Source organism: Chenopodium quinoa, unplaced genomic scaffold (genome assembly GCF_001683475.1).
Source record: "Chenopodium quinoa cultivar QQ74 unplaced genomic scaffold, ASM168347v1, whole genome shotgun sequence".
NCBI classification, from domain to species: domain Eukaryota; kingdom Viridiplantae; phylum Streptophyta; class Magnoliopsida; order Caryophyllales; family Amaranthaceae; genus Chenopodium; species Chenopodium quinoa.
Window position 1 is genome coordinate 263 of NW_018744560.1, and position 72,089 is coordinate 72,351.

Here is a 72,089-nt window from a genome sequence, read left to right on the forward strand (position 1 = left end):
TTCCTAAAAACTCCGCGTATAGAGAAATCGAACAAGTATTTAAAAATAGAGGGATTACAAATTTAATAGAAGTGTATGTACGATAATGATATCTTGTTAATTTAAATATCACATGCCATTCAGTAATCACTAATCTAGATATCTAACGAGCAAGCTAGTTCGAGCATTTAATAGATGAATCCAACTCATGAAAAGTGCACTTTTCACGGGATATAAGGAAAAAAATTACAGTCATTTAAAAATCGTATTTTACAAATTGTAGCCATTTTAAAAAAAATTGCAAATTGCAGCCCAAAAGTTCATATAAATTGTAAATTGCAGCCCGATTCAACTATTTTATTGATTTACAAGTCGGAAATTTTTTGATCACGGATTTAGGGCTCATTTTAGTCTTTAGAGATCCGAATTGAGCTCGAAATTAGCAAAAAATTAACGCAAGTGCCTCGTTTTGCGTAACAAAAATGTATCGATTTGTGGTAAACTGTAAAAATGAGACACTTACATTATTTTTTTGTTAATTCCGAGCTCAATTCGGGTCCTTAAGTTATTAAATGAACTCTAAAACCTTAACCGACGATTTTTTGACATGTGAACCGATGAAAAAGTTAAATCGGACTGTAATTTACAATTTATACGAACTTTTGGGCTGCAATTTACAATTTTTTTTAAATGACTGCAATTTGCAAAATACAAACTTTAAATTGCTGCAATTTGCAAATTTTTCGGGATATAATTTGCCAAATATAAGTATATAAGCAGCAAAATACTTACTCGTATTGCGAGTTACAATCTATTAAGTCTATTTTTGCAAAATACAATTTTTTTTTGAAAAAAAATCAATTCATTAATAAAAATCCATCCGACATCTACAAATAAAATCTAAATTAACAAATACATAAAATTGAATCAAATTAATTAGGTTTCCTTCATCAGAGCTACGATCGTTGAAAAGATCTTGCACTGTGGTACATCTCTCGCACACATCGCTGTTATACACAACCTTTTTAAAGAGACGGTCTAACGATTTGTTGTAGCCGCAAGGATGATTCTCATCTGATTCGCCTGAACGCATTTGAAAATTTGACAACTGTTGCGATCCCGAACAAATCTTTACCAAAGAACTGACAGTAGGGAAAAAGATGATTACTTTTTTTATGAACCCTAACACACAAACAAACCCTAAACAAAAACAAACAATTAAGGGCTTGTTTGGCATCATTTTTGGTTTTCAGTTTTCCGTTTTTTTGAAAACCAGAAACCAAAAACAGGAAACAAGAAAAAGGTGTTTTCACTTTTCTGTTGTCAGTTTTCAAAATTATTATAATTTTAATATGTTTAAATAATTTTTGATTCATTATGAGACATATATCATATACTTTTAAAAACCAAAAAACAGAAAACCACAACAATGCCAAACGAACCCTAAACTAACGAAAACTAACGACTCCACCATAGGGAGACACTCCACTATAGGGAGACGGACGAATATTTACACTACTTGTGTAGATTTATTGAAATTCAAATTGCAAAACTAAATAAAATTAAAGGAAAAGGGTCAGAAATAGTCTAATTTCCGAAGAAATTAGACTATTTCCGGCCTAAACGACCAAAATTTTGGAGAAACCCTAGAACAGAGGAGGAGATGAGAGATTATTATTCTAATTTAAAACTCCTTTTTTTTCCTTACTCCTTGCAAAATACAACTTAAAGCTACACTAAAAATTTAAAGTTACAAACAAGAATCGGACTCCTAATGTGAGTGTGATGTCATTTATAGGCAAGTTAGTGAAAACTCGAGTCATTATGGGGAAAATTGCTAACACGAGTCATTTTTGGGCCAGTTTATTATTCTTAATACATCATTATAGTGTCTATTTTAAGGAGAAGATTTGAGATGGTAATCAAAGGATCAACTATTATGCCTAATGTATCCCTAAATCCCCTTCTTAAAACATCGTGTGTCAAAGAGACATGTTGTGATAATAAAACGGATGGATTATAGTGTACAAATAATACTTCCTCCGTTTTTATTTAGTTGACATCATTTGACTTTTAGACTATTCACACATTACATTTTAACTCGCTTTTGTGATTTATAAATACAATAAAATATAGTCATATGAGATCTTGTTTATGTCGTCTCGATATGTATTTTATTAATATCCACTTTTTATAATTTTATGATAATCAAAGATATTAACCATTAAAAACATGGATTGACAAGCGTGATAATAGAAATGTGTCAACTAATTAAAAATAGAGGAAGTATGATGTTATGATTGTGAGTGTTCCAGAATAAGAAAAATTAGCACTTGACGCAAATCAGATATGGGAGTACTAATAATACACATGGATTACGGAGATAAATCACCAACAACTTCATCTCATCTTCAAGAATGAGCTAGTGATTGTTTGTTGACGTTGGTGTGACTTACATAGTTACATGCGTGCACTTTTTTGTTGCCATATATAGTGAGTTGGGTTGTTGTTGTGCCAAGGTGGGTTGGTAAATTGGTTTTTCTAATGTTTTCTTATCACTACATTCTATTAGTGCTTCCAAAATCACGGCTATATCTTTTTATTTTTTTCCCCTTAAATATTTGAGATAAGTTATATTATAATGCCTATTATAATCCTTTCAAGTATTTCCTCAAAATAAAATTTTAAAAAAAATAAAATAAACGCATATTTGTATATTGGTACCAAGCCTTATATAAATGTGTTGCATCTTGCATGTATTAATTTCGAAAATGAGAATCAATGATTTGAGCAAAACCCTATGCCCGTGATAGACTCGCTCGATTAGCATCCCTAAATGCAATACTCTAAATAGTAGCTAGCTAGATAGTGTGTGTGATGTAGAGCGAGCTTAAGTACAATAAGCAACATTGTGTAAAAATGGATATACACACCTAAATAGAATGTTGTAGAAATGCATTATGATATGTAGCAAAGATAGGGTAAAATACATTGATGATACAATAAATAATGTTGGTAAGATCCTCATACTATAAGGCATAACGACCAAGATGGACATGAGTATTAGACAGAATCAATGTTGAATATTGAATAATGTAGTATACTTCATAAATGTTGTTGATGAACATATTAAATTATAATTACAATTACAGTTACAATTGAAATTGAATACAAAGTATGTCCGACGCACAGTGATTGTGAGTGTGAGTGGGGCTATGATTATATAACATTAATATGGTGGTTGGGGCGATAAAATACAGCACCACATACAAACTTGCTATTCGTGTTTATTACTTCGTATATTTTTATACTTCATTTGACATTTGTTCAACCTCTAACCATTACTGTAGTATGTTATTATTAAGTTAAATATACTCTTTGTACTTTAGTTTCCATTTTCCAATATGAATATTTGTAAGAGTATTTCTCCCACCAAGCTAAGCATGAAAGATTGCACTTCAAATGTTGACGTTAATGTTGGGGGTTTAATCTTTATCGGAGACATTTTGAGGATAAGGATTCCTTATTCTTTCATAGTTTCACTCTTTCGCTCACTTTCAAAGTGTTTGGCTAGCAAATACTGAATCAAAATAAAATATATAAAAAAAAAAGTGATATGCTAAAGGGGAGTTTGGCGAATGAGATTTTTTAAAGTTTAAATAAATTAAATATAAACTATTATGACTTTTATCTAAACATATAATGAATAAGAGGAAATTCTCAATTTATTTAAAATAAAAATATTAAATGATATACTACAAATTAAAAATGAATAAAATAACAAAATTTATCACATAAATACAAAAAAAAAAATTATTTTAGAAAATACAATCAGGGAGTTTTTTCTCGAGTTTTTAGAAATTCAAGTAGGATTAAATTTTCTTAAAGTGTCATGTAGGATTATAAATTTTAGTTATATCCAATTAAATAGAGTTAAGCACAAATTCAGGTACTTAATTTTTTTTACTTTGCTCTTGGATACTGAGTTAAGAATTCCGGCTAAAAAAAATAAATCAGCCTAAGAATTCAGTACCTTGGTTAAGAGAAAGTGGGCCCCACCCGATTAAAAAAATTTGTGGGTCACCCTTAATTTTTTTCCCTTTCTTATTCTTTATTACCCCTTTTTGCTCCCTTTATTCTTTCCTTTTCTGAAAATTCTGTTGCGTCATTGTCGAAGAGCACTAGCAAGCTTGGGCTCGATTCTGGGGAAAACGACACCAAAAGCCGCCATTTTTTTGAGCTAAGCACAATTACTCATGGATTATGTTGATATTTTGATATAAATTTTGAATTTTTTTGCCCATTTCTTGATGTTATTTGCGATCTAAGGTTTTCGATTTTTTTGGGGTTTTTTTGGAACAAATTGATGATGTCGATTTCTTGTGTTTTTTTTGTTAAATTTGTTTCTTTGTTGTTGTTTGTTGTTGGATTAAGCTAGCAGCAGCAGGGGAAGAACCTAGCAGCAGCTTCTGTTTCTGTTTTTTTTTTATTATTTTTTTATTTCTAAAAAATCTGGGAAAACCTTGTTGAAGAATTTGTGCCTAAATAGACATGGTGAATGAATCTGTTTTGATGATATTTGTTGCTGGTGTACTACTACAGCTTCTGCGTTGCTGTTTTTGTTTTTATTGAAATTGAATTAGGGAAAATTGTTTGGATGAATTTTGTTAAGAAAACATGGTGTGCTGCTAGTGTTTTGCAGGTGTTTTCATGGCATTTTTTGGCCAAGTTCATGCCCCTTTAAATAGAATAATAATGGCTAATTTATGAGTCAAAGTTAAGAATTTTTTTAAAAAAAATATTAATTTTTTAATTAGGTATGGTTAGTGATGAGTTAGTGGTGAGTTAGTTCACCTGAAAATCACTTTGAGTACCTAAAAGCAAAGCAAAAAAAATTGAGTACCTAAAAGGTGAAAAAAGGAAGAATTGAGTACTTAATTGTACTCTTAACTCAATTAAATAAGAAATTTGTCATTTTTTTTAGAATTAAGTAATTCGATCTAATGCCATGTAAATGAAATTGGTGAATGAGATTTTAAAGTTTAAATTAATTAAATATAAAATATTATCTTTTGAGATTATGACTTATTTTAAAATAAAAATATCAAATGATACATTACGAAATGAATAAAATACCAAATTTTATCATATTAATACAAAACAAAATATTTATTTTAGAAAATACAAACAACCCATGCATCGCACGAGCTTTATCTAGTTAAAATATAGTTGTGGAGGTATTTGTATTTGTAGTGGTTGTTGTTAGATGTGAAGATAAATAATTAGAGCATGAGTTTTCGATAAAGTAGCTATTGTCTAAGCTACCTATTAAATTTAAAATAAAAAAAAAAAATAAATAAAAAATTTATAAGGTACAGAAAACAAATTTTAAAAGCTTCCTCTACTACTAAAAGATACCCCATGACACTATAATTGTTAAACATTAATTTTTGTAAAATTAAAGTATATGTAGTTAACTTAAACAAATTATTAAAATCTACTTCAAAAGCAAAAGCTAAATACATACACCTAATAAAACTAATAAATGTGAGGTCTTTAATAGACTCATCAAATAGTTTCCAAGCAAAAAAGGGTAAGTTTAGCAAATATAAGATGAGTGAACAAGACTTGGGCTATGTGCAATTCACATAATCTAATTTGCTCTTTTTTTTTTCTCAATTAATCATATTTTGGCCTTATTTCTTATTAAATCGTGAGATAAAAAATTGTCAAATAAAATGAAATTATATTCATATTAATATGCATGCACGTTACAATTAGTATTAATTAAAACTTAGGATAAATGTTACAAAAGTTAAAAATTGAGATACTCTATCACTAAGATGAAGAACAATTGATCACATAAAAAGTGTGATGCATCAACAATCTCTGTAAATTTCTTATTATAAATTGATACTCCCACGATTTTTTTTTTTTCTTTTTAAACTTATAAGCACACTTTGACCGAGAAGATACAATAAGAAATGAGTAAATATGTTACGATTAAAAAAAAGAAAAATACACTTTTATAATCTCAATTATTGGCGATTTACTTTTACTAATCCTAACTATTTAAGGTTTATTATCTAATAATCCCAACTATGGGGTTAGTTTGGCCTTCCGTGATCCCAACTTGTTGTAGCAGGTAACCAATCCACGTGTCAGCATGTCTGCACGTGATTGGTCTAAACTTTTAAAAAATAAAAAATAAAAAAGGAAAAAAAAAAAAAACAAAAATCCTCACAGCCACGTACCACCCCTCCCGCCACCGCAAAGCCCAGACCCAGCCTCCAGCCTGCCGAACGTCTCCCGTGACCCTCGAAAACATCTGGTGCCCTGACCCCCCTTCCCGGCCTATATTCCTCTCGCCTCTTCTATTAGTTGACGCGCCGACAAACCACCTTGAAACCCCAGCCTCAACCCCGAAAAATCCTACCTACTCCGGAAAACCACCTAACTACCCTAAAACCCCATAGTTGGGATTATTTTGAAAATTCCACTATACACCCAATGTACCATGAGCATGGTACACCCGGTCATAATACTAAGGTTATTTTTAAAAAAATAGGCGAAATGACATGCATACACATTAAAGTACATGAAAAAAGAAATGATATCCTCCTTGATATAAGGGATTGATTTGTTATTTTATATTCTCTAATTCATGAAATTGATTTATTATTTACATTTTATACATCAATAGAATACTTTTGGTGATCGAATAGAATTTCATTTTTTAAGAGAGAGAGAAATCGAATTTATATAGAGACCATAGTAAATTTTGAATTTCAAAGTGATTCAGTGTTATAATAGAGTTGCTTTAATCGTTCCAAAATAATCTCTTAATGATGTAATTGATTAATTCGTTGTTGAGGGAAAAGGTATTTTTTAAAATATTTTTTCCTGTTTTCGTGTTATTTTCTGAGGTTGAAGATGATGTTCTTCATATAATGCTACAAGTTCTTTTATCATTTCTTGGATACATATATTTTTTTTTTTATTGGAATGGAATATGTTCTTTAAATCTGATTAATATGTTCTTTGTATATGAACTATATGTTCCTTACATTATAAACAATGTACATTAATATATGTAGATTTAAAAATGTTCTTTGCTGGGTTTCAATTATACAATCATGTTCTATTTAACTTAGATAATATGGTTTTCTATATTAATATGCTTTGCTTTATACCCTATATTATTTTGGGTATCATTTTTTATTTTTTTTTTAATCATTGTGCTTCTCTTGTTTTATCCCATGTTTTTTTTTGTAACAATGAAAAAATATGATTAATTTTTGTACATATTTTTTTAAAAAAATTGAAATAAAGTATATTGAAAATAAAATTTTGAATTTTGAATTTTTGAAATCTAAGAATAAAATTTTGAATTACATTTGGTATAAAATATTCTTAGATAGAGAAATTCTTGAGAACTTAATATTTTGAAATGATTTGACATTAAATACGTGGTAAAAATCAATTAGTGACTATCGATTTATTTATTTTTAAAATTAGTTTTGATTAGGGGATTTTTATCCACCAAGCGCCGTTTGACAAGTGGACCAACCAGGTTCCGCCACGCGTCCTCCACGGACCACTTAAGACACGCCACGTGTCCACCCATGCCAAATGGGACAACCGGCCATCAAGGCCCATTTCAGTCTAGAAGCCCGTTCGGCCCTAGGTTTACCTTAAACCTAGAGAGTTGCACGCTTCCAAGGCTATAAATACTCGATTAATCCTCATTAATCAAGGGACCGAATACATTACGGAACACACTAATAACCGGCTGATCTCGCTAGCAAAGCAGATTACCTACATTAAATACTCTCACCTAGAGAGACCTTATTACTTTAATTTCTGTATTAATTACTCCTTAATCAGGTACTAACTTGACCGTTGGAGGCGGAGCTCTCAGGAGTCTCCGTTATTTTGCAGGTACAGGCGTCCGGTTCCAGTCTCGGAATTGTAACTCTCCCGCAGGACATCAGAAAACCCCGAAACATTTGGCGCCGTCTGTGGGGAGAGTACTTCAGAGATGGCATCCAAGTCTGTACCGACCCCAGAAGAGAGGCGTCCCCTAGACGACCCTCAAGTTCAGTCGGACCATGATACCGAAAGTGAATTTGAAGTTGAAACTCATACAGCTCCAGACGGGACCCTAAGGGCCCGCCGTACCCGTCATACTGAAATAAGGGAACGGGAGTATCTTCAAACAGGAAGCGAGCCAGCAGGCGCACCGCTTGCTCGGCAACAGCCGACTGATGGGTCTGCTCCCATCACAAGGAACGAACTCATGACCTTCATGAGGGGATTCAAGGGAGAGATCCAAGAGTTGATCCACAAAAAACCGCCTGCTTCAGTCAAAGAGCAGGCGGCCAAAAAACCTTCCACTTCACTGAAGAGGAAGCCAGTTCAAGGGCGAGAGGCGACTCCCCATCCTAAATCTAAGAAGCGGGAGCCGTCTGCTCTTGATTTCACAAAACTCCGTTATCCTACGGGAAATAGGAAACCGGTTTCGTCATATTCAGGCGGATGGGTCAAAGCAAACGTTCACAGATGCTCGGCACCTGCTAGAGCAGAAGAAGAGTGACCGATTATCAGAGTCGGCTTCTACTTCAAATTTTCAGGACAGTTTGCGAAATGCCTCGATGAGGCCAACTCAGTCGTACCATGAGAGTCAGTCAGGCGGCACCTCCCGACAGTCTGGCTTTCATAGTGCGCAGGCGGTACCAAATTTGCCATTTGTGCCGCAACAACAATATTTTATGCAGCCACCTCCATTTGGTGGACCTGCAGCAAAAAACGTCCAACCTATGGACTGGCAGCTACGGCTGCTTAGACTTGGTGAACAGCCGTCGGCCTTCTCCAAGGAAATTACTGAAGCCGCTCAGCCGGCCAAAGTAAAAAATGTTTTAGTGGGCGCCTATGATGGCACTACTAACCCGGAAGACCATCTGATGGCATTCACCAACCTGATGTACCTTCAAGGGTTGGATGATCCCACTTGGTGCAAGTGTTTCCCAGCAACTCTCAAGGGAATTGCACAGCAATGGTTCGGCAACCTGCCGACTGGTTGTGTAAACAGTTTCAGGACGCTTGCTTACTTATTTGCCTCCAACTTTGCAATGAACATCCCTGCGAAGAAAACGACCCTTGATTTGGGAACAATTCAGCAGGGTGAAAAGGAGGGGCTTCGTTCCTACATCAGGCGGTTCAACCTGATGAGAATACAGATTCAAGGGTTACCGGATGAGGTAGCTTATACTGACTTTTTTAGAGGTCTCAAAGACGGGTCTACCTTCAAATTTGATTTAGTTCGAAAAAGGGTGGCGACTCTTCAAGAGGCCTTGATTGAAGCAGAAGCCTATATACAGGCGACTGATCTGTGTACAATGAAACAGTCGGACGGGAAGAGGTTCGACAATAGAGAAGGACGACAGAAACAGTCGTCCAACAAAGATGAAAAAAGAAAAGGGGTCTGGGCGGCTGATTCCTCTAAACAGCCGGCCAAGAAGAAAAAGGAATTCAAACCATACTCCCCAAAGTATGTGTTTAACAAGGATAACCAGTTTATCCTAAAAGAAATAAAGGGACGGCTCTCAATTGAGAAACCGCTCCCCATGAAGGGTTCTGCGAGCAACCGGAACCAAGACAAAATCTGTGCTTATCATGATGACATTGGTCATCACACCAACGACTGCATTAGTCTCATGCGGTACCTAGACCGCTTGGCTGATCAAGGTGATCTTGACACTTATGTCAAGAAATCTACGGGGAATACTTCCTCAAAAAAGCAGTCGGCCAAAAAGAATCAACAGGCCGACAGTTCCGATACAGATGATGCAGTCGTCTACACCATTGCAGGCGGCTTCTCAGGAGGCGGCCCCACTATTAGGGGCAACAAAGATAATATAAGGCGGTTAGATGTAAATTCCGTTCACCAAGAACGACCGTCCAAATATACATTTCCTGAGATTGTCATCACTGAAGAGGATCTAGGAGGAATAAGGGGGCCGCATGACGACCCTCTCGTTATTGAATGTAAAGTGGCCAACCAGAGAGTTGGTCGAATCCTCATAGATACTGGGAGCTCTTCAGATCTCATCAGCAGCAAATGTCTGTCAAAACTGAAATATCAGACGGACTGCATTGATTCACAACTGATAGTGAGTCAGTACAATGGCGAATACGAAGCAACACATCCGGCCATGATCAAATATTTACAGGCGGTCCGACAAGCAGTCGGCTCCCTTGAGGATTTCCATCTGATCCAAGTACCGAGATCAGAAAACAACCAGGCAGATGCACTCTCGAAATTAGCATCATCCGCCTCCTCCGATACTCCTCGAACTGTGTTTTGGGAAGTAATGGAGAAGAGAAGCATCGAGGAAAATCCTATTGGAATTCTAGACAGAAGCTCAACCTGGATGGATTCAATCAGGGCATATCTGACAAACGGTACACTGCCGGATGATCCTCAACAGGCGGCATCACTGAAAAAACGAGCCTCCTGTTTTGAAATGATACAGGGGGAACTGCACAAGAGGGGGCACCTTCAACCCTTCTTAAAGTGTGTTACTCCTGAAAAGGGACGAGAGATACTAGATGATCTTCACTCTGGTTTCTGTGCTTCCCATATAGGTGGTAGGATGCTTGCTCAAAGGGCAAGGCGGCAGGGCTACTTTTGGCCTACTTTGGAAGCAGATGCAATGGAGATGGTGAAAAAATGTGACAAGTGCCAAAGGTTTGGCAAATTAATTCACCGTCCGGCTACTGACCTCACTACCATTCACAGCCCACTACCGTTTGCTAAGTGGGGCATGGACATTCTGGGTCCATATACGCCTGCTACAGGCGGCAGAAGGTATATACTTGTTGCCGTTGACTACTTCACTAAATGGGTAGAGGCGGAGGCTGTAAAGGGAATCAAGACGAAAGATGTAATTTCATTCATTTGGAAAAACGTCATCACTCGGTTCGGGGTTCCCATGTCTATGGTTTTTGATAATGGTCCCCAATTTGAGACGCCTGTTCTCAAAAGCTGGTTGGGAGACCAAGGAATTGGACATTACTTTGCATCTGTCGGCCGTCCACAAGCAAACGGCCAGGTAGAAGCCTTTAATAAAATCATCTCAGACGGTCTCAAGAAAAAAATTGAACGACCAGGCGGCCTATGGGCCGATGAACTACCACATGTTCTTTGGGCCATTAGGACGACTGAAAAAGGGGCGACTGGAGAAACTCCATTCCTCCTAACTTATGGTGCAGAAGCTGTTCTTCCAATAGAACACTACGAGCCGACTCTTCGAGTAATGCTATATGACGAAGAGGCAAACTGGGAAGCTATGCGCCTGGCATTAGACTCACTTCCTGAAAAGAGGGGCAATGCTGTTTTGCGCCATGAAATCTACCGCCTGAGAATGACTAGATCATACAACAAAAAAGTGCACAGGCGTCCACTCAAAGTAGGGGACTTTGTACTTAGAAAAATGGAAGCAGTTGGTAGGGCTAACGAGTCTGGCAAGCTAACTCCCAACTGGGAAGGACCCTACCGAATCTATGCGGAAGTCAGGGACGGTACCTACCGTCTGGAAACACCAGACGGACAACCGTTGCCTCGAACTTGGAATGTAGATAACCTTAAGAAATATTTCTTTTGAATGATGTAAAGTAAAGAGCTACTTAATAAAGTTGGCACTTACTATTCAATTTTGTATTACGAGGGGCATGCCGTCTGTACCTTTACAGTCGGCTACTCTCCATTGAGTTTTTTCACTCTATCTTCAGAGGGGCATGCCGTCTGTACCTTTACAGTCGGCTACTCTCCATTGAGTTTTTTCACTCTATCTTCAGAGGGGCATGCCGTCTGTACCTTTACAGTCGGCTACTCTCCATTGAGTTTTTTCACTCTATCTTCAGAGGGGCATGCCGTCTGTTCCTTTACGGTCGGCTACTCTCCATTGAGTTTTTTCACTCTATCATCAGAGGGGCATGCCGTCTGTACCTTTACAGTCGGCTACTCTCCATTGAGTATTTTACTCACAATACTTAGCTAAAAAGATTAGGGCCTGGCCGACCCTGTGCCTAACAGGCGGCTACCCTTCTTTGACTTAGCACCTACGTTCACCAAGAACTTACCAAGGCCACCGGCCGAATGATCAGACCAGGCGCCTAGTCAACTGATCTAACTTTTAAAAACTAATCCGACCTGTCCCAACATTATAGCAGGCGTCCGGCGGCATCCATTCGGATGAAATTCGTCGCAGAGAGCAGCTCCCTTTTGGGTGGAACATTGTTCTATAAACTAATTACACGGCACCTATACGACTGTCCCCAAGGGCAACCACGTAGCCGTTTTTGAGACAAGGATAACTCTATCACTAACCAAACCAGTGGTAGCAGTTGACATCTGAGTCAGATGACCGCCTGTATTACTTGGGATAAATGCAGGGGGTACCTATTGAGTTAATAGCCAACAAACATTGGCGAATCAAGGGGTCTAGCCGGCCTACGCCGCCTGGTACCTCTACTTCTCAAACAAAAGTGACGGCGACTGAGTAACTCCAAAGTTAACTCATAGTCACTCCTTCAAATTTGGTATGGAACCTAAAAAGTTTGAGTCGTCCGCCTGTTTTATACAAACAAGGGCACTCGAACCCCTATTCCTACTGGATAACCTATTGAGTAAATAGCCAACAAACATTGGTAAATCAAGGGGTCTAGCCGGCCTACGCCGCCTGATACCTTTACTACTCAATCAAGATTGTGACGAAGACTAAGTAACTCCTATGTTAACTTAATAGTCACTCAAACTTAGTACTGAGCCTAAAAGGTACGAGTCGTCCACTTGTTTTTAATAAACAAAGGCTCTCAACCAATACTCTTGCTAGGTTAACAAATAACAAATTAGAGGCCAACATTGGCAATAAAGGGAAACAACCGGTACCCGCCGCTTGTTTTCCTACTTAAATTCCTTGGCTACTTGGTAATTCTATTTACTTGGTCAAATTGAATAAAGAGTTCGAATACCGATTGATTAAATGGCCGACTGATCATCTATCCTGGAAACAGACAACCAGTCGTCCAGGGGCATAGGCGGCATACTTACTATTTGTACCTGTCTTAACGTTCGGCTTTGTACCTGTCTTAACGTTCGGCCATACACAACAGTCTGTCTAGTGAGCAAATTTCAAATACTTAGACAAATTTGAACAAAAACAAAAAATTTGATTAAATTGAGCCGGCCATAAAAGACCAGCAGAATATTCAAAACCCCGGCCCCCTGGCCGGGTAATTACAAAGCAAACGGCACGCAGGCCGTGAAAAGAAAAAATATACTTAAAGCTTAAGAAGGGGGCAGTTCAGTATCAGCAGCAGCCGCCTGGTCAGCACTCTTCTTGCTGGACTCGGCCTTAGCTGCATCATCTTTTGATGCCTTACCCCCAAGTGGCACAAGCGCCACAACCGGCTCTTCCTCCTCCAACGCAACGTCCATCGCCTCTTCTTCAGCAGCCGCCAGGATCTGTTGATTATATATTTCCGAACACTGGCGGTACGTTCTTTCCCATGAGGCAAAGTCGGCACTGGGGAACAGTCGTTCCCAGGTCATGCGTTGGATTTGGGCGGAGTCTTCCACCATCTCCCGGACGAGCTCTTGTTTCTCTTGCTCGGCCTTGTCCGAGAGCTCTTGGGTAAGACTCTTCTCCTGGTTCACCAGGCGTTCTTTTACGTTAGCCAAAGATTTCTCCATGGCTTCGTAAGAGTGCATTTTCTGACGAAGGGGCTTCAGCTCGGCTTTAAGTTTGGTGACGGTCCCCTCCAGCTCGTCAACCTTCTTTTGGGCCGCCTCTAGCTGAGCCCGAACAGCGGCGGTCGCCTGCGCCTGATAATAAAGAAGATCAATGGTCAGTACTTCATTTTGGGCAATTTGAAACATTGCTTTATCACAGCTGGAGGCGGCCATAGCCTTTGCGGCCTTTACCTCTTTGTTTTTCCGATCAATCGGCTTGCGAAGGCTGTTGACTCGGAGCAGGGCCTAAGTACAAAGAAAAACAGGCGTCAGTTTCCAATCATAAGGGTTAACAGGCGTCCTGGAACTTCAAAAGGGTATACCTCAGCTAGGATCCCCGAAATTCCATCGAGGTCAAGGGTGCCGGCACCCTTGACCGCCTCCCTGTCAGAGGGAGGAACTACTTTAACCATTGACTTGGCTACCTCAACCAAGTCAAGTCCCTGGGGGCCGGCTGCATTAAGCAAAAGGAAAAACAAGTTAGACCTAATCAAGAAGGAAGCAAGAGTGAGTTTTTACAAGCAAGTGTCCATACATCTAGGCGGCCCCGCCTGGGTTTTTGAAGAAGTGGCCGGCTGCTTCTCAGCCGCCACTGTTTTCCTGGAAGACCCAGGAGAGCTTGCAACAGTCGTTCTCCGGGCCTTGGGGTCCGGCTGTTGCGAGGAAGAAGCCCTTGGAGTGCCAGACTGAAAACAAAAAGAGTTAGTATATGCATAATATAACTTAAAGGGGAAGAGTTTTCAAAGCTTACCAAGGGTGCCTCCTTGCTGGGGGAGTCGGCGTACGACTGCTTCATTAGCGAAACCCGCAGCATGGCCGCCGCAGTCTTAGATGCTGTTATTTTACTCATGGCGTCGGCTGAAAGAAATAAACAGCAAAGTTAGTAAAAATCCCAAGTAAACAAGGCGTGAGAAAACAGAGTATTCGTCAGGCCGGCTACCTCTAGAGCACCGACTGCCGAGGCCACAGGCGGCCAAGAAGTACTCATCATAGAGCCACTTGAAGCTCGGGACGCAGTGTAGGGGTACTTGCTCTCGTACCCCTGAAGTAGAGTTCACCCTAGTCTCTACTTTGAAGAGTCCTTTGTCTAGGATCTCTCTTTTAGCCTTTGGGGGAACAGGCGGCATGCTGCGGCCGCCTGAAAGAAGAGGCGGATCTCTGTTCCACTTGTTAAAACGTTTGTTCAGCTCCGTGTCTGAACTCTCGATAATAAGGAAGGTGTTCCGCCAATCCTTCCATTTGTTTGCCTTACCTCTCGTCATGAGGTAACCCCTGTGGCTTGTTAGTTGATACCAGCCGGTACCTCCCGACTTAGGGGTCCGGCTGAGATAGTTCATGTGGGCGAAAGCCTCAAAACTTGGCTCCACCCCGTTCAGTTCGCACCCGGCCACATAGCCGAGTACGTTTACCCAAGAGTTGGGGGCTAACTGCCATAACCCCAGATCATACCCATCTAAAATCCGCTGAACAGCCGGATGTAATGGGAAGCGCAGACCAGCTTTGATGGCCGCCACATAGCAGCCAAAACAGCCGTCACCATAGCTGGTACCAGCCGGCCAGACGACAGTATCTTCTGGATCCGGCACAAACAGTAAATACTCCGGGCTCATTTTGTGGTTAGCAATAAAGCTCGCCACGTTGTCTCGCATGGTTGCGATCCGGCCCCGGGGCACCCTGCAGTAGTAGGGGGTGTTTTCCTCTCTGTAAGAGGCGGACGGCTCTGCCCAATTATCCCCCTTCTCCACTGCATGGGAACTTCTCGCCTCTTGTAGGCGGTTATGTTTTTCTTCTGAGTCAGAAGAACTATGGTCAGAAGAGCTGGAATCGGACTCGTCCCCTGACGAGTCCGAAGAGGCCGACTCCTCCCCTCTCCTAGAGGGGCCCGCCTCCTCTCCCTTAGAAGGAGCAGAAGGTAAATTAGACATGTCCACGGTTAGATGAGAAGGGAACACCTTGGTCCCTCTCTCAGGACTGTCAGCTTGACAGTCGCCTCGTTCCACATCTGGCGCCTGGTCAGATGTTTCGCTAAGGAGTACCCTTTGGGAGGAGCCGTCTGAGTTTGATATTCTAGCAGTCTTTTTTGTTCTGGCCATCACGTTCTGCATAGACACAGATTCAGTCGGACTTTGTATAAAGGGCAAAGATGGGTCCAGAAAAGGGCAGGCGGCACTCCTAGTCCTAGATTCAGCCGTCCCCGGTGACCGGCTGATCACTAACTTAGGGCGTGTCGTGTGCTTCCATGGTGCCATTTCAAAAAATAAAAAGAAAATTAAGAGTAAGAGAACTGAGTTACCTGAACGGATGATAGTTGATGAAGTCCTGAAAGTTCGGGTCAGTCGGCTTGTCAGAACAGGCGGTAGGCAGAAAAAGTCCGAAAATGTCAGAGCAAGTTCAGGGGTCCGAATGTTCTCGCAAAAATTCTCAAATGTGAAAATGACCGAAGTCAGCACTTCCTTTTATAGGCAAAATGAGAAGGCGAAGGGTCGCTTCCGAATTCAAATTTGGGCGGGAGAGTCTCCCGGCCGTCTGCAAGGTGACACCTGTAACGGGCCGTCGCCTGTCACCGTGCGACACCTGTCACAGGCGACACGTGACCAGTCGCGTGCCACCTGTGAGGGGCAAATGATTAGGGGATTTTTATCCACCAAGCGCCGTTTGACAAGTGGACCAACCAGGTTCCGCCACGCGTCCTCCACGGACCACTTAAGACACGCCACGTGTCCACCCATGCCAAATGGGACAACCGGCCATCAAGGCCCATTTCAGTCTAGAAGCCCGTTCGGCCCTAGGTTTACCTTAAACCTAGAGAGTTGCACGCTTCCCAAGGCTATAAATACTCGATTAATCCTCATTAATCAAGGGACCGAATACATTACGGAACACACTAATAACCGGCTGATCTCGCTAGCAAAGCAGATTACCTACATTAAATACTCTCACCTAGAGAGACCTTATTACTTTAATTTCTGTATTAATTACTCCTTAATCAGGTACTAACTTGACCGTTGGAGGCGGAGCTCTCAGGAGTCTCCGTTATTTTGCAGGTACAGGCGTCCGGTTCCAGTCTCGGAATTGTAACTCTCCCGCAGGACATCAGAAAACCCCGAAACAAGTTTCTCATAACTTACCATGTTATTTATATTTCAATGATGTGTTTTTTTTTATAAATAATTTAATGATGTTCTTTACATTTATAAGCTATGTTCTTTCCGTTTTAATCCGGGTGTACCATGCACATGGTATACCTTGGTGTACAAACCAACCATTGGGATTATTAGATTATAAACCTTAGTTGAGATTATATATTAAAACTAAATCGCCAATAGTTTGGATTATTAAAGTGTATTTTTCCTTAAAAATATAATACTCCGTATTCGTTCTAATATTAGTAACTCTAACAAAATTCTACTCGTATACTTCCTTTGTTCCACATGATAATGTATTGCAATAAGGATGAAATTATGCATTCCAAATCCCATTTTATATGTTAAATATTTAGAATTATATATGAGTAAAAAAATTTAAAAAGTTGATATTGTAAAATAAAGTATTTTACGAGACGAAACTAACAAGATCTCACGTGATTATATTTTACTTTACATATTCATCACAATATGAAGTCAAAAAAACTTGATGAATAGTGAAAAAGTATAGTTGTTGCAATTTAAATTACTAGAACAGAGTAGTACATTTTTTTTATTATTATTTTTTTTTCTTTACATACGTATTGATTTTGACTTCATGGTAAACTATTGAAAATTTTGATAATAAATAAATTTACCGTTTCTTTATAGTTACAACACTTCCCTAAAATAAAAATGTCACAAAAATTACAATACACTACTATAAAAAGGAAGGTTTTTATAATGGAAAGCGTACAATTAACTTTATTGAAAATTTTGATAATAAATAAATCTAGCATTTTTTTTATAGTTACAATACTTCCCTAAAATAAAAATATCGTGATAAAGCTAGTTAAAATTAGCTAACACGATCACCTTCAGCTTTCAGCTTTTCGCCTAACACGGCCTAGCTGTATCTTCATTTCCATCAAAATCTCACATGTATATTATCTCTCGTAAATTAAGGAAAATTTATGCTCTAAATTTTACTCAAATATTGACAATGAGGTAAAAAAAAAAAGGGAGTAATTAACTTATTATTGCCGAGAATACACTGCATTTTTGTTAGCTGGTCTAATTGATGTTTTTTTTTTTAATATCCAAAGCTGGTCTAATTGATGATGTAGTTGAGTTTATAATTCTTTATACTTGGTACGTATTTATTATTGACATACGGAGTAATGTATTTATATTTATTGGACAACCAATAATTGATCTTATCATTGATGATTTTCCTTCATAATAATGATGTTGTAGATAGAGAACAATTGACCATTTCATAAAAGGAAAAATACATTTTAATAATCCCAACTATTAGCGATTTACTTCCAATAATCCTAAATAAGGTTTATTATCTAATAATCCCAACTATGCTATGAGTTTTCCTCCAGCAGTCCGAGTAACCGGGTACCTGCTGAGTTTTTTTTTTTGTTTTTTTAATTCAACTTGTCATCACGTGGTTGGTCTAGAAAAAAAAAATTAAAAAAAAGAGAAAAAAAAACCCAGACACCCCGGCCACTCCCTTCTCCACCTTCCCCCACCGTAAAACCATTAGTCCAACCCCTGACCCCCCTCGGAAACCGGCCAGCCGCCCCCTAAAACGGCCGGCCGACCCCTCCCAAGTCCCAACCCCCCAAAACCAACACAACCGCAATCAACCACCTGCAAACCAACACCTCAAGCTTAGTGAGAGCCGAGAACTCTAACGGAATTATAGCACCGGAATTTCACCGCCATATAAACCACCTGAAAATCAACACCGCCACTCACCGCAATCTCAACCCCCAGAAACTTGCATCAATGGCGGACACAACTCGAATCCCAATCTCAAGCCTCGTAAAACCCCACCCCCGATCTACCACCGTTTCGAATCCCAGGCCAATCTCTCACCATTTCAACTTTTGTCCTCAAATTCTTCATTCCTCGCCGCCGAAACTCCTTCGACGATGTCACTTCCATGGTCGTCACCACTCACCAGCCTCGGCTCTTGAATCAACGACTGTGCTGATTTGTCTGCTAATTGAAGTAATCCCGCTGGCCGTTGTGTTGGATTTGGGGGTTGGGATGGGTCTGGCGGCTCTTTAAGGGTGTTAAGGTGGCGGCGGTTGGTTCTAGGTGGGGTAAGGCCGTAAGGGGTTGGGCTGAGGGGTTATACGGTGGGGGAAGGGGAGATGGGAGTGGCTGGGGATTTGCGTTTTTTCTTTTCTTTTTTTTTTTAAATTTTGAACCAATCATGTATCGACACGTGTCATGGTTACCTCTTATAATAGGTCGTTGACTCTTCGTTGACCGATTGGGACTGCTAGAGGAAAACTCAGTTGAGATTATTGAAAGTAAATCGCTAATAGTTGGGTTTATTAAAGTGTATTTTTCCTTTCATAAAAATGTTGAAAATTACGTAGTAGATCGATACTCCACTTGATAACACTGCAAATTGTATGGAAACTTCAATATACAGTAAATAACATGCAATCCACCACGCACTCTGATACACTTATGCATTTTTTTTAAGGGACACTTAGGGCCTGTTCATATTTACTTAATTTTAGTTCAGTTCAGCTTTAATCAATTCAGTTCAGTTCATTTAAGCTCTAATCAGTTCATTTCAGTTCAGCTCGGCTCTTAATTTTCCTCTCTCATAAAATATTCATTTCAGCTCAGTTCAGTTCAGTTCATTTCAGCTCCAATCAGTTCAGTTCAGTTCATCCCCAATCAGTTCAGTTCAGTTCAGCTCCAATCAGTTCAGTTCAGCTCAGTTCAGTAAATGTAAACAGGCCCTTAGGCCAGTTCTCATAGACTAAACTGAACTGAAATGAATATTTTATAAGAGAAGGAAATTAAGAGCTGAACTGAACTGAAATGAATATTTTATAATCGAAGGAAATTAGGAGCTGAACTGAACTGAGCTGAGCTGAACTAAACTGAGCTGAGCTGAACTGAAAATAAATGTATGAGAACAGGCCCTTATGCATTTTTTTTTAGGGACACTTGTGCATTTTATTCATATGAAAGTGCCAAAAACTTATTAAAATATGGGGTATAATCTAACGTGTTATTGTTAAAAATTTAAAAATTTTGTTCCAAAAAAAAAAAAATCAAGTATAACAAAATTCACAAAGTCACAATCAAAAACAGCAAAACCAACTTGTCAAGCTAAGGGACTGTTCCAATTTACTAAAAACAACTGAACTGAAGTGGACTGAACTGAAGTGGAATGCTTAGAGAGAAGGAAGTTACGTACTATAATTAATTGGAAATGAACTGAACTTAACTGAACTAAAATTAAGCTGAATAGAACAAGCCAGTACGATGAGAATGCCTTGGTCCATATGGATTTGGTTTGAATATAATTAAATTTAACGCGTTGGTCTCGTTTTGGTTTAGGATTAGTAAGATTTTAAAATTCCTAATTAGTGCACCCAAACTCTACACATATGGCTAATCTATGAAGGCATAGAGACTCAAAAGCCTAAATCGAAAGAGTGTAACGAGTCTAGGGTCTGGTCTAACCGTTTTAAATGGTTTTGAAAATTTGACATAATACAACTTTTTGTTCAAAATTTCAATTAAAATCTTACCATGTATTATTTTTGCTAACATAAAAATTCAAATGTTGTTATGTAAAATGTTGGTAAAATAATATTACCTTTGATCCTGAAAGTTCGACCAACTTACTATTCTTCTGGTCAAAATAAAATAACTTTGACCACATATTATAATGTATACAATAGAAATAAATTAGTATGAGGGATCTTATTAGATTCCCCTTCTTATATAATTATCAAATATAGACTTTTTTTTTAAAATAATTTTCACTTATACATGGCCGAAGATATTCATGGTAAAAAATGTTCATGGGAGACTACGCAAATGCAAAGTGATTCGAATTTTCAGAAAAGGAAAGAGTATTAATATGTTTAGCTTTTCATAATTTTTTTTTTGACAAGAGTTGTATGCAATTTATACTAATATATATTTTCATATGTTATTGATGATGGTCAAACTTAATTATTCATTGGCAAAAATGCATGATCAAATTGTGTGAATCAATTGAATTATTTTGAAATGAAGGAAATGTTTTAATCAGGCAAGTACAAGTTTATCTGGTGGCAAATTTATAAATATATTGAAAAAGCATGGTCATTTATTCAGTACTTTTGGTGAGCTGTCCAATTACTGTTTGTAACTTGCATTTACTGTTTGATGAGGAAATTACACATGTACCCCTCAACTATTACATGAAAAGACGCATGTACCCCTCCAGTGGTACTTGAAAAGACAATTATGTCCTCAAATTTGTTTATCTAAAGAATTAACTGGGTACAATTCGTTTTAATCAAATTCTTAGTTATACCTTATGTACTATTTGTCACATTTGCGAATATTGCAATACCTAATCTTGGATTTAATACATTTTATTATTCATGTAAATATAAAGATGATCCAAAATTGATATCATGTAAAGGAGAAAATGAGTTTTTAGGGCTTTATGCATAATTTCTAACCTCCCCCTCCCCCCCCCCCCCACACACACAAAAGTCATTCTGATCTAAGATCATGTTTGGTAACAGTGTTTATTGGATTGATATATAACAAATTTAATTAAACCATTATTGTTACCAATTGTTTGTTTAGAATGATTTTATGATAGGGTAACAGTTACTATTACCCCTTTTCATCTATTTGTTATTTTTCTAAAATCTAAGATAATAATTACCCTTACCTTTCTCAAATTAAAAGAAAGAAGTTAGGTTTAGGTGATTCATTTCATAAACCAAACAAATGAAAAAGTAGGAGTTAAACAATTCATTTCCTCCGTCTTATTTAATTTATATCCTTTCCACTCCATTCTCGATCAATATTCATGCCAAATAATACTCCTTACGTTTCATAATGATGTTCTTGTTTACGTAAATCAATGCAAATTCTTACCTATCTTTGACCGCAAATATTTTTGGTATCACATTAGCAAAAAAAATATAAAAGTTAGATATTAATAATGTACAGACCAAGACGAATCAAACTAGACCAGGGGATGATTTTATAACTATAGGGGCCGACTAACACTTGAATTAAAAAAATTAATGTGAAAATAGTTTGACACTTTGATTGTAAGAAAAGAAAAATCATTGAATCTTTTTTAATCCATGCATTCTACTACAATAATATATATTTGTTAGAATTTTTTTTTTTTTATGAGATATCCTACTATCACAATTATCAAAATAATAACATACATATCAATTTTGATGATATACAAACACTTCGGGCATGTTCCGATTGACTGAACTCAGCTGAACTGAACTGAACTGAGCTGAACTTAGCTGAACTGAACTGAACTTATTAATTAGTGAATTTTAACTACGGATTAGTGATCTTTGATTATTTATTGATTATTTATTACTATACATATGTGTATATACAAATGTACATATTAATAATATTATTATTATTATTATTATTAATTATTGATGATTATTATTATTATTATTATTATTATTATTATTATTTATTGATTATTATTATTATTATTATTATTATTATTATTATTGTTATTATTATTATTATTATTATTATTTATTGATGATTATTATTATTATTATTTATTGATTATTATTATTATTATTATTATTTCAATTATTATTGTTATTATTATTATTATTATTTATTGATGATTATTATTATTATTTATTACTTATTGATTATTATTATTATTATTATTATTATTATTATTATTATTGTTATTATTATTATTATTATTATTGTTGTTGTTGTTGTTGTCGTTGTAATAAGAGCTTAAAAGAATGAAATTTGGCTTTATCTCATTAGCAATATCATTAGACGTAAATTAAGAGCTGAACTGAACTGAACTGAATTTCAACGGAAGAGAACATGCCCTTCCTCAATTCTTCTTGCATATATTTACTAGTTTGATTAAGACAATTAAGCTTCATAATATATTTCATTAATCATTAGTATATCTAATTAAGTCTTTGTAAACATTACAAAAAAATTATATACGAATTATTTAAATTAAGATGAATCTAATTAGATCATTTTTAATTATACATTTTCTTATTTATAAATAGCAAAGGACAAACAGAGTAGCTTAGGTGAATAAGGTGAAAAAAATTCAATGGATCATCTAAAAAAGTTCAGTAATGAGTAGACTAATGCTAGTATTTAATCTTAAACCTTAGCAATTAACATTATAAAGAAGAATTTTACAAATTATTATAAAAAATTGAGAAAAAAATAATAAAATTACTGATTGAGTAGTGATCTAAAAACCCCAAATAATGGAAGTCAAACCACTGCGGCAATCGTTGAGTACAACTTAATGTATAACAAGAATAGTATTATTCTAATAATTTATAAGGGCTAGGAGTTAAAATAATAGGCCATGAAATTGGGCCATTGGGCCGGGCCTCCAACCGCCCTCCATGTAGCTTCGCCCTTAAACTAGATCACACATGACTATATTTGTTCTTATAGATTGAGAGAAATTTAGAAGATTCTCTCTTAATTTTAAAAAGTCAAAGATTTCAAACAAGATTCTCACTGTGAAACGGAGGAGTACTTGTATTCTTCAATCTTGAGACTATTTCGGTTAATTATACCATACAATTATACATTTATACCATACCTATCTAGTATACATACCAACCCTCCAAAATTAACCCAAAATAATCACAAGAAATGACACCCGACAAATGAACCGAAAGCAAGGGTATAATCGTCAAATCATCATCACCCCTTCAAAACAATATCGTTCTCCTTTTGCACGCTCTTTTTATAAAAAAAACAGCACCAAATTCCGAACAATCTGAGAGGAGAGAGAAAAATAAAGAATTAACAGTCATCATCAATTTTACAAATACAGCACCACTCTCTTCATTCCTTCATTCATACTGGAATAATACTACTACTATAGTTTATATATAACTATTACAGCACTTGTATTAATGGCGTTTTGACTTTCTCTCTCCTCCATTCTCTTCTTCTTCTTTTTCTCTCTCCTCTTTCTTTAACTTCAGAGTATTCATATAACTCAACGACGTCGTCTCTGATTTTATTCCACCATTACTTCCTCTCTTTAATTTCTTTCTCTGTTTTTCAGAGATTTTGAAATTAATGGAGTTTCGTTCTACATTCTTTTTCTTTCTTTTCTCTCTCCAGGTAATTTTTATTATTATTATCATCATTTTTTTTAATTGTTTATGTTGAATTATGCGTTTGAAATTAAATTATATGCAGATTTTTTTATAAGATTGCAGAAAATTTTCAGCATAATGTTTGATTTTATTTTTTAATTTAATTTTTTTATTTTCCTGTATTTTTTTAGTATAATGTTCATATGTTTTTGATTTTTTTAATTTGATTTTCTGTCAATTTATGGTAATTAGCTGTGATTGCGTTTGCGCTGTTGAATTTGTCTATTTTTAGTTTTTATCAATTTTCATGTTTATCTGCTGATTTTTCTTTTATTTTTAAAAATAAATAATAACAGTGTTTATCAATGCCTTTCACTGTTGTTAATATTGATATTCTTATTTTGTTTGAAATTTGTTCTAAAATTAGAAATTATGTAAATAATTTTTTTTTTTTTACTATGTTTTTAATATAAAATCTATTGCTGTTAACTGAATTAAGTAGGTAGTTGAGCTGAATTTATATATTTTTGTTACAAATTGTCATTTTGTGTAAATTACTATGAAATTCTGCTGTTAAAATTCTATTTTAACTTTTGGAAAGTTGGTCCAATTTGTTTTTTTCCACAGAAAATAATGGTAGAATGAAAAGGAGTATTTATAGTAATGTTGAGTGGTTTTGTTAACTAGTGTGGGGCGTGACAGAAATTTGTAATCGTACGTACTAGTATTTCGTTGTCATAGTGTGAAAAAAACGACTAAGGCAGTTGAATTTCACACTACAGAAATAGAACAGTTGTCCAATCTAAGAGATTTCGACAAATTTTCTAATCTCAGAGATAGATTTATCATTGCTCGAGTTATAAAATTTGAACTTAGATTTTCATTTTTACTACTCAAGTACAAAATACTAAGGAGTTCATTTTCGTTTTTAATTGACACATTTTAGCTTTTGACACGAACTATTATTTGACTATCTTTTGTGAATTATAACTACGATATAACATAGTTGTGGGAGCTTATTTGAATAATTTCAATTTTAATTTTATTAATATCCAGTTTTTATAATTTTAGAATGTTGATGATCAGACATATATAAAATTGTGCGTTGACAAACGTGATAAAGAAATGTGTAAACTGAATAAAAACGGAGGAAGTATGAAAAATAAAATTTGAAATGTTTTTGTTTTTGTTTTTTTTTTTATTTTTTATTTTTATTTTTATGGAGGCTATCAACAATGTTTCCTCTTTTGGTGTGTTTAAAGTGGACCTGAATAACTTTTACTGTTCTTTTTGCATGTTCTAATTATTTTTCAGAAAAAGTCTAGTCTTTAATCATTATTTTTTAAAATTTTATTTTTATATAGCTTTTTTGTTCTATAATTAATATTAGCACAATAAATTCTGTTGTGCAGGTCTTACTAGCAAGAGTAGCAACGTCTGCACTGGAGGCAGAGTCATCTAATACGCGTTTTCTTTTGACGTCTAATGACACAAATAGGTATAAGTTTGTTGCTTTTATGAGCATGAAATGTACGAGTTGATGATGAGGAGACTGAAATTTTTGTAAATTGTGATTCTAATAAACAACTTTGCTCTGAAAGCGGGTTCATCTTATACATTGCTATTATTATCACCCGACGAAAGTGTGGCTTGTGTTATGTCTTTTAGTAATGCAGCTAGTATGAATTAATTTATGAGGGAAGTCTTGTAGTAGTAATAATAGTCTCAATCACTGTGATTGGTTTATCTAAAACATATACTACATTGCATGTTAGTAACAATTTTTGTATGCCCTTTCCAAACAACTGATACACACTGATATATGATATGTTGAAAATGTGCTTTGGCTTTGCAGTTTGCACCCTTACATAATGCTGTACACTGATATGCAATGAGAAATGATACTTCTGATGCTTTCTGATTGTCAGGGTGAGACATGCACCAGGTATATGTGCGATGTATGACATATGTGGTGCACGAAGTGATGGAAGAGTTTTAAATTGTCCATTAAATGCTCCTGCTGTGAAGGTACTGAGGCCTGACAGTGCCACTAAGCCATCTGGGTTGTTCTTTAAGCTTTGTTCAGCTTTATTGAAACTGAAGCATGCATATTGAGCAATTCCTTTTTGTATCTCCATGACCTATTAGGATCATGTATGGGACATTTCATATCATAGGCGCTGTGTGAAGAATTAACTTATATTATCAGCTGATTGTCATTATTTATGAGATTCCTTAACAATCATATTTACCTTTTCCTGAATGATACACAGCCGGATGGCTTATTATCCTCAAAGATTCAAAGTTTGTGCCCCACAATTACTGGCAATGTTTGCTGTACGGAGAAACAATTTGATACATTACGGAGTCAAGTCCAGCAAGTAAGATATCTTTAACTTTTATTAATGAAATCAATCTCAAATCTTCATATTTACACTTTATAGAATAATATATATTTGCAAAATTTCAAGTTCTTGTATGTTGGGTGTGCTTCTCAAATTCTATTTTTGATTCAAAGACAGCTCCGGGGTTGCTAATACATTAGTCAAGAAATCTTCATGAAAATTCAAACCTGGGTCTTTTCCACAAACCCTTGGGCAGATAGATGTTGCCGCTGCATGATTTCGTGAACTTTGAATTAAAGTGATGCATCCAATACTTGCCTCGTTTTAGTCTTCTTGTTAGCCTGCAATTATGATCATGTCAATTGTCAACATGCGACGATGTCCTCAAATTTTTTGTTTGTAGCCAGGGACTCAGGGTGTTGAAGGTGGGCTGAGCGCAATGTGCAAGTCACTATGCCAATGTTCACCTTAACCCACTCCTTTAATCTTGCACTCCTTTAATCTTGCTATATTGGCTTAACTATGATTCTGCCAAATCAAACCAGTTCACTTTTGGATCATCTCTTGCCCTTTTTATTTTAAATAATTAAATATATCATTTTTACCTGGTTTTCATAACTTGTGAACATCTTTGTCAGGCAATCCCCCTGCTTGTGGGATGTCCAGCGTGCTTAAGGAATTTTTTGAATTTCTTTTGCGAAATGTCCTGTTCTCCTAATCAGAGTTTATTCCTCAATGTTACTTCTACTAAAAAGGTGAGAGTTCTGCAACCTTTTTAAAATTATATCCTTTATAAGAATGCTACAATTATGAATTCAAAGAGTTCTCATCTTAAAACTTCTGTATCCATTTCTAGTAATTTAGAGAAATTCTAAATGCTGCTGGCAGAAAGTCTGCTAATCCGCTCAAAAGATTCTTAATTATCAAAGAAAATTACTAAGTAAGCAACTTCATTTGCTTGCTTTGCCAGTATACACCTTTTTAATAAGGAGGGAAAAATTGATGTCGTCATAACTCCTTGCACCAAGAGTCTACAGACATAGTACAATTGTGTGTGTGTGTGTGTTGGGGGGGGGGGAGGAGAAGTGCATGTGGAATTATGGATCTTTAATGTTTGATGGATCAGCACTTTTATATATAATTATCAATCGTGGAGTTTAGGACTTGAGCAAATAGTGAGTGTGAGTGGAGGGAAATAGCTTTTATAACAAATTTCATGTAGCTATTGTAATGTTCCTACATATATTTATTTTATTTTATTTTTTTTGCTATTTTGCAAATCATATCCAAGAATGTCTGTTTTTAAAGAGCTGGGCCTTATATCTTTTCTATTTCAGGTTAATAACAGTTTGACTGTGGACGCAATTGAATTTTATGTAACTGACACTTTTGGTGAAGGGCTGTACAATTCGTGCAAGGATGTGAAATTTGGTACTATGAATACACGAGCCATAGAATTTGTTGCTGGTGGTGCTAAAGATTTTAAAGGTTGATTCTACCTGTTAAAACAGTTTTTACAAATAAATTGTTCTGTATAGTCTATTCTCCTTAATAGTAGTTCTTATTTCATGCAATTGTGATGATTATACTGGAGTGTTGGTTAATTAGTTGGATGTGTGAATGGCCGGGAATCAGTAAAGAGTTCAAAGGGGAAATTTAAGTTATATTCATGAGTTATGTCAGTATGAATCTTATACCCCAATATAAACGACCACAAAAGTCCATCTCTTTACTCTCACAGTCTCACATTCTCTACATCTGGTTCCATAAATTTTATCTCTCTTCAACTCTACCCAACCAAAATTATTAATAGTAATTATACCCCAATGGGACAAACAAATGGGATGATTTGAGTACATGTTAACTTTTCTAGAATGTAGTGCTAAAGAAAATTCTAGTAAAATAGTTTCAAGAAAATGGGATTATATGTCTTCGCTTTCCTTTTCTTTCTTACAGCCCTAAATATTGAATTGTCATGCATTTAAAGAAAAATTTTCAACATTGAGATTCGCTAATGGCTTTATGGAAGTTTGGGATCATTGGAGTGGATTTTCTCAGCTTAGCTAGGATATCATGTTAACCTTTTGAAAAATCACTTGGAAAAGCGTTTAATGTAAAGCAGACAAGAACTACTTTTAAATGGAAATCATTGGATGAACATTGGAAATTTTGTCATAGATTGCTTCATTGCTCTGTTGCATAGATAGACGGGAGCATCTCAAAACACCTTGTATCTACAAATCTAGATGGTAATAATTCCAGAATTTTGCTGGAAATCTTCAGAGGAAAGGCATGCGAGTTTTATGATAGTATGATATTATGGGCTTAACCTTGCATTTCCAATTGGGAAAAAAAAATTCTATTTCCTGGCTTCCTGCACTAGCCACTCTGCCACTGTCCTTTATCCATCCAGTCTTTGGATCCATAAATTATTTTGAATGATTATTAACAAAAATGTCATCATGCGGACCCCAAGGTAAGTACATGTAAAAGTATACAGATGGATGGTCAATTACATGGCCAGTATGATAATATATGGTGTTTTTTATTCTTTTCAAAATAAAAAGGGGCTAAGTAAATATGGTTTATGTTGAAGAACCCTAACATATTAGCATGTTATATAAATAAGCCTGTTGCTCAGAGAAAGGTAGGTAGTGTTTGGCTGCATTATTTGGTTCTAGTATCCCTTTAAATTTATGATTTAAGTACTAATTTTATTTTAAAAAATTCTTATTTCTTGACTGTTCTCTGCAGGGTGGTTTGCTTTTGTTGGTAGACAAGTGGGTCCTAATGTTCCTGGCTCACCATATGCTATAAATTTCACTTCAAGTGTACCTGAATCTTCAGGGATGAGTCCCATGAACGTATCTACTTATGCATGCAGTGACACTTCGCTGGGTTGTTCTTGTGGTGACTGTCCTTCGTCTCCTACATGCTCTAATTCAGCAGCTCCGTCCATCAGCAAGAGCGGTACTTGTTCAATTAAAATGGGTTCTGTGAAGGTGAAATTATTTATAAATGTGTATTAATTTCTACCACAATTGAATTCCATATCACAAACTGCACAAAAATATGCCAGTTAAATTAAGTTCTTATGATCACTGCAGTAAACACTTATTCATCTTGAACTGCTTGTGATGACTGTAGGCAAATTGCAGTGATATTGTGGTAGCTGTGGTATTTCTTGTGTCGCTTTCTGTTTTTCTTGGATGGGGGTTTGTTCATCAGAAGAGAAAAATGAGCCCTGTTTCGAGAACAAAACCACTGGCTAGTGCCACTAGTAGCGATGGTAGGCAATCAACAGACCAGAAAGATGGGGACCTTCCTCTGCCAGTATGTGCCATTGTTCTAGCTTTTGTTGATTTGTTAATATACCCCCTTCCCCATGATCTATTCTGTAGGACAAATGTTTTTGTTATGTTTATGTTTCTATCTCAGTTGAGAAAGTTTCCGAATCCTCTGATGTGCTTAACCTTTTTCTACTTATACACGCGAGCATGAAAACTCCACTTGTCAATATCTTTTTGTTTAAGAGGTATAATTATTTTCTCTCTTCAGATTCTTCGTGACAGAGCTCGACTCTCTGGTGAGGCGAGACTTTCATTGGTTCAAGGATACATGTCACACTTCTATAGGTTTGTATAAAATTACTTGTATACATTTGAGGCCAAATTCTGACAAGGAAAATGGTTACATATATTGTTGTCTATGTTGGTTACCAAAATTCTTTTCTTCTATGGCATATGGCTTTCAGGATATATGGAGCATGGGTAGCCAGGAAACCTGCTCTTGTTCTTTTTTCATCACTGGCCATTGTACTTGTTCTTTGTTTAGGTTTAGTCCGTTTAAGAGTTGAGACACGTCCAGAAAAGGTACCCTTCTGTGCTGTTTTTATTCATCTACTATCCTGCTCCTTCCAGTTCTGTTATGTCTGTGTTAATTGTTAGTAGTTGCTTAACATGCTCTGGTGAAAGAGGCAAAATATATAGGTGTCTAAACTCATTCAATGTAATTTGCTAGCCAAAAAAAAAAAAAAAGCCAACATGTATATATTTCTTTTTTTTTTTTCACTATCAAGTGATTAAATATTTCTTGGGAACTAAAGGGAGATATAAAGTGCAAATGTGCTTTTATGTTGACTTGTGGAGCTATAAATTAAGCAAAAATCCAAGAACAAATAAGTTAGAAGCGTAGAGGATTACTCAAATGGAGAGAGACACAATATTATTAGACAGAAGCAAACGCCTGGTTGGATGGCACACCTACCTCATGAACATAGAAGCAAGATAGGAAATATCTATCTCACTCTTAGGAATTTTGCACATGAGACATGATATTACAGAAGAAGAGCAGGAAGGGGTGAAATGCCGCTGGAACTCAGAGCTAGCTTCAAAACCCCGACACTGTGGTTCGTTGCCATTGAAGCCTGGTTTTACTGTTCAGCAGTGCTTAAATGGGGATCTTTGCATTTATACTATGCGAGATATCTTGTGCTTATTCCTATTGTGAATTTTTATGCATATAGAAAGATATTTGAAGCACAAAACTAGAAGGGTTTTGCTGCATTGTCCTGGTGAATTGCTTTGACATTTCTTAATCATGAAAGATGGGGATGGTTCCTGATTGTTGGAAGTCCAATGTGTGAACGGCCTCTACTATGGGCTTGGGATATTGATGACTGCAGCCTCATCCATATGTTGCAAAAGGCTCCTGGTGACCTTGCCTGTACAGTATGAAAGGGACTGATTTTCATCCTTATTGGAAAAGGACTTGGTTGATACATTACTATTATCAAAAGCTGAAACATTGACCATCATAGGCTAGGTCAAATTTGTTGAGATTTGACAATCAACAGTTGGCAGCATGTGGGTGGTTGAAAATGTGGGTTTTTTTTTTCTTTCCCGATCCAGCTGAAAATTTATACAGGGTTCAGTGAATGTGGTGAGAAAATATTCTTGATTTTTCTAGGAAAATTAATTGCCTATCTTGTTGTTATGATCAATTTATTTTGTCTAATGGAAATGTAAAGTTTTTAAAATGGTTTTCTTCTTTTGGATTTGAGGCTTTGTTAAACTTGATTTGTTCATATTCTGATTTCTGATTGTACATGAAAATGGGAAAAATCATTCAGGACAAAGGTCACGTTTCAGGCCAAGTTTGCATAGAATTTATGTAGAATGTTCTCACTGATTTAATTATATACTACAGCTTTTTGATTTTGTAGAATCTTACATATGTGTTCAATTTCAGCTTTGGGTCGGGCCTGGGAGCAGGGCTGCAAAAGAAAAACAGTTCTTTGACACCCATCTGGCACCTTTTTACAGAATTGAACAGGTGCTTCATCTAATATTTAATAACTTGTAGACGAAGTGGTTTTATTTTTATTTTTTTTATTATTTATTTTAAATATTGTTTTCCTTTCTTTATACAGCATGTGTCAAACATTTTTACTAAGTACCTTGTATATAGAATCAAGTGTCGTGACATGTAGTGAAATCAGCCTGAATTTCTGCTACGTGATCTTTGTTTTCACTCTCCAAATCACTTTGGGACTAAGGCTTTGTTTTTGTTGTTGTTGATTTGTGTTTTCCCTGCTACTGCTGCACTCTTGACATGCTTTCTTCATCATCAAGAATGTATCAAAGTTTGCTTTATTATTTTGATTCCTTTGTTTGTATTGAGAAATCCAAACCAATATTCTTACCAAATATCAGAACACTTAAATAGAAGGAAAGACCGGAAACTATATGCAATACTAATTTGTGAATACACCAATGCATGTATGAAGACCATGATTAGAAATTATTGTTGTGAGTTTATGTTCTCTTCATTGTATGGTGGAGAAATTTGGACATTTTACAGAGCTCGTGCGTACTCCAATATCGTTTCTGCCTTTCTGTATAAGTTGAATCGGAGAAATCTTTTTGATGTTATCCGATAGTTCTTGCCAATATCATTTTTGATGGAGCTATTAAAAGGCCTTACTTTAATTGGAAATTACATTATGGTATTAATTTGGAATGAGGAATGAGGAATGAGAAATGAAATTAAGATGTTATGGGATTGGAACTTGATTCCTAATTCCATGTGTTTAATTTAAGTTTAGTAATGAACACAATCTTTTATTTTGACACCTACATGATTGGTATGAGTCATACCCAGCTTCCCCCAAGGATGTTAAAAACCCATACCTTATGTGTTTGAGGTATGGGTTTCAAAATAGAAGAAATCTCTAACCAAACAACAGGTCTAGGTTTTTACCATTCTAAACTCATACCTGAAACCAGAATCATGCGAACCAAACGGCCCCTCATAAATTTGATTTCACATTAGAGTTTCTGATATATATCATTATATAAAACATTATGCTGAAAAGTGTGAATAACATCTGTTAGTATGTCCTGCAGCTTATAATTGCTACAATTCCAGATGGAGGACATGGGAAAGCACCTAGTATCTTGACAGAGGATAACATCAAATTACTTTTTGAAATACAGAAGAAGGTAAGCTTGGTGCTTTAGCTATTTCTAGGAAGTAATCTGTCGACTAGTTTACTAACATGGACAAGGTTAAGACTTGGTAAATTTTTTTCTATTTTTTTTAATAGTTCCCTTTGTGACAGGTTGATGGAATTCAAGCCAACTTTTCAGATTCAGTAATATCTTTAACTGACATTTGTTATAAACCACTTGGCCAAGATTGTGCTACTCAGAGCATTTTACAGGTAAAGCAGTTTATCTTTTTCTCAACCCACACTCTCAGATGACAAACTTCTGGACTTCCATTTATTCTACTACTGTGTCTTAAGAAGCTTAGGCTAAGGAATGATTTTGACACTAATTAAAATTTACCATAGAATGAGATGTCTTCATTTGTCATTTAGGAACTAAAGAAAAAGAATGTTATGTGGGCCAACTGGATTGCAATTTTTGTGGTCAAGTCTCCATGAATTCTCATATTCTTCCCTTCTCTTTCTTTGTCTTCTAATTGCACTTAGAATGTGCTCTCCTATTTTCTCGATACTCTATCTAGGGAATTATAATGGGATAGGCTGTATCTTGTGCATAGTGATGTTCTTTGACAAACATAACGTTATTGAATGCCATGTCTTCTTGTCAAAGTTCTATATATTCGAAATGCAATATGAAGCTGTTTTAATTTTGTGCATGGATTTTTCAATTTATTGTATACTTCGAATAGTATATTTTTCATCAACTCACCTGGTTAGTGTATAGTATTCCATATGAAATTGATGTCTGATCTATAAATCCTAGCTGTCTGCAAGAAGTCATACACTCATGCTAACTGCATTTGATGCTAAGTGAAGGTTACGACCATTGGCTGGATTCCTATAAGTATTTCATCTAGAATCTCATGGCTATTTTGACTTTAATTCTCATATATTTTGTTTCTTTTTCTTTTTGATGCCAGTACTTCAAAATGAATGCTGACAATTTCGATAGCTTTGGTGGAGTTGATCACATTCAGTACTGTTTTGAGGTGTGTAATTTCCCATTGAAAGTTGGTTTATTCAGAATTATATACTACTATTTTGCTTTTGCAGGATTTCTTTCATCTTGAAGTATTCTCTTAGGTATAAATTTGAGCTACAGTAATTAATGATTGAACGTTCTAGTACAATGTTATAGTAACCTCTGTTTGAGAAAATTATGTTTTTTCTATGGTAACCATATTTACGGAGTATGACAGAAATTTGTACATAAATGTATTACAACTTGTAATAAGCTTGAGAAATTCCATCATTCACTTATTTTCTCTTTTCTAGCTGTCACCTATGAAGTGAAATTCAAGATTGACTGGGAAAACATATAGGTTGACACCATTTATTTGCCTTATGCAGCATTATTCTACCGCAGACAATTGTAGGAGTGCATTCAAAGCTCCACTAGATCCTAGTACCGCACTGGGTGGTTATTCTGGAAACAATTACTCTGAGGTACTTCTGCGGTGCTGGTCATTTCTCCTGTTGCATGCAATGGATTATAATTTTTTTTTTTTGGTTTGTTTGCTTTTGTTTTAGGCTTCTGCGTTTACAGTCACCTATCCAGTGAACAATGCAATTGATAGAGAAAGCAATGATTCAAAAAGGGCAGTGGCTTGGGAAAGGGCCTTCATTCAACTAGCAAAGGTTAGCATAGCAATACTCCTCTAAATTATCGTAGAATTTAACTATAACTTTTTTAATTTCATCACTGTTGAATAATAATATTGAAGCTCAATAGCTCATTTCAACGGGAGATGTATCATTCATGTGTGTTTTATCCCACGTTGAGGGTCTGTGTCTTTTATGAGAGATGTGACAAGTTCAAATTTGGTTCAGCCCTCTTATCAATGCAACAAGGCCTCTTTTGGGACAGTTCTCGAAAAAAGGGTTGTTAAATGCAACCATATCTGCTAAAGTGGTTATGCGTGTCAAATATTTACACCTATCACATGTTTGTGGAATAACTTCAAGCATGCGGGTGTGTTAACGTATTGCAAGTTTCTGTATGTTCTATTCACCTGATTTTCACTTATCTAAACTAAACTTATTAAATCTTATTTTAGTTGTAATTTGAATTTAGACAACCCTTATCAACACTTATTTTTCCTGACTGAACTTATTTTTTTTGAACCAAACTTAAACTTATTAAACCTTAAATAAGTGAAAATAAGGTGAACAAAACAAACCCTAAATACCCAAATGGGTGAGTAGAGATAATAAATGGCAATTTCATTTTGATATAGTAATAAGTAGAAGTATAATTAAGATTTTGTTTCTGTTATGCAATACTTATGATTTGACGCGGTCTTCAGAATTCTGTGTTAACTTTGGGTGTCAGGGAAATCTAATCCTGGGTATATTTTGCTATTTTTCCGAGCTCTATAGTTGACTTGAACCTAGATTGAAATTTTGCTTCAAACGTAAGTTTACATGGCTGGACTTGAGACTTCAGAAATCACCTTTTTAAGTTTTTGGAAGCAAGATGACATTGGTAATGGGCACCAAAGTCATAAAATAGCTCTTGATGTTTCTCCGTATTCATTTAATTTACTTTGGATTAGTCAGAAGAACACTATCCCGATAGTTTATAAGAGCATCAGGTAGGAAGTAATTGGTTTGGGTTTGGGTTTGTGTGTGTGTGTGTTGTGGGCGGGGGGGGGGGGGGGGGGGGGGGGAGGGTTGTGCTATAGCTATTGTCCTGTTGGCAAATTTATTATTCTTTGACCGATAGCTTCCTTGAGAAAGGGTCGTTTAGTGATGTCATTTGGTCTACCTATGGGGATTTATATAGAAAGTATGACCTACAATGAGTGGTCAAGTTGTTCAACTGAGTTAGTTGTTTCTTGTGCCTGCCCCTGGATTTAATATCACTGATATCATCACTTTGCTGTCCTCTAATATGTCATGTAGCTGGGTGTTAGCCTTTTGGGGGTATATCTAGAGGTGGTTCCGCGTTGTACTAATATTTCCTCATCCCTTCAAATTTTCAATATTTAGGGTATTTCTCTGCTCTATATGTGAGTCCCTTGATCACCATGAAAGGGTGTTTGATTTTAAGGGAGAGTTTATTGCATATCCTGGATTTAGATCACAATTCTTGCTACGTTAAGAAGAGGCTAGAAGGCTATTCCTTCCAAAAACTATTTTTCACAATTTTTTCTGAAATGTTGATGTGGCTAACCGCTAAATTGTTAGAAAATGATGAAAAATGTTAAGAACGAGCTTTACATTGTAACCACTGTCAATCTGTCATGTTACTCATGCATCACAGAAATTAAAAATAATTGGTGTAGCTTATTCATGTCTCAAATTTGACCCTCCTGCTTTTATATAAAGCTTTTTCTTTTGCTTTGACAGGATGAGATAATGAAAATGGTTCAAGCTAAAAACCTAACACTCTCTTTTTCATCGGAAAGTTCCATTGAAGAAGAACTGAAGAGAGAGAGCACTGCGGACGTCATAACTATTGTGGCAAGTGTTTCTTTTCCTCTCCATTATATAAGATTCCTTTCAAAGCGGTGTCACAAACACTATCAATTGTATCATCAAGAAAGTAGCCAATATACTGTAACGTCTATAATGACTTGGAACTTTTTTTTTCTTTTAAAATCCTTTTCAGATAAGCTATCTTGTGATGTTTGCTTATATATCACTTACACTGGGGGACAAACCTCGATTATCTTCCTTTTTTATTTCGTCTAAGGTACGATTCATCCATTGCACCTTTTCTCTTACTTAATTGGGCTATTGCTTATTTAATTTGCATAGTACCATGTGAGGCTGTGCTGCTATTGTCTTGATTAATTTTTCCCAAAAGAAGATGGTAAAAACAGATACAATTAATTCCTTGAGCAGGTATATCAGAAAATTCTTACAACACTGACAGTTTTAGAGCCTTAATCCTAGAAACCCAATGAAAATTTCAACAAGATTATTCTTGAAAATTGAATTTCCGAATTGTTCAGTTGCGTGGTCATTTCCAAGTTGTTGTTTTAACAGATAATATTAGATAATTCTTTATGCTTCGATACTCTCCATGTGCCAAAGGTTTTAAGGGTTTGTAAAGCTGTCTTTCACCTACCTCTAGGTCCCATATCCCTTATTACTTTTGATCAAATGTGCTTCAGTTTATCTGCGAAGTATATTTTGGCTGCTAATTGTGGCTACGTGACAATTTGATCTGGATGATGAGGAAAAGTCTCCTCTTCTAACTCAGTATCAGGGATATCTACTCTCATATCTTTCATTTCTGTTTGTTTGTGTGCGCGCTCCATGCGTGTTTTACTTGCTTTAATTGCAATATGTGCAGCTTCCTTCTTTAGTTTCTCTTTTGGGAAATTTTAAACCATTGTTTAGCTATGTTTAAATGGCATGTATTGCTTGAGCTGCAGATTGAACTTATATTGCCTTTTATCGTTCATTTTCTTTCTTGAATTATTGAAAATGCATTATGTGGGAGATTCCAGGTATCGCTTGGGCTTTCTGGAGTCATGCTGGTCATGCTCTCTGTTCTTGGATCAGTTGGATTTTTCAGTGCTATTGGAGTAAAATCTACTCTTATTATAATGGAAGTCATTCCTTTCCTTGTCTTGGCTGTAAGTTCTACATTTTTGTCGATATATAATTGCTTATAGCAATATTATAATCAGGCAATGTTTGGGGATAATATTGTCATTGACTTTTATATTTTCTGAAGCTATTCTGCTCACCAAAATAAGATGTTTCAAACAGGATGTCTTACATTATTCTTGTTGGATTTTTCTGGAGGAAAGTATCTTGAGTCATTGACAAATGGTTTCATCACATGCTGTCACTTTCCCCTCTAATGACAAATTTCTCATGAACATACAAGATACCCTATCCATGAGGATCCCATCAGCCTACGATTTTTCTTATTGAGTCAAGATTTAATTCATGTGGTTGGGTGAGACTCACATTGGGATTGGGGACTGTTTGCTCGTCTATGAGGTTTTAAATGTGCTTTGGGTCTTTCTATTTCTATCGATCACATCAACTCTTATTCTCTCACTGTTCTTATACTTTAGTCTTTCTAACTTTCTTCTTTATCCATTTATTAATATTCAACCACATTTTGGCTTGTCTCCTACCCTTAATTATTTTTATTTATTTATTAGTTTAATTTTAATTAATTAATTATATAATTTATTTATCATTTCTTATTCAAGCGTCAAAATCTGTAGGTGTTGTATTAGGTAGTTGATTCCAAAGTTTTTAACATATTGGTAGTTTCCCACATAGTAAATCGTACTGTTGTACCAGGCTAATGCCTTACGTACCTCCTGAACTTGTATTAGTTTTGGTGTAAACTTCATGTCTTAATGTGTCCTTCATCTGCTCGATAAACTTTGTGCACTCTTAGGGTATGTTTATCATTGTGACAACAATTGCCTTCTAATTACTAGGTTGGGGTGGACAACATGTGCATTTTGGTTAATGCTGTTAAGAGACAACCACAGGATTTGCCCTTAGAGGGACGAATAAGTAATGCCCTGGTAGAAGTCGGACCATCTATTTCACAGGCTAGCCTCTCCGAGGTATTAGCATTTGCAGTTGGAACTTTCATTCCAATGCCAGCTGTGCGTGTGTTTTCCATGTTTGCAGGTTTCTCTCTCCTCTATCTTCCAATCTTTGTTGAAGACTTCTATTAGTAATACATTAGTGGATTATGTCGCTGAATGTTATTTTCCTCTCTTGTTTCTTTGAAGCTCTTGCTGTTCTGCTGGACTTCCTTCTACAAGTTACTGCATTTGTTGCACTGATAGTATTTGACTTTAAGAGGACTGAAAAGCATAGAGTTGATTGTTTTCCTTGCAAGAAGGCATCTTCCATCGAGGACTCAGACAATGGTATATGCCGCTGATATGTATCTAGGTATTGTATTTCCATACTTTGTTTTCACACCCTCTTTGATTAAACTGTATTGTGTGGATTTGTGAAAATGCAGGGATTAGTCAAAGAAATCCAGGATTACTTGCTCGTTATATGAAGGTACGCATATATATGTCGATGGAAGCTTGAGGCTAGTATAAGCTGTATAACACTTATAATTGCTCAACAATTGATGAAGAAACATTTAGTATTGAATGGACATTGAGAATTCTATACTGGACTGACTTACTCTAAATTTGCGTCTGTTCTAGTTAAAACTTGGATTATTGTAGTTTGAACATGTCTGTTTCGTGCGATCTTTGTCCTTAAAATAACTGAGATTTATCCTTCCGTCTCTTTTGGCTCTGTCAATTTTTAAAATATGAGTTGAGTGTTGACTATACTTTATTCCATTGAAATGATAAAAATCATGTAACTTTTAGGAATAATTCATTATTTTCATATATTGGAAATCCTGAAATCTTTGATATTGGCAAGCATAAATGATGAATCTAATCCATGAAGAAATCCATGAAGCATAAAACTCCAATTTCTAGCAGCTCTATGCGCCTTGCCATTTTCAGTGTATCTCTTCATATACATTACATAATTTTGCCTGTTTGTCTATGCACTAATAATGTGAATTTTTTGCATCATTACTAGGATGTCCATGCACCAATTCTGAGCCTTTGGGGAGTGAAAATACTGGTTGTTTCAGTATTTGTTGCTATGGCATTGTCCAGCATTGTAAGTTGCTCTTGTTTAGGCTATATGCTTTGATTCTATGTTTTCCCATGTCCCATTTGTATTCATTATTAAGCCTCTTCTTTAATTTGAATTGGTTAAGAAATTCTCTAGATATCTTGACCTATCCAAACCCCACTGGCACACTTGGTTTGTTGTTTTCTTTGTTCTTTGGTTATTAAAGATTCTGACCATTGGAGCACTACAGACATTATGCACCAGGATTGAACCTGGTCTGGAGCAACAAATCGTTCTTCCGAGAGACTCCTATCTTCAGGTCTAATTTTGAATTATATATCCCAGGATTTGCATATTTTTTTTAAAAAATAATACTTGGAATATGGAGGCTGTGCCATAGGCTCATTTTTTTTTTTTTTTTTAACTCTTTTCTGGTGGTTCTTTTTATCAGGGATATTTTAAAAATATTTCAGACTTTCTCAGGATTGGACCACCCGTATATTTTGTGGTGAAGGACTACAATTATAGGTACCTTTTCTCTGGTCTCACATCTTGTGGCCCTTTATAACTTTATTAGGGCATGTTATATATTTGACTTCTAGCATTATCTTATTTAACTGGTTTTTGCTCCCTAACAATATAAGAAAGATAATTGTCATAAGTTTGTAATTTGTGCCATGTTGTCTGATTATTTGTGCTCCTATTGTCTAGTTATCTGTTTATTTCATTGAGTAGGTATTCTAATGGTTATTTTTCTATTTGCTTGATTACTTGCATTTTTCTTCCCTTTCAAACTATCCTCTCTGTCATAGTTTTACACGTATAAGTTTGAGGCATGGGGTGACTTTGTCCACTAATAGAAATGCTAAAGCCTGTTCTCTAGACTTCTAGAAATCATGGAAGAACAGATGCCATTAAGCTGCATGTTGGATCTTGAAATATTGGAATTCTTATGAGAGGTATTCACAAAAACATTGGATTAATATAGCATGTACTCAATTGATCGAGTAGGTAGAAGAAAAGGTAGCGTCCAATAGTATTGGCATTTGAATAAATTAAGGGCCAGTTGTAATCATGTGGTGCAGTTTAAAAATACATACAATTGGGTGTCTGCAGAGCTCGTGATAATAGCTGAGAAATTCAATTTAGTTACGCTACTGCAGCTAGGGTTGGAGGATCAAAATCAAGAAGAGTTTTGGGAAGTGTTCTAAACAAGCTGGTTCAAGGTACTCATATTGATGAAAAGTTATGACAGTAGCCTAGGAGAGTTTGATGGCTATATTGGGGTGAGAGCACATGGGTATGTTAATGTGCCTAGAAGATTTGGTTATGATAATATTAAATCAGAATGCAGTATTGGATTCCTTGACATCTTATTATGTCATTATTAGTCAGTATGGAACAGGATGTAAGGACTACTAAGATATCCCTGGCGAGTGCTTGACAATGAAATTAAGAGGAGGCAGAGAAGTTTCCTAAATTGCATCAAGATAATGTTCTGGAATCTAGAATGGATATTTAGAATTAAAAGTTTTTCACTACTGAGGGCTAGACCAAATTTTAAAGAGTAAGATGAGAAGTTACCAAGTTGTATCAAGATAAAGTTCTACAATCTTGAAGGAATATTTCGACTGACTGAAATGATACTGCAGACATTTGAAAATAGGATGGCGATGCAGTATAAAATGGGAGTGGTTGCAAAATAGATAAAAAGTATGGGTCAGGAAATTTTGTGATTTAGATTAAGCAAGAGGACATGCAACATGGTATGGCGGTGGAATGAAGAAATACAAGAAATGCTAAAAAAAATATGGTAAGATAAACAGAGGCAGCAGAAAAAGTCGCCATAGCTCCATATTGAGTGTGTTTGCCTTTGTATAACATAATTCAAGTGAAGGAAAACAGGATAATATTAGTCTACAGGAGACAGGGTGTGGAAATCAAATGATATTTTTAAAGTGAGATGGATTAAAAGGGTGGGAGAAGAGTTTTGGGGGTTGGGTTGATATCAAGAAATAATGGTAATATATGCAAATCCATGAATTGTTTAATTTGATGTTTTATTTAAACATAATTATAAGAAATTATTTTGAAGAAAGTTTGCATCATATGGGTAGTAGGACAATAAGGCCTAGCAAATTGTCCACAAAAGTTTTGAGGTGCTTGTGTGAAAAAGTTATATCTTGGTTGATAAAACTACAGTGTTATACTCGAGTCTGGGAGAATACCATCAAATGGAGATTATTCTCTGTATTCACTTTGAGCAATAACAATTGAGACATCTATATTTGTAGTAACTATATAAATCAGGTTACTTATCCATAAAATAATACTGAGGGAAAGGGTGATCAGGAATAAGATGCAAATGGTTACTCTTACATAAAAGTATAGTACAATTTATTTAGTTTTATGCCAATGAGATATCTTATAAATGCCATCCATATATGTCCAGTAGAAGGCAGAAGAGATTAATGATAGGATCTGCCCATAGTTTTTATGAGCATAGAAAGTGTTACTCTGAGCAAACAGGGAGATTGTGTAAAGTGTGGACTATAGAGGCTAGGGAAACTCTGATGTTTAGGTCAGTTAGAGTCGTGTGAGGGGAGTGAAGGCAAGTGTGATTAAGTCCATTAAGGGAAGTCACTTGAACTGTGAAATCAGTTCTAACCCCCCCCCCCTCCTTCCTAGTTTCCAGGGGAAACAGTGTATCTGTTAATGGTGTTAATTAAATATCTTTTGAAATACAAGATACAAATAAATGACTTGTAAGATTCTATTACAATTATCTAGGTTGAGTTAGAAAAAAATATCTAGGTAATTTTGCTGCTTATGTGTATGATTGTTCAATTGCAGCTTTTAAAGCATTATCTGCTAATTTGAGAGGGCTCCTCTAGCTTCGTGTTTTGATTCAATTTATGTAATTAATTTTTACCAACTCCACAGCTCCGAGTCACGGCAAACAAATCAATTGTGCTCTATCAGCCACTGTGACGCAAATTCTCTTGTAAACGAGGTATGCCTTGGAGTTGCAAAGTGTAATCCTGCACTGACTTAATTTTTATTATATCTGTGCTTAATTGTTTACATTATGTATCTCTGTTTGGGGTTGGTCTCTGTACGAGGTCAGTGGTTACACTTATGTGACTTGACCTGTCCTCTGTTTGTGTAGATTACCAGATTATCCTTAAGTCCAGAGTCAAGCTACATAGCCAAGCCAGCAGCATCATGGCTTGATGATTTTCTAGTATGGATGTCTCCTGAAGCTTTTGGTTGCTGCAGAAAATTTGTAAATGGAAGTTACTGTCCACCTGACGACCAGGTGCGTTATTATTATTGTTCATATAATTAGATGTTACGCAAGTTATCCTAGAAGTGGAGCATTAGATCAACATATACAAAATTCTATTTTTATTCAGATACTTTCTTGGACTCTAAGTATTACAGAGTACTATGCTCTTTTTGTCTAATGTTTCTAAATGTAAAGGCTAAATTGGATTTTTTATTTATTTATTTATTTTTTTAAATTTTTTTTGCAGCCTCCTTGCTGCTCTGCAGACCAAGCGACATGTGGAGTTAGTGAACTGTGCAAAGATTGCACTACGGTACTTTATCTGAATTTGAGAAAATGAAATTATGCCTTGCCCAATTAACCACATCTAGCTTTCTTATTTTTCTAAGATAAGATTATGACGACTATCTATGTTGGCTATATGCAGTGCTTTCTTCACTCAGATCTGGATGATGATCGTCCTACTACCTCACAATTTCAAAACAAGCTTCCATGGTTCCTTAAAGCTTTACCTTCTGCTAGTTGTGCCAAAGGAGGACATGGTGCCTATACAAACAGTGTAGACTTGCAAGGTTGGTCATTAAAATTATTGTACTAAAAATCAGTTTTGAAGTATGGAAGCATTTATGCTTTTTATAAGATGTGGAGCTGCTAAAATTGGTTGCTCTAACATTTTTTGTTTCTTTCTTTCTTTTTCTTTTTCTTTTTCTTTTTTTATTTTTTATTCCAGGATATGAAAGTGGTGTAATTCAGGCTTCAGAATTTCGAACTTACCACACCCCTCTCAACAAACAAGTATGAAGATAATAGTTTCAAATTTTCAATTGATGTAATTTTGACTCAAATCACTTGGCCACTGCATATCTGTTTTTCTTATATTTGCCATTCATACTTTGCAGACTGACTTTGTCAATGCACTGAGGGCAGCACGCGAGTTCACCTCTAAGATTTCTAAATCGTTAAAGGTAATATCTTTTGGTGCTACTGAGTCTTATGTCGTTTTTTGTTGGATTCAGTATTCAAAGATTATCAAGCATAAGGATCTATGTATTACAGAAATCAAATCTTGAATTCATTTAATTCTCCCTCTTCACTTTGCTATTAAGCAAAATTTGTACTAACAAAACATCAATGGATTGCATGAGCACTAGAACTGTGGGTCTTTTGTTCTTTTCATCATTTATTCCTTATTGCAGATGGAAGTATTTCCATATTCAGTGTTTTACATGTTCTTTGAGCAATACCTGGATATTTGGAGTACAGCATTGGTAAACCTTGCAATTGCTATCGGTTAGTCTTTAGTTGCTTTTTCTCCTATAATTTTCAATATATTATGCATACAAAATAAATTTTTCATCAACTGGTCTTCATATTATTAATCTAGATCTTGCAGCATGTAGACAAAAATCAACTCACCTGTACTCTCTCCTTATTGCATAAATATGCTTTGACCGTTATATACTAAAAATTATGCTCTTTGGATCTGATTAATTTTTATAATGTGGGTGTGTTATTGTTCTAATGTTATCTCAGTATAGAACATTAAACTGAATCAGAGTGCCTAGTTATTCTATCTCCCATGAACCACATATTGGTTTCCCCTACTGATGATCTTCTGGCCTTCCAAAACTTGTCAGGATCAAGCCTAATACTCTAAAAGTAGCAGAATTCTCTATCAAAGATGTAACAGATTAACAAAGACAGATAGACAGGAAAATTCCTTTTGCAGATGTTCCAAATCGCTATTATTAGAAATTAACCGCTTCTTTCAAAAAAATAGAATTTATTAAATAAATAACATAAACATATAAATATATAAGAGACATCAACTGCTACGGAGTATTTACTATTTGAGGGTTTTTTTTTTTTTATCCAAAAACTTCTAGAAGTTGGATAAATAACAAGAGCATAAACTTTGCCTCCAACCCCCATCCTTCCAGCCTATCTGAGCTGAAGGTACTTTTTTACTCAGTTCTCTCTCGTAAATAGACTATATACTTCCTCTGTCCCAAACATACATGATATAGTCAACATTGCACACATGCCAATGCATTAGTTTGACTTTATTTTTATATATAAATAATTACTAATGAAAATTATTTTAAAAATTATATTATGAAACTTTATATTAATACCTATCGAACAACATATTTTATGATATAATATGATTTTATTATGTTAGTAAAAAATTATTGTCAAAGCTAATACATGAATAGTGAAAAAAGTCCAAAGTCTCGTGTATTTTGGGACGGAGGAAGTACTATTTTAGATGCTAATACTTCCACCCAAGTATTTTAGTGGTTACTTGTTGGAATAGATTTAAACAACTTAAGTACCTGGCAACTTGTTGAGTAAGAAAATGCGCCCCTCCCCCCCCCCCCCCCCAACCCCCAACCAAAAAAAAAAAGTTTGGATAATTGAAAAATAACTCAAAGTTGGAATAATTAAAAGTAAATGGCCTAAAGTTGGGATTATTAAACCAAAATTTCTAACTTCTTTTACTTTTTATTAATTAATAATTGTAGACATGAAAAGTCAAAGTAAGTTGACAAGCGTGAAAGTCAAACTTTTTTAAGCTATAAAGATCAGCAAAAGTATTCAAAATCATAAGTTGTTTTGCCTAATATTTCAACTAGAAATATTGTTAGTCTTCTAAATTTTACTGATTTCCTTCCCTAACAGTAGATATAATTTTGGATATTGCTAATGCATTGTTTCAACTAGAAATATTGACAGTCTTCTAATATTTACTGGCTTTCTTCTCAGCTTGTCAAAAATTGTTCTGCCTAAAATTTATCGATTTCCTTCTCACGACAAATAATGCTGTTTTTGTGACTGAACAGGGGCTGTCTTCATTGTGTGCCTGATTATTACTTGGAGGTTTGTATATGTTGTGACACATGCCCCCCCCCCCTTTCTCTGTTCTCAACTTCTGTTAATAGATTGATGCTGACTCTACTTGTTTTCTTGTATTAATGATTGTAGCATATGGAGCTCGCTGATTATTCTACTTGTTATAACAATGATAGTTGTAGATTTAATGGTAAATTCCTAAACTTCAATTTTCTGTTCATATATGCTTGTGAACTGTTTTTATAAGCATGTATACTATACTCACATTAGATTCATGATTAATACTTTGCAGGGAGTTATGGCCATTTTGAAAATCCAACTTAATGCAGTTTCTGTAGTTAATCTCGTAATGTCAGTTGGAATTGCTGTTGAGTTCTGTGTGCACATAACTCACGCTTTCATGGTTAATATCTCTTTCATTCTCATTTTCTTATTATCTATAATGTCTCCTTGATGTAAAGTTTCTGATGGCCCTTCTGGCTGCTTCTTCATACAGGTAAGCGGTGGCGATAGGGATCAACGTATGAAGGAGGCTTTGGGTACAATGGGGGCTTCTGTATTCAGGTTTTTACATCTAATATATAAGCTGCCTTGATCCCATATTTTTCACTGTTTCTGTTCTTTGAATACAATGGCGGTTTGATGGGACATATATCATATATGTTAGTACTGGCTGTTGCTAAGTATATGATGTTAGAATGTATCAGGCGTGGTGGTCATGTTTGTGTGAATGAGAGGCTGTTATGGCTGATTATATATATATATATATATATATATATATATATATATATATATATATATATATAATGACACTTTCTTTGTCCCAATTCAATAGTCATACCAAGCTTTGCTCTTAATATTATGCAATAAGTTGGTGTCTTGTCTATCACTCTATATGTTAATAGAAAAGTAGATTGATGGGAGAAAATGGAGGAATTTTTTCAATTGAATGAGAGTTTGGGACCTTAATTTTTGATAGTTTGAAAAGGGAGATAGTAAAATATCAGCGGATCCATGCCATAAACGAACTGTGACAATTAAAGTGGGACATATGTAAAAGGAAAGTGTGAAGATTAAATTGTGTCAATTGGTTATTTCGTACAGTTTTGGCAAATAATATAATTTTCATTCGGTCATTCCTATAATAAAATAAGAAAATTACATGGGGGAAATGTAACTACTACCTCCGTTACAGGTTATGTGCAACGATTAGACATTTTCCCACTCTGTTTTATGTCAAATCGTTGCACATAACCTGTAACGGAGGTAGTATTTTTTACATGTTGTTACTTTCTATAGTGTATAAGTAATAGCTTGGGCTGTCTAATATGTAATCCGTAGCACACTTAGGTAAGTAAAATGAGTATGAGATCACAATATCTTAACTACTTATGTTAAGTTAGCCCAAACGTGATCCGGCATACGAGTATTTGCGTTCGATAATACACACATTCCTAATATGAAATTTCCCGCGGAATGGGGGAGGGGTAGTTAGCGCCTTAGCGGGAATTGAAGTATTAGGTAGCCCTGGTGATAACTTTAGATCAGTTAGCTCCTGGTCCTGCATTGCCTGGCAAAACCATGCCATATGATGGGAAAAAAATCTAGCATGTTAAAATCTGTTTTCTGCTTTGTTTTGCTATGATATTATGTGTATTATGATTTATCTCCTTTAGTACAGTAACTAATGTCCTATCTCCTAATGTTTTCCTTTCATTTTTGCAGTGGAATTACATTAACAAAGTTAGTTGGTGTGATTGTTCTAGCATTCGCCAGATCACAAGTCTTTGTGGTATGTGTTTCAGAACTCGCTTCTCTTCATCATGAAAGTTTGCTTAGTCTCTTTGCTTTAATGCTACAAACCTTTCTATTTCTGCAGGTCTATTACTTCCAGATGTACCTCGCTCTAGTCATCCTTGGTTTTCTACATGGTTTAATATTTTTACCTGTGAGTTGTTTTCCTGAATATATTTTTATAAAAAAAGCCAATATTCTTCTGTTTTATGGTCCTTGTTCCTACATGGCTAGATATTAAATCTACATTCTTGGCTTAATAATATCAGATACACAACAATTTTTTCCTTAGATTATCACTGCTTAGAGGCTGGGTTGAATATAGGATTTTGCCAAGGGCTTAGTAAAATCGTAATAAAATATTCTTATTAAGTTGGAATTTACAACAAAATCACACATTGTTCAATGGCGACTTATTAAGCATAAAACCTTTCTGAATTTTCAGAGTCTTGTCTGTCTGCATGATAATTTGCCTGCTTGCCTCTTTTTCACATTTTAAAAATCATAAAGAGTAATTCCTTTAGAAAAAGAGTCAATTACATTGATAATCTTGAAGATTTAAATGGATCATCTTGTGGCTCGGTATAATATAACAAAAAAGTTTAAAATTATGTGGTTGTTGCACAAAAGAGTGGCTTAAGTTTGCATTTTTCATATCCACAGTATAGTTTTTTGAATTTTCTACTGGCAAAATGCTTGCAGGTATTATTAAGCATGTTTGGACCGCCTTCAAGGCTCATCTTAGAGAACGAAGATGCTCGGCCATCTACATCTTCACAGTTCTAAGCTGAGTACTGAACCCATTCTTTTTACCCTCTAAAATAATTGATAGAACGAAAGAAAATCAGTTTTGAGACCACAATTACCCATACAGCGATTTCATTAACCCTTACAGCAGCTTCTTGTAAAGTGAACCATAATTTGATGAATAGAGGAGTGAGAGCATAGATTATGATTCATCTATGTATATAGGCTAGAGTGACACATTATTTGTATCGTCTCACATTCTTTAGTTTGTCAATGAATTTATGGGCTATAATTTGCCTTTGACATGAGGTTAATGTACAGGAATTATCTAAGACTTGATTTAAAGAAATGAATATGTTATTAGATCAAAATTTACAATTATACTTTGTCTTTCCTAATTTGATAGATCTAAAGAGACAAGTTTTTTTTGAACATTCATTCTTTTGTACAAAGTATTTTTTTTCATTTGGAATCTTTTATTTGAAAAGAGAAATGTAGATTATTGATTATTCACACAATTTTATTAGATGAATGTATGAAACGTAGTCAAATGAATGTGTGCATGAAAAACAGACAAACAAGAAATTAAAAGGAACAAATGGAGTATGATTGAACAATGCTCAGAAAAAGTTATTTTAGTTTCTATAACACTCTGAAAGAAAGGAAAGTAATTTTGTTATAGGTTTAATAATTTTGAGTATCTTTAACATAGTGCACTTACCACCCTTTTGTGACGCTTTGCACTTAGGGGTAATGAGGCTCTTTCGGCTGCATAATAAACTTTTCAGAATAATTTATTTTCTTAGATATTTTGTAACGATAGCATATAGTATGATAATTAAAGAGGTTCCCTAGATCACTGATGTCGAGAACAGTTGTTCAGGGACAATTTTATACATCAAGTGGCCATATGAGAGCACTAATTAAACATAATTACCACTTAATTAACACTTAAATTACCCCCACTTGGGCACTTACTACTAATCACTAATCAGTGATATTCTCTTTTGAGTTGGAACTTGGGAGGTGGGTATTTGGAACAGAGGAAATTATATTCTTAATAATGATAGTTGCCATGTGATGCTCCATAAGCTTAACGGACTCAAGGTAATGGCGGATCTAGGATTTCAAACAAGAGTACGATAAAAGATTGTACTATGAAACACTCCGTATTTGTGTATGCTCCATAAGTATACACTAAATTATTTTTCATCCTTACTGATAATATCAATCACTATTATTATTATTCTACAAAATGTAATGTATTTTGTATATAGAATTCATTCTACATAAACTTCAAACATTACTTTACAATCTATAAAACATATGGTACAGTACTACAGTCTACTTTCATAAAAAAAATTTATAAAAAAAAATATAGGGAAAAATTGAGAAAACTTATGATACAGTTTGCTGAGAGCATATCAAGGTTCATTGCCTTTAATAAAAACATATAGGCAAAGATACAACAAATTTGGTAAGTATGACCTTCATACCTATAAAGCTTTATATGCTTATGCTTTGAATGTATGAGGTATCATATATTACAGACTAATGATAAAAATTGCTACAAGAATATTGTGATTCAGCTTAACTACTCGCCGTTCCTTCCAGCAGCAACCCTGAGAACGAAAATTCTCATGAGACGGTTTCCTTCCCTGCTTGTCTTGCTTTTTATCTTGTTTCTTTGGACATCCAATAACTACCTTAAGCTACCAAAGCCTCAACACTAATACATACATCGACTTCTTACATGGGTGGCAACTGTCATTAGTGGCCGTTGCTTGCAACAGAACTTCTTGAATGACTATGAGAGACTTGGAGAGTAAGCCTGATAGTTTGCCGCTGAGATGATTGACTTATATCAGCACATTCCTCCAAATCAGCATCACACGTTAACAACACCCAATCGGAGTCATCATCTAAGTATTTCAGTTGATAACCACTCATGTCACCTATATGGAATCTCTTAACTACTTCCTGCACTAAATATTTGAACCCCCAACTCCTAAGCATGCGAAATCTGATCTTCTCCTCTCCGTAAGTGACTTTGACCCTCAGAGAATCATCTACTTGGATCATCTGGACCCCGCATTTTGGAAGAGGCGGACGATCATCAATATTATTACGCAGCTCAATCAGAGATTTTTGGCTCAGGGACCTTGATATATTGTTTGCAGCATTTTGACTAGGAGTGTGAAGAATCTCTGCTTCACTTCTTGTTCGTTTTAAGGCACCTTCACGTAAGGTAATTCCTCCTTGAGGATCCTGCTTACCAGAGGCTTTATAACCTGTAGAAGGCTGCTGCTGAGTCCCGGATGAGCAGCACTGGCTTGAGCTAGAACTCTGGCTGCAGGAGGACGTGGGAGATTTTGATGTAGCAGTACCCTCGAGCTCCTTTGTTTGTTGCGGAGGATCAGTTTGCTTAGAATTTGAAAAGGGGCTAGTATTTGAGAAATTTGGGGAAGCCAAGTCGGGGAAGTTTGAATAGAATGAGCCAATTTGCAAAGCACCAGAGGTGCCCTGAACTGAGTCAATCACAACTTGAAGCTTCTGTAAGGAGTGACCAACCTTCTTTATCTTTCGGGAAGGCCACCGCTTGATCCCATGCTGCCTACATATCCTTTTCAAAGTAGTAGGACAGACTGCAACAGAAGAAAAATAGTTAGATTTTAAGATTGAAGACCTCAATATGGATCCAAGCGTCAAACATGATTTTATTATGATTGTTAGAAATTCATCCAAAGAGAGTAAATCAAAGAGAAAGAAGAGGTTGGAGAACTGTATGCTTCTTAATAGTTTAATTCTTCAAGTACTTTCAATGGTGATTTGACTCTTCAAATTGATAGTTTTATCTTTTATCTGATTTCCTTCTTGTATCTTTTTCCTGTCAATTATTAAGAATTAGAAATATTGCCAAATTTTCATCCTCTTGCTTACAACTTTACGAGCCTACATCATCTGTCTATGCAGGAGAGATCCTAACGTTTTTCCCAAGCAAGGCATGCAACACCTGACTGACCTCAAAACTAGTCTAGCATTAAGAGCCTAATTGGTGTTCAAAATACTCAAATTTTCCCCCAACATAGTACTCCTAGTTATTCAAATTCATCAACCTGTATTATAAATCTATTTATGCATGATTGTTTCAGCCAAAAATTTTAGAAAAATCGATTAATGGGTTTCAACCATCCAAATTCGAAGGAAATAACAGCATACCTCCAATGCTCTTTGCAGCATCCTTTAGGCTGCCAGCAAAATGCTGACGAAGAACTTCCAATGTAATAGTTTTCTCTGCCTTGGCCCTCTTTTTGTCCCCTGGTTTTCCAGAAGTTGAGAAACTCCCATCACCAACTGCAGAATTATCTAGACTGCCTGGACTTCCCTTCATGTAGGATTGTGGCGGATGCTGGTTCAAGACTTTCCCAGCCAAAACCTCCCTTTGTTGATCTTCTTGAGGAACTGAGAGACTTCTAGTTCTCTCTCTTTCCTGGAGACCAGTCCCACACGACTCTTCCTGAGACGAAGCTGACACAGTATCTTCCAACTTTAACACCTTATTCCTATGGAATGAATCATCTGAAATCACAGTTACTTTGTTAGGATGTGTTCTTTTCACTTTCAGACAATAAAATTCATGTCAACTATTACTTTCAATGACAAAATATGTTTTCATTGTCAAATTTAATTTAATATGAAGTAAATTTAGAAAACTGCAAAACACTAGAGAATCAACAAAAAAAATTGCTTGTCAAAGGATCAGCTTAATCAACAATCAGCAAATTTTGTTAAAGGCTAAAAATAAATCATTTTGAAACTATTTGAAGCATTAAAAGCTTCTTAATCAGAAAACATATTTCAGTTGCGTAAAAATCAATTTAAAAACATGGGCTTACTCAGCATTGATGTTTCTTGCTCTATCTCCTTGTCACTGACAACCCTCAAGCTCCTACAAACTCGCTGTATTATGATTGAAAGTGAAGTAAGCGTTTTCTTTTGCTCTTCAGGATCCCTGCAATTAGTTGGCAGGAAGAATTCCACCACAAAGTCGGCATTGCCAGTGTAGATACACCTAAGACGAATAGCAACAGCAGCACAAAGCCCAAACATCCTAGCATGGTGTGAAAGTGGATACTCCGTCTTAGAATAAGTTGTTATGTCCTCTGAGAAGCATGGTTGATTTGTCATAAATGCCTTCCCAGCAACACCTTGGCCTTTAAATAAATGGTGCTCCGAGCAAGCCTCATGGAAGTCTTGCATATAAGGATTAGCAACAAAGCAAGCTGAATCAACGGTGGACACACAACGGGAAAGGTTCTCATCAGAGTGTCGGCACCCCTCTTTGCCTTGTTGGATGCATGGGACCCAGGTTTGGGCTAGGGGAAGCCCATGACTACTACATGCAGATTTTATTACCTCCAGGATCTCTGGTAAGGCAGCTTGGTATGAACTGCAGAACTCCTGATATGAAGAAAATTCTGCTCATTAAAATAATTTATCAAAAATCAACTGTACTTCATCCAAAGAGTTTACAATAGTTACCTTTGATTTCTGAGGACCTGGAATTTCGGAACAACTTCGAAGATCAACAGCCTGAGAAGGACAGAGCAAATGTCAAAGTCATATTCGTCATAGCAAGAAGGGGAAGGCCGGGAAGGGGTTGAAAGAAATAGGCTAAGTTACTTGTGACCTTTTTATTATCCAGGTTATGTTACTATTTACACAGATAACAAAATATATTGATTTCACAACAACAATTTATATCAACTTTTGAAAAGTTGCTTACAATCAATTCAGAACACTACTCAAATTTAGGATACATTTCTGACAAAAGATGAAAAATAAAACTAGTTATAAGACAACTCTTATAAGGAAATCTAGTCACCTTCCAAAACAAAGTTGCTCAGGTTAAAAAGCCACAAATAAATTAAAGTCATAATGCAACAGCAGATTAATGATGATAAATGGAGACAACAAACCTCGAGGGCTCTGCAGACACTTTCAAGATCTGGTCGATAGTTGACCTTCTGAGTGGTCATGACAACCTCAATAACACCCAAGCAGTTCCTGCTACCTTGCTCAAAAACTGGGAGAGCAAGTGTCCCACGCACATCGCACTGCTGAGCATAAGAAACTCGTGGGTACTCATCGACCCTGAAGAATCGAACATCAGGAGTCCATTCAGGGACTTTACCCAAGAAAACCCGGCCAGGCAAACCCACTGACACACAGGAGTCTTCCTCTGCAGCAAACTCATAATTGGTAGAAATGTTTCTGTAACTAGCAAGTTGTGAGCTGCCGGAGTTGATTGAGAAAGGTTGATTAACAGTGGTCAGAATACGAGTACTCCCTCTAACAACCGGCACCCATATTTGGACAAGAAGATCCTTGCCTTTTGCTGAATCTTTTATGTAGCCGAGAGCCTTAAACAACCTTTCCATTACAGAAGATGCTGCTTTATTTAAACCTGGCTTGATCCACAACAGTTTGTTGAGCTCAGAACCTTCATCACAGAACTTGTCAAACTGATTTGAATCACTAGCAATATTAACCAAACCCTGACCATTAGACATGCTGACTAGAGCTCCCATTTGGGTATCAACTAGAGGTGAATTGTCAACCATTTCGGAAGTTTCCCTCACTTGATGGCCACTTTTCTGTGATGAGTTCATGCTCGATTTTTCATCTGTCACCTCTAGCATCGGCCATAGGTACGAAGAATCAAATATAGCACCAGAAGTCGAAGCATTTTGCTGAAAGAAATTAGAGCCATCAAATGCTTCAAACCAACATCCTTCTAACAAGAGCTCATCCATATAATCAAGTTCCATTGCAGAACTTGATGGAGTTCCAACTGCTACACTAGAATGAAAAACTGCATCATCCATTTATCAGCAAAAAAACCCCACTTCTTCTACAAAGTTCCAAGAAGCCTTATCAAACAAAATATACCCCCACTCACTAACTCGAAACAGAAGCTGATGTTCTTCAATAAGAGATAAGCATTTCCAAGATTTCGTCGTCCCTTGAAATTTATAATGTTATCTTAGCCTGCTGAGAATCCAGATTTGTCCAATAAAATTATTACCAATTAAAGAACTTCACATAAAGGAATCAAATAAAAATCAATCATAGGAATCGAATACTTTTTAATAAATCCTTAGTTATTACTCAACCACTGAGAAAAAACAAGAATCAATTCATTCCTTTGAGATTGGTCACAACTTTCTTTAAAAGTTCATTCTGTATCCAATATCATCATCAGTCAAAGAAGCTAGCTGATGACATAACTTAGAATAGAAATGAAAATACCCATCAAATTCCCAAAGGAATAAAAACCCCACCAAATCTGAGAATCCCAGAAAATATTTTCCAACAAGTTGGACCAAAACAACTTACAATTAAGGGTGGAAAAATATCACAAGAATCTGATACATAAGTTAAAAAAAAAAAAAATACAATCTTTACAGAATCTTTCAAAGTTGGGTTGGCATGAACAACACTTTTTATTTGACAGCTTCTTTGTTAGGCCTTTGCACAAGAACAAAAGTATTAACAAAAGTAGCAGCCCATTACAATCTTGCTTAAATCATTGAATCAGAAATAAACACATTTTTTTTTCTTTTTATTTTGAGTACTTAGAGCCATCAACAAAGACAAGCGGGATTTGATCTCAGTTCTTGGGTATTATCCCGATGACATGACTTGACCAACTAAGCTAGTTACCATCCGAAAATATCAATCCAAGTACATAATAGATAAGCAATGAAACCAAATTTGACCCAAATTAAGGTTGTTGAAAAACATAACAAAAGGAGCTCAACGAAAAGCAATATACAAACAGCAAAAGTTACTAAAATTAGTAGGGAATGAAAAGATACCTGAAAAAAAACTAGGCCCAAAAAAATGTGGTACAATCTTTCTTTTCTTATAAGTAGCCTCAAGAAATTGTCAGAAATGCTGAGGCAAAAACACCACCTATGTTGGCTATATAGCTAAAAAAATCCCAACAATAAGTATAATAATCATAATTTCAACCCAAAAAAAGAGAAAATTAAAGACCCTTTTTTATCTTTTTTGCCAAATCAAAATGAAGAGTAAATAAAGGTGAAAAAAAAAAGAGAAAATTTCTATCTCTTGTGAAGTGGTTTGTTTGAAGGGAAAGAAAAGGAGGAAGAGATGATTCCTGTGAAAGTGTGGTTGGTTTGGGAGGAGCGAAGATTCTCCGTAGAAGAAGCTCCAATGGGGAAGGATGGTGGGACCCACCTTTTGGGGGGTTCTTGGGATTCACGCTGTAAAGTCAACCAGAAAACAAAATTCAGTTTTGTGGTGTATCTCTACTGCTCTGGTGTGCAACTGGTGTTTGTGTGAATGTGTGCATATGCAATATGGGGTGTGCTGTGTGTATGAATCAAATTCAAGTTTAAGTACAACTGTGCAAGAGATAGGGGAGAATCATGGCTTTTCCATCCGTCTCTATATAAAAGTCTTATTTGTCTTTTACACGAATATTTAAGGTCTGTACTGATTAACTGAAATGAAATGAACTTATTAGAGCTGAATTGAATATTTTATGAAAGAAAGAAATTAAGAACTAAACTGAACAGAACAGGCCCTTAGTGGTGTTTAAATAATAGACCAATCAAATAAAACTGTTCCGATACCCAAGATGATGAAATTTTATAGCCGGTCTTTGGTTCGGTTTGGTCCAAAAATCCTAAAAATTTAATCTTAGATCGAACTAGTTTTCTTGTTTACCATTTTGAATACATTTCCATAATGTTTATTTTTTAGAATTAATATGCTATAACTAAATTTCTATTATTTCCTTAATTTTTTTCCCATCACTAAATATAAATTAATTTTAAAAAGTTCTAAATCTAGTTAAGTTTGAATGCGGTCCAAGCAAAACTAGTCCACTGGTTCTTGAATTTTAATTTCTGGTCTTTTATGCAATCCGGTCTTTTGTAGAAAAAAAATAAGTTTTTAGTTTGAATGAATCAAAAGGCAACATAAACAACAAATAGGGTAGGGGATTTAAAACGGCAGTCTATCGTACACAAGCCTTCAATCTTAACCACCAGGCATTTAGGCCGATATGTCATTGTAATTTGAAGAAATTAAAAGTAATTGAAGAAATTTAATAATATAAAAATAGTAAATTAAAAAAAAAAGTTAAACTCACTAAAAATATATATAGCTCAACTTTAATAAAAAAATAAGTTTCAAACAGTTAAAATCTATAATGTCAAAGAAAAATCTTAATAGGGCACATAAATTGGGTTAAAGTAAATTTTAATTAGTAAAAATAACTTAAGCTCAACAAATATAATTTAATTCAAGTAAAAAATAATTTATGTCATGGTTCTCTACTTCTCTTCACCTTATTTTGTTAAAAAATTTACTATAAGTCTATAATTAAAGTAATTTTACAAATTTTAAATTATTTTAGAACATAAAATATTTTACTCATTAAAGTTTATTTTTATAGATTCCATAATATAGTTTATTTATTCGGTAAAGTTGAAGATTTTTACGGAATTAAATTTATTTTATTTTTTTTAATTATTGAACTTATTATCTTTACTACATATTAATTGAATAAAGTGAAGAAAAGGGCCTAAGTTCAGAAAAAAATAATTTAAGTTCGGCGAAAATCAGATGAAGAGAATAAGGCCTAATAAAAAAAAATGATACTCCTAATAATATACATAATGAGAGTTGTTAATTAAAGGTGAATATAAAATTAAATTAAACTATAGTGGTAATATAAAATTAATTTTGGTATTGTATTTTGCATCTGGAGATTTAAAAGAGTGATTGATGACGTTGCTTTAGGAGCAAAAAGTTTTGAAATATTTTGTCCATGCCCACTTGATTTGCTAGTCTTGTCAATTATATTTTGTTTTTTTTATTTTATTTTATTTTTATATTTATAAGTGATAAATACCAATTTGATCTCAATTTTTTTTGGTATCAACTAATATTTACAATTATTACAAATATAGGATGGGTTCTTATAAGTTGGTTAAAAAGAATACGAAACATGAAGAGCCGAAGAGGGAGTTTACATTTAGCTTTATGAGTGCTTGTTCAAACTCATAGCATATAGTTACCATGCTAATATTTGGATTAAATGTCTATCTATAGTTCACTCTGATTTAATTTAATCATTCATAAAAAAAATAAAAAAGAAATAAAGAAATACCCAAAAAAAAATAAAGAAAAATGTTGTCAAATTATAAATTAATTTTTATTTTTTTTCTAAAAATTTATTTTACTGTTTATAAACGGAGCTCTTCGCATCTAATATTATCTAAACTTATTTAAATAACATGGTTTTAGTTCTATATGTACGTACATGGTACAAAGCCTAAAAGGATATGAAGATCAAAAGACTATAATATAGAACTCTCACGACGTCAGCATATAATTGAAGCATATAGTATATAAATATAATAATAAGAATATAATTACAGGTATAGAATATTTAAGTATCGTTTTATATGAGTATCTGACAACAACTATTTTAAATTTTTTTTTGGTGAATAAAATGAAATAATCAAATAAAATAAAGAAAGTATTTATGCAAATTGAGGGGGTGAAAGGGAATCATAAGCCTGGGACAATGTGCTTGGCAATTTGCATTAAAAGACGAATTAGTGGGGTGTGACCACTTTCCTTTCCCCCTCTTTTAGATGCTCTGTCTCCATTTTTATTCTATTAATTTTATTAATTAATTAATAAATATAATAATTAAATAAATATTTAGTGGTTTAAGAATTTCTAAGTACTTGCCTCAAAAAAAAAAAAAAAAAAAAAAAAAAAATTCTAAGTACTCTCTAATTACTACCACTAAATCCCTTCCACGCGCGTTTTATTCAATCCAAGTGTTGATATTTGCAACCTTGCTATGATTCTATGAACACACTTTTCTTTCTTCTTTTATTTCAATGAATTTTACAAATGTCTTTGAGGAAGCCCCAATTAAATTAACTCGTAAAATAGGATAATGATATATGCGGCTTTTAGGATTTGTTCTCTTCACTTGTAATAAATATATTCTAATTTAACTTAGCAAGGTTTGAAATAGATTTTTTGGTTTAGTCCGATGTACTGATTTGACAAAGCTCGACTACATATTAAAAGCACTCCTTCTGTTTCAAAATGCCTCAGATACAACAATGCATTTGTCAACATAGAATTTTGTCCAATAATATATTGAATTATCAATAACTATAGATTATTAAACGTTAATTATTGAGATGATTCTAACAAATAACCACATAAGTATACTTACTTTTTTTTTGTATAAGAAATAACAGAAAGTAGTGTGTAAAAACTAAAAAGTGAAAAAGTCTAATTATGAGACCATTTATTTTAAAGCAAATGGAGTAATAAAATAAGAAAAAACACTATCAAGTTGGTTTTTTTTTTTTTTTTTTTTTTTTGAGATGGTTTGATCTTTGATCCAAATCTCACAATAATAAGTAATAAATTTTGAAATAAGTTGAAGAGAATTAGTCCTTACTAAAATTGTAATATCTTTAACTCGTTTTTAATTTGTTTTTAAGGGTACCTAAAATCATGTTATAGAATCAGTTTTGGTTTGATCAAATCACCTAAGTTCATTACGATTTTAAATAAGTTTTGACCAAGACGAGTACAAGTTAATTGTAAAGAACTCAAGTCGATTAACACCCCTAATCGAGAGAGAATAGGAGATAAGGGGCATGATTTCACTACCTCGGAAAGTGTAATTCACGGAGGCCAATTGTGGTGTGATAGAATATTCAAGTATCACTTGCACCTACCATCACCATCCACGCACTTAGCAAAGTAATTTTAGTATTATTTTTTATGTTGTTTTATTAATTATTTATTTATTTATTTAGAGAGGATGCTTAAAATTTTACATTAATCCTCGAATACGTCAAATAATGGCAACTCATGCAAGTTGCCAAAAGAAAAAAGAATTAATGGTTGTCGTCATAGCACTAACAATAGTAACAACTAACAAATAGTGAATTAGTGAGCGTTAATGTGTTATGCAAATTATTATATAAATTGATTAATATTTTGCCTTTGCGTTTGGTACAAGAATGTATAACTAGATAACTTAGCCATTAATTGAATATATCAGAAATTGGATAGTGACTAAATGTGCATTTGATTGTGCTTTTTCAAAATATTATGGATGACGATTTAATCAAGACAAAATTCAAAAACAACTTAATTAAAAATTGTTTTAAAACAAACTATAAGTCAACCTTGGGAGATTTGCTTATTTATGATATATGGGAGTCAATCCACCATATGTATAACATAAATTAAGTTTGTATCATTGTTTTTATATACCAATTATATTGCCTCATTAGGTTCATATATTGTATAATGGCATGCAATTTGGATTTTTAAAATTTGAAGTGTTGATTAGAAAAACAATGTCAACTAATTAGATAGACCACATAGAAGCATAGTGAATAACTAGATCACCATAGGTAAACATAATTCGATCTAAATAAAGTGATAATCAACTTTTATTGGTTTATAGTGAATTTGTGATTGTGTTGGCTTCAAAAAGTTGTCAAATATTGATTAATTTTGACTCAACTAGGAGATAACATATTCATAAAATTAAAGGTCTTTGTCGAAACAATATTTTTGTCAGGGGCGAAGAAAGAAGGGTTAAAGGGTATATATAGTGTTACAACTATACCCTCGTTATTTCACCCAAAAAAAATTGATTGTATTAAACAATAATAACGACTCTTCATGTTAAGTTATATTAGAAAATATTAATTAAAAAAAACGTTTATTAACCTATCTCTTAAGTTATTATAGAAATCTCTATAAAAAAAACATAAGAGACATGGAAATCATACATGCATAAACAATCTTAAGAATTTAAGAAAAAATCCACACTTTATATATATATATATATATATATATATATATATATATATATATATATATATATATATATATTATATATATAGAGGAAGGCTCATGTAAGAACCCTCCTCTATATAAGAACTCAATCTTATATAAGAACCAATCTCAACCATTTATTAGTTTTGATCCAACCATCTAAAACCATCCTTTAGTAATGACATTTCTGTAATTCTTTTTTTATGTTTTAAATTTTTTTGCCTACTCTTATGTTCTAAATCTAGTCTACCTATTTTCTAATTTTTTTTTTCTATGTTCCAAATTTAGTCTACTTATATACTAAAGTTTTTTTTTTTTTTTTTTTTTTTTTTTTTTTTTTTTTTCTATGTTCTAAATTTTTCCAACCTATGTTCTAAAGTTTTTTTTCTTCTTCTTATGTTCTAAATATTCTTTTACCTATGTTCTAAATTCTTTTGCCTATGATCTAAATTCAGTCTACTTATGTTCTAAAGTTTTTTTTTCCTAAGTTCTAAATTTTTACTACCTATGTTCTAAAGTTTCTTTTTTTTTTTCTTTTTTTTTTGTTTATGTTTCGGGGTTTTCTGATGTCCTGCGGGAGAGTTACAATTCCGAGACTGGAACCGGACGCCTGTACCTGCAAAATAACGGAGACTCCTGAGAGCTCCGCCTCCAACGGTCAAGTTAGTACCTGATTAAGGAGTAATTAATACAGAAATTAAAGTAATAAGGTCTCTCTAGGTGAGAGTATTTAATGTAGGTAATCTGCTTTGCTAGCGAGATCAGCCGGTTATTAGTGTGTTCCGTAATGTATTCGGTCCCTTGATTAATGAGGATTAATCGAGTATTTATAGCCTTGGGAAGCGTGCAACTCTCTAGGTTTAAGGTAAACCTAGGGCCGATCGGGCTTCTAGACTGAAATGGGCCTTGATGGCCGGTTGTCCCATTTGGCATGGGTGGACACGTGGCGTGTCTTAAGTGGTCCGTGGAGGACGCGTGGCGGAACCTGGTTGGTCCACTTGTCAAACGGCGCTTGGTGGATAAAAATCCCCTAATCATTTGCCCCTCACAGGTGGCACGCGACTGGTCACGTGTCGCCTGTGACAGGCGTCGCACGGTGACAGGCGACGGCCCGTTACAGGTGTCACCTTGCAGACGGCCGGGAGACTCTCCCGCCCAAATTTGAATTCGGAAGCGACCCTTCGCCTTCTCATTTTGCCTATAAAAGGAAGTGCTGACTTCGGTCATTTTCACATTTGAGAATTTTTGCGAGAACATTCGGACCCCTGAACTTGCTCTGACATTTTCGGACTTTTTCTGCCTACCGCCTGTTCTGACAAGCCGACTGACCCGGACCTTCAGGACTTCATCAACTGTCATCCGTTCAGGTAACTCAGTTCTCTTACTCTTAATTTTCTTTTTATTTTTTGAAATGGCACCATGGAAGCACACGACACGCCCTAAGTTAGTGATCAGCCGGTCACCGGGGACGGCTGAATCTAGGACTAGGAGTGCCGCCTGCCCTTTTCTGGACCCATCTTTGCCCTTTATACAAAGTCCGACTGAATCTGTGTCTATGCAGAACGTGATGGCCAGAACAAAAAAGACTGCTAGAATATCAAACTCAGACGGCTCCTCCCAAAGGGTACTCCTTAGCGAAACATCTGACCAGGCGCCAGATGTGGAACGAGGCGACTGTCAAGCTGACAGTTCTGAGAGAGGGACCAAGGTGTTCCCTTCTCATCTAACCGTGGACATGTCTAATTTACCTTCTGCTCCTTCTAAGGGAGAGGAGGCGGGCCCCTCTAGGAGAGGGGAGGAGTCGTCCTCTTCGGACTCGTCAGGGGACGAGTCCGATTCCAGCTCTTCTGACCATAGTTCTTCTGACTCAGAAGAAAAACATAACCGCCTACAAGAGGCGAGAAGTTCCCATGCAGTGGAGAAGGGGGATAATTGGGCAGAGCCGTCCGCCTCTTACAGAGAGGAAAACACCCCCTACTACTGCAGGGTGCCCCGGGGCCGGATCGCAACCATGCGAGACAACGTGGCGAGCTTTATTGCTAACCACAAAATGGGCCCGGAGTATTTACTGTTTGTGCCGGATCCAGAAGATACTGTCGTCTGGCCGGCTGGTACCAGCTATGGTGACGGCTGTTTTGGCTGCTATGTGGCGGCCATCAAAGCTGGTCTGCGCTTCCCATTACATCCGGCTGTTCAGCGGATTTTAGATGGGTATGATCTGGGGTTATGGCAGTTAGCCCCCAACTCTTGGGTAAACGTACTCGGCTATGTGGCCGGGTGCGAACTGAACGGGGTGGAGCCAAGTTTTGAGGCTTTCGCCCACATGAACTATCTCAGCCGGACCCCTAAGTCGGGAGGTACCGGCTGGTATCAACTAACAAGCCACAGGGGTTACCTCATGACGAGAGGTAAGGCAAACAAATGGAAGGATTGGCGGAACACCTTCCTTATTATCGAGAGTTCAGACACGGAGCTGAACAAACGTTTTAACAAGTGGAACAGGGATCCGCCTCTTCTTGCAGGCGGCCGCAGCATGCCGCCTGTTCCCCCAAAGGCTAAAAGAGAGATCCTAGACAAAGGACTCTTCAAAGTAGAGACTAGGGTGAACTCTACTTCAGGGGTACGAGAGCAAGTACCCCTACACTGCGTCCCGAGCTTCAAGTGGCTCTATGATGAGTACTTCTTGGCCGCCTGTAGCCTCGGCAGTCGGTGCTCTAGAGGTAGCCGGCCTGACGAATACTCTGTTTTCTCACGCCTTGTTTACTTGGGATTTTTACTAACTTTGCTGTTTATTTCTTTCAGCCGACGCCATGAGTAAAATAACAGCATCTAAGACTGCGGCGGCTATGCTGCGGGTTTCGCTAATGAAGCAGTCGTACGCCGACTCCCCCAGCAAGGAGGCACCCTTGGTAAGCTTTGAAAACTCTTCCCCTTTAAGTTGTATTATGCATATACTAACTCTTTTTGTTTTCAGTCTGGCACTCCAAGGGCTTCTTCCTCGCAACAGCCGGACCCCAAGGCCCGGAGAACGACTGTTGCAAGCTCTCCTGGGTCTTCCAGGAAAACAGTGGCGGCTGAGAAGCAGCCGGCCACTTCTTCAAAAACCCAGGCGGGGCCGCCTAGATGTATGGACACTTGCTTGTAAAAACTCACTCTTGCTTCCTTCTTGATTAGGTCTAACTTGTTTTTCCTTTTGCTTAATGCAGCCGGCCCCCAGGGACTTGACTTGGTTGAGGTAGCCAAGTCAATGGTTAAAGTAGTTCCTCCCTCTGACAGGGAGGCGGTCAAGGGTGCCGGCACCCTTGACCTCGATGGAATTTCGGGGATCCTAGCTGAGGTATACCCTTTTGAAGTTCCAGGACGCCTGTTAACCCCTATGATTGGAAACTGACGCCTGTTTTTCTTTGTACTTAGGCCCTGCTCCGAGTCAACAGCCTTCGCAAGCCGATTGATCGGAAAAACAAAGAGGTAAAGGCCGCAAAGGCTATGGCCGCCTCCAGCTGTGATAAAGCAATGTTTCAAATTGCCCAAAATGAAGTACTGACCATTGATCTTCTTTATTATCAGGCGCAGGCGACCGCCGCTGTTCGGGCTCAGCTAGAGGCGGCCCAAAAGAAGGTTGACGAGCTGGAGGGGACCGTCACCAAACTTAAAGCCGAGCTGAAGCCCCTTCGTCAGAAAATGCACTCTTACGAAGCCATGGAGAAATCTTTGGCTAACGTAAAAGAACGCCTGGTGAACCAGGAGAAGAGTCTTACCCAAGAGCTCTCGGACAAGGCCGAGCAAGAGAAACAAGAGCTCGTCCGGGAGATGGTGGAAGACTCCGCCCAAATCCAACGCATGACCTGGGAACGACTGTTCCCCAGTGCCGACTTTGCCTCATGGGAAAGAACGTACCGCCAGTGTTCGGAAATATATAATCAACAGATCCTGGCAGCTGCTGAAGAAGAGGCGATGGACGTTGCGTTGGAGGAGGAAGAGCCGGTTGTGGCGCTTGTGCCACTTGGGAGTAAGGCATCAAAAGATGATGCAGCTAAGGCCGAGTCCAGCAAGAAGAGTGCTGACCAGGCGGCTGCTGCTGATACTGAACTGCCCCCTTCTTAAGCTTTAAGTATATTTTTTCTTTTCACGGCCTGCGTGCCGTTTGCTTTGTAATTACCCGGCCAGGGGGCCGGGGTTTTGAATATTCTGCTGGTCTTTTATGGCCGGCTCATTTTAATCAAATATTTTGTTTTTGTTCAAATTTGTCTAAGTATTTGAAATTTGCTCACTAGACAGACTGTTGTGTATGGCCGAACGTTAAGACAGGTACAAATAGTAAGTATGCCGCCTATGCCCCTGGACGACTGGTTGTCTGTTTCCAGGATAGATGATCAGTCGGCCATTTAATCAATCGGTATTCGAACTCTTTATTCAATTTGACCAAGTAAATAGAATTACCAAGTAGCCAAGGAATTTAAGTAGGAAAACAAGCGGCGGGTACCGGTTGTTTCCCTTTATTGCCAATGTTGGCCTCTAATTTGTTATTTGTTAACCTAGCAAGAGTATTGGTTGAGAGCCTTTGTTTATTAAAAACAAGTGGACGACTCGTACCTTTTAGGCTCAGTACTAAGTTTGAGTGACTATTAAGTTAACATAGGAGTTACTTAGTCTTCGTCACAATCTTGATTGAGTAGTAAAGGTATCAGGCGGCGTAGGCCGGCTAGACCCCTTGATTTACCAATGTTTGTTGGCTATTTACTCAATAGGTTATCCAGTAGGAATAGGGGTTCGAGTGCCCTTGTTTGTATAAAACAGGCGGACGACTCAAACTTTTTAGGTTCCATACCAAATTTGAAGGAGTGACTATGAGTTAACTTTGGAGTTACTCAGTCGCCGTCACTTTTGTTTGAGAAGTAGAGGTACCAGGCGGCGTAGGCCGGCTAGACCCCTTTATTCGCCAATGTTTGTTGGCTATTAACTCAATAGGTTATCCAGTAGGAATAGGGGTTCGAGTGCCCTTGTTTGTATAAAACAGGCGGACGACTCAAACTTTTTAGGTTCCATACCAAATTTGAAGGAGTGACTATGAGTTAACTTTGGAGTTACTCAGTCGCCGTCACTTTTGTTTGAGAAGTAGAGGTACCAGGCGGCGTAGGCCGGCTAGACCCCTTGATTCGCCAATGTTTGTTGGCTATTATCTCAATAGGTACCCCCTGCATTTATCCCAAGTAATACAGGCGGTCATCTGACTCAGATGTCAACTGCTACCACTGGTTTGGTTAGTGATAGAGTTATCCTTGTCTCAAAAACGGCTACGTGGTTGCCCTTTGGGACAGTCGTATAGGTGCCGTGTAATTAGTTTATAGAACAATGTTCCACCCAAAAGGGAGCTGCTCTCTGCGACGAATTTCATCCGAATGGATGCCGCCGGACGCCTGCTATAATGTTGGGACAGGTCGGATTAGTTTTTAAAAGTTAGATCAGTTGACTAGGCGCCTGGTCTGATCATTCGGCCGGTGGCCTTGGTAAGTTCTTGGTGAACGTAGGTGCTAAGTCAAAGAAGGGTAGCCGCCTGTTAGGCACAGGGTCGGCCAGGCCCTAATCTTTTTAGCTAAGTATTGTGAGTAAAATACTCAATGGAGAGTAGCCGACTGTAAAGGTACAGACGGCATGCCCCTCTGATGATAGAGTGAAAAAAACTCAATGGAGAGTAGCCGACTGTAAAGGAACAGACGGCATGCCCCTCTGAAGATAGAGTGAAAAAACTCAATGGAGAGTAGCCGACTGTAAAGGTACAGACGGCATGCCCCTCTGAAGATAGAGTGAAAAAACTCAATGGAGAGTAGCCGACTGTAAAGGTACAGACGGCATGCCCCTCTGAAGATAGAGTGAAAAAACTCAATGGAGAGTAGCCGACTGTAAAGGTACAGACGGCATGCCCCTCTGAAGATAGAGTGAAAAAACTCAATGGAGAGTAGCCGACTGTAAAGGTACAGACGGCATGCCCCTCGTAATACAAAATTGAATAGTAAGTGCCAACTTTATTAAGTAGCTCTTTACTTTACATCATTCAAAAGAAATATTTCTTAAGGTTATCTACATTCCAAGTTCGAGGCAACGGTTGTCCGTCTGGTGTTTCCAGACGGTAGGTACCGTCCCTGACTTCCGCATAGATTCGGTAGGGTCCTTCCCAGTTGGGAGTTAGTTTGCCAGACTCGTTAGCCCTACCAACTGCTTCCATTTTTCTAAGTACAAAGTCCCCTACTTTGAGTGGACGCCTGTGCACTTTTTTGTTGTATGATCTAGTCATTCTCAGGCGGTAGATTTCATGGCGCAAAACAGCATTGCCCCTCTTTTCAGGAAGTGAGTCTAATGCCAGGCGCATAGCTTCCCAGTTTGCCTCTTCGTCATATAGCATTACTCGAAGAGTCGGCTCGTAGTGTTCTATTGGAAGAACAGCTTCTGCACCATAAGTTAGGAGGAATGGAGTTTCTCCAGTCGCCCCTTTTTCAGTCGTCCTAATGGCCCAAAGAACATGTGGTAGTTCATCTGCCCATAGGCCGCCTGCTCGTTCAATTTTTTTCTTGAGACCGTCTGAGATGATTTTATTAAAGGCTTCTACCTGGCCGTTTGCTTGTGGACGGCCGACAGATGCAAAGTAATGTCCAATTCCTTGGTCTCCCAACCAGCTTTTGAGAACAGGCGTCTCAAATTGGGGACCATTATCAAAAACCATAGACATGGGAACCCCGAACCGAGTGATGACGTTTTTCCAAATGAATGAAATTACATCTTTCGTCTTGATTCCCTTTACAGCCTCCGCCTCTACCCATTTAGTGAAGTAGTCAACGGCAACAAGTATATACCTTCTGCCGCCTGTAGCAGGCGTATATGGACCCAGAATGTCCATGCCCCACTTAGCAAACGGTAGTGGGCTGTGAATGGTAGTGAGGTCAGTAGCCGGACGGTGAATTAATTTGCCAAACCTTTGGCACTTGTCACATTTTTTCACCATCTCCATTGCATCTGCTTCCAAAGTAGGCCAAAAGTAGCCCTGCCGCCTTGCCCTTTGAGCAAGCATCCTACCACCTATATGGGAAGCACAGAAACCAGAGTGAAGATCATCTAGTATCTCTCGTCCCTTTTCAGGAGTAACACACTTTAAGAAGGGTTGAAGGTGCCCCCTCTTGTGCAGTTCCCCCTGTATCATTTCAAAACAGGAGGCTCGTTTTTTCAGTGATGCCGCCTGTTGAGGATCATCCGGCAGTGTACCGTTTGTCAGATATGCCCTGATTGAATCCATCCAGGTTGAGCTTCTGTCTAGAATTCCAATAGGATTTTCCTCGATGCTTCTCTTCTCCATTACTTCCCAAAACACAGTTCGAGGAGTATCGGAGGAGGCGGATGATGCTAATTTCGAGAGTGCATCTGCCTGGTTGTTTTCTGATCTCGGTACTTGGATCAGATGGAAATCCTCAAGGGAGCCGACTGCTTGTCGGACCGCCTGTAAATATTTGATCATGGCCGGATGTGTTGCTTCGTATTCGCCATTGTACTGACTCACTATCAGTTGTGAATCAGAACAGGCGTCTATTTTCCTTGCCCCGGCCGCCTTACACATGCGGATCCCGGCTAGTAAAGCTTCATATTCTGCCTCATTGTTTGAAGCCTGGAAACTGAAGCGTAGAGCATACTCGAACCTGTCGCCCTCTGGAGATTGACATACGACGCCTGCTCCACAACCGTTTGAAGTAGAGCTTCCGTCCACATATACCTTCCAGACTTGGTCTGGAACTTGAGAGTCAGGAGGACGAGTCATCTCTACAATAAAGTCAGCAAAGGCTTGCCCCTTCACTGCTTTTCTAGGCTCGAAAGTAACTTCGAGACTCTGCATTTCTATGGCCCATTTGATCATTCGTCCGGAGGACTCCATGGTGGTAAGGGGCCGCTTGATCGGTTGGTCGGTATACACGACGACTGCATGTGCCAGAAAGTAGGGCTTCAATTTTTTTTAACAGTCATCACCAAGGTTTCTCAGAGCAGTCGTCCCAACTTTGACTGTTCGGTCAGGGCGGGAGTCGTCTAATATCAGGTCCGTATGCTCACCAGCCGGCTGAGGGCGGAACTCATCCGGCCGGTCCTCTGCCAATGATTGCTATTTTTTTGCCTTTCTGGCGGACTCTGTCTGGGACGCCTTTCTTTTTCTGTCGCTTGTTTCTTGAACAGGCGCACTTTCCTTGACATTGTCAAGGTCTGTTTTTTCTCCACTTGAGCCAGTGGCCTTAGCAGTGGGTTTGACATCCGAGAGATAGCACTCTCGGGCCATCCTCTGATCTCCCCTTAGGGAGCCGACTGTTCCATTGTCCCTTTCAAACTTAAGCAGCATAAGTGACGGGATTATAACAGCCTTGGCACTATTCAGGGTTGGGCGACCCAGAATCATGTTGTAGGCAGAGAGTTCCTCTACAACTAGGAATCGGACTATCATGTGTCGTCCTTCCCCTTTTTCGCCCAGGCGGACGGGTAGATCAACTCGTCCCAGTGGGTGGACGACTCCTCCTCCAAACCCTATTAAAGGGTGGGAGGCCGGATGTATGCAGTCCGTCTGATATTTCAGTTTTGACAGACATTTGCTGCTGATGAGATCTGAAGAGCTCCCAGTATCTATGAGGATTCGACCAACTCTCTGGTTGGCCACTTTACATTCAATAACGAGAGGGTCGTCATGCGACCCCCTTATTCCTCCTAGATCCTCTTCAGTGATGACAATCTCAGGAAATGTATATTTGGACGGTCGTTCTTGGTGAACGGAATTTACATCTAACCGCCTTATATTATCTTTGTTGCCCCTAATAGTGGGGCCGCCTCCTGAGAAGCCGCCTGCAATGGTGTAGACGACTGCATCATCTGTATCGGAACTGTCGGCCTGTAGATTCTTTTTGGCCGACTGCTTTTTTGAGGAAGTATTCCCCGTAGATTTCTTGACATAAGTGTCAAGATCACCTTGATCAGCCAAGCGGTCTAGGTACCGCATGAGACTAATGCAGTCGTTGGTGTGATGACCAATGTCATCATGATAAGCACAGATTTTGTCTTGGTTCCGGTTGCTCGCAGAACCCTTCATGGGGAGCGGTTTCTCAATTGAGAGCCGTCCCTTTATTTCTTTTAGGATAAACTGGTTATCCTTGTTAAACACATACTTTGGGGAGTATGGTTTGAATTCCTTTTTCTTCTTGGCCGGCTGTTTAGAGGAATCAGCCGCCCAGACCCCTTTTCTTTTTTCATCTTTGTTGGACGACTGTTTCTGTCGTCCTTCTCTATTGTCGAACCTCTTCCCGTCCGACTGTTTCATTGTACACAGATCAGTCGCCTGTATATAGGCTTCTGCTTCAATCAAGGCCTCTTGAAGAGTCGCCACCCTTTTTCGAACTAAATCAAATTTGAAGGTAGACCCGTCTTTGAGACCTCTAAAAAAGTCAGTATAAGCTACCTCATCCGGTAACCCTTGAATCTGTATTCTCATCAGGTTGAACCGCCTGATGTAGGAACGAAGCCCCTCCTTTTCACCCTGCTGAATTGTTCCCAAATCAAGGGTCGTTTTCTTCGCAGGGATGTTCATTGCAAAGTTGGAGGCAAATAAGTAAGCAAGCGTCCTGAAACTGTTTACACAACCAGTCGGCAGGTTGCCGAACCATTGCTGTGCAATTCCCTTGAGAGTTGCTGGGAAACACTTGCACCAAGTGGGATCATCCAACCCTTGAAGGTACATCAGGTTGGTGAATGCCATCAGATGGTCTTCCGGGTTAGTAGTGCCATCATAGGCGCCTACTAAAACATTTTTTTACTTTGACCGGCTGAGCGGCTTCAGTAATTTCCTTGGAGAAGGCCGACGGCTGTTCACCAAGTCTAAGCAGCCGTAGCTGCCAGTCCATAGGTTGGACGTTTTTTGCTGCAGGTCCACCAAATGGAGGTGGCTGCATAAAATATTGTTGTTGCGGCACAAATGGCAAATTTGGTACCGCCTGCGCACTATGAAAGCCAGACTGTCGGGAGGTGCCGCCTGACTGACTCTCATGGTACGACTGAGTTGGCCTCATCGAGGCATTTCGCAAACTGTCCTGAAAATTTGAAGTAGAAGCCGACTCTGATAATCGGTCACTCCTCTTCTGCTCTAGCAGGTGCCGAGCATCTGTGAACGTTTGCTTTGACCCGTCCGCCTGAATATGACGAACCGGTTTCCTATTTCCCGTAGGATAACGGAGTTTTGTGAAATCAAGAGCAGACGGCTCCCGCTTCTTAGATTTAGGATGGGGAGTCGCCTCTCGCCCTTGAACTGGCTTCCTCTTCAGTGAAGTGGAAGGTTTTTTGGCCGCCTGCTCTTTGACTGAAGCAGGCGGTTTTTTGTTGATCAACTCTTGGATCTCTCCCTTGAATCCCCTCATGAAGGTCATGAGTTCGTTCCTTGTGATGGGAGCAGACCCATCAGTCGGCTGTTGCCGAGCAAGCGGTGCGCCTGCTGGCTCGCTTCCTGTTTGAAGATACCCCCGTTCCCTTATTTCAGTATGACGGGTACGGCGGGCCCTTAGGGTCCCGTCTGGAGCTGTATGAGTTTCAACTTCAAATTCACTTTCGGTATCATGGTCCGACTGAACTTGAGGGTCGTCTAGGGGACGCCTCTCTTCTGGGGTCGGTACAGACTTGGATGCCATCTCTGAAGTACTCTCCCCACAGACGGCGCCAAATGTTTCGGGGTTTTCTGATGTCCTGCGGGAGAGTTACAATTCCGAGACTGGAACCGGACGCCTGTACCTGCAAAATAACGGAGACTCCTGAGAGCTCCGCCTCCAACGGTCAAGTTAGTACCTGATTAAGGAGTAATTAATACAGAAATTAAAGTAATAAGGTCTCTCTAGGTGAGAGTATTTAATGTAGGTAATCTGCTTTGCTAGCGAGATCAGCCGGTTATTAGTGTGTTCCGTAATGTATTCGGTCCCTTGATTAATGAGGATTAATCGAGTATTTATAGCCTTGGGAAGCGTGCAACTCTCTAGGTTTAAGGTAAACCTAGGGCCGATCGGGCTTCTAGACTGAAATGGGCCTTGATGGCCGGTTGTCCCATTTGGCATGGGTGGACACGTGGCGTGTCTTAAGTGGTCCGTGGAGGACGCGTGGCGGAACCTGGTTGGTCCACTTGTCAAACGGCGCTTGGTGGATAAAAATCCCCTAATCAGTTTACGTTCTAAATATTCTTTTACCTATATTCTAAATATTCTTTTATCTATGTTCAAAATTTTTTTTTTCTATGTTCTAAATTTAGTCTACTTATGTTCTAAAGTTTTTTTTTCCTGTGTTCTAAATTTTTTCAACCTATGTTCTAATTTTTTCCTATATTCTAAATTTTTTCTACCTATGTTCTAACGGTTTTTATTTCCTATGTTTAAAATATTCTTTCCTATGTTCAAAATTCTTTTGCCTATGTTCTAAATTCAGTCTACTTATGTTCTAAAGTTTTTTTTTTTTTTTTTTTTTTTTTTTTTTTTTTATGTTCTAAACTTTTACTACCTATTATCTAAAGTTTTTCTTATATAGTTATTTATAAATATTGCCTATGTAGGATTCGAACCTATATCAACTATGCATTTGCATAGTGCTCTACCACTTGAGCTAATAGGTTTTTAATATAAATCAACACCCTCCCATAGAAGCCGAGGAAAACAATCACATGCAATGTAGAAACTCAAATGCGACAATTTTGCATAAAGAAGATCTATGGACACCCCATTGAACTTAAATCTCATCACCGGGACAAAAGCATCAGGCACAGGGTGCAACTTTGTAACCTCAGGCATCTCAGAAAGCATCTAATGGAGTTCTTCGAAGAAATCTTCCTATATCCAGTAAAATATAACAAGTTAAGGGGCACTAAAGTAGCAAAAAATAATGGAAAAAGTATAGAAGCAGACAAAAGTTATATCTTACCTCTCGCGTAGCATGTCTAGGGG

At 36.9% G+C, this 72,089-nt stretch overlaps 2 protein-coding genes across 3 annotated transcripts; one reads left to right on the top strand and one right to left on the bottom strand.

The window, feature by feature from the left end:
* The first annotated feature begins 23,674 nt into the window (after window positions 1-23,674).
* Window positions 23,675-48,555, top strand: LOC110699010 (Niemann-Pick C1 protein-like). Its single transcript, XM_021876493.1, has 39 exons — window positions 23,675-24,075; window positions 25,463-25,548; window positions 25,979-26,078; window positions 26,324-26,431; window positions 27,034-27,150; window positions 27,733-27,883; window positions 29,150-29,397; window positions 29,543-29,728; window positions 29,954-30,030; window positions 30,150-30,267; window positions 31,646-31,729; window positions 32,803-32,898; window positions 33,018-33,119; window positions 33,827-33,895; window positions 34,257-34,352; window positions 34,437-34,544; window positions 36,258-36,371; window positions 36,520-36,603; window positions 37,367-37,495; window positions 38,324-38,522; window positions 38,627-38,767; window positions 38,866-38,909; window positions 39,453-39,536; window positions 39,742-39,810; window positions 39,943-40,019; window positions 42,435-42,504; window positions 42,661-42,810; window positions 43,028-43,093; window positions 43,208-43,352; window positions 43,511-43,575; window positions 43,680-43,745; window positions 43,977-44,070; window positions 45,624-45,660; window positions 45,766-45,823; window positions 45,926-46,036; window positions 46,130-46,197; window positions 47,359-47,425; window positions 47,513-47,581; window positions 48,130-48,555. The coding sequence occupies exons 1-39, from the start codon at window positions 24,031-24,033 to the stop codon at window positions 48,211-48,213; spliced, it is 3,882 nt and encodes a 1,293-aa protein (XP_021732185.1). The 5' UTR covers window positions 23,675-24,030; the 3' UTR covers window positions 48,214-48,555.
* Window positions 48,556-49,552: 997 nt separating this feature from the next.
* LOC110699011 (protein NLP4-like) lies at window positions 49,553-55,614 on the bottom strand. 2 transcript variants are annotated; one of them, XM_021876496.1, is made up of 6 exons: window positions 55,056-55,614; window positions 53,154-54,225; window positions 52,717-52,767; window positions 52,071-52,635; window positions 51,394-51,753; window positions 49,553-50,819 (listed from the first exon to the last, which is right to left on the bottom strand). In XM_021876496.1, exons 2-6 carry the CDS (start codon window positions 54,060-54,062, stop codon window positions 49,945-49,947), a joined length of 2,760 nt encoding a protein of 919 aa, XP_021732188.1. In that variant the 5' UTR covers window positions 54,063-54,225; window positions 55,056-55,614; the 3' UTR covers window positions 49,553-49,944. The 2 variants fall into 2 exon arrangements, with proteins under 2 accessions (XP_021732188.1, XP_021732187.1); XM_021876495.1 differs by having other exon boundaries at window positions 53,154-54,228.
* Between the last annotated feature and the right edge of the window lie 16,475 nt (window positions 55,615-72,089).

Bases quoted from the DNA above. Each gene is read 5' to 3' on its own strand.
- LOC110699010 (XM_021876493.1), top strand. From the start codon at position 24,031: ATGGAGTTTCGTTCTACATTCTTTTTCTTTCTTTTCTCTCTCCAG. The intron at 34,353-34,436 runs GTACTTCTGCGG...CTTTTGTTTTAG, and splicing joins CTGGAAACAATTACTCTGAG to GCTTCTGCGTTTACAGTCAC. The intron at 47,582-48,129 runs GTGAGTTGTTTT...AAATGCTTGCAG, and splicing joins ATGGTTTAATATTTTTACCT to GTATTATTAAGCATGTTTGG.
- LOC110699011 (XM_021876496.1), bottom strand. From the start codon at position 54,062: ATGGATGATGCAGTTTTTCATTCTAGTGTAGCAGTTGGAACTCCATCA. The intron at 52,768-53,153 runs GTTTGTTGTCTC...TGTCCTTCTCAG, and splicing joins GTGTCTGCAGAGCCCTCGAG to GCTGTTGATCTTCGAAGTTG. The intron at 50,820-51,393 runs GTATGCTGTTAT...CTTCTGTTGCAG, and splicing joins TGCTGCAAAGAGCATTGGAG to TCTGTCCTACTACTTTGAAA.